Source organism: Taudactylus pleione, unplaced genomic scaffold (assembly GCF_031769625.1).
Source record: "Taudactylus pleione unplaced genomic scaffold, aTauple2 ptg000574l, whole genome shotgun sequence".
In the NCBI taxonomy this organism is placed as follows: Eukaryota; Metazoa; Chordata; class Amphibia; order Anura; family Myobatrachidae; genus Taudactylus; species Taudactylus pleione.
Window position 1 is genome coordinate 1306718 of NW_028284976.1, and position 72089 is coordinate 1378806.

Below are 72089 nucleotides of genomic sequence, written 5' to 3' on the forward strand. Positions count from 1 at the left end.
AGCACTCCTGTTAGTCAGGCAGATGTGATTGGACAGCGGATCCAGTGATGTGTGGGTGTTAGTGGCAGCAGGACCCGGTGGAGGTGCAGACATTAGCAGCGGCGGGCCCCGGCAAAGGTAGCTGGCATGGCGGCAGGCCTGGATCCGAGAGGATCCAGTCCCTTCCAGTCATTCTGCAGAGTTCAGTAGCAGTGCCAATTTCAAAAATGGTGCCTCAGCATAATTTTTTAATTCAAGATGGCCTCTGCGAGCCAATTATGGCTCGCAACGTCAACGCCCCGCCCCCTCGGCTGGCTTATATAAGCCAGCGTGAGGCAGCAGCTAGCAGTCCGCCAGTAAGGAGGAGCATGCAAAAGCTGCCAAACACAGAACACTTCAGAAGCCCTGGTAAGCGGCGGCCATGCAAAAGAGCTAAAAGGCCCCCCCTGTTATGTCATTATCCTCCTGGCTGCTTCAGCCTGGTGCTGGTTACTGTTTTATAGGGGAAACCCTAAGCTTTTTTTTAAGGGGGGTGTTAATAAGCCAGTGACTCACCAGCCATTGACCTCACCGCACGTCACTGGAAATTAATGTTATTGATATTAATAATACTATAGAACCAAAAACACATCCAAGTTACATGACTTTAGCTGTTTTTATTAATTTTTAAAGAAATCCAAAGCCAAAAGCAAATCCGAACCAAAACACTTAAGGGTGGCTTTACCAAAACACAATGAGGATTTAGAACCAAAACACGGGGGTCTGCACACATCTCTAATTTTGACAATGTCTATATTTTGACATGATGAAAATGTCGACATATAAAATATGGACATCTAGGTACAATATGTGGACATGAGTAGAACACAAACCCGATGGTTTGCATACAACTTCGATGTAAGAAGATTGGCGCATGTACAGGATCTATATTGCGCAGGTGTTCTACTGCAAGATCTCTTGCAGTTCCCCAAAGCCTTAGCCTTAATGACAGGCTTCTTACATTTGGAGGTGGGGAGTGGGCGGGGCCGCCTCCATTCTTGAAATCAGCGGCGTGTCATCCCGTTTTCTGGAAGTGCTGAGGCCATGGTCTGCACCTTCCGATTTGGCAAGGGAGCAGTGAGGGTCAATCTGAGTTTCCTCAGGGTTTGATAATAGCATATAGCAATTATTTTAAAAAGATATATTTATTAGTAATAGTAATAAATATTGTGATCAGTGCATGTTATCAATATGTCATACCTCATGTAAAGATGTATATAGTACTGACAGATATTTTTTAAAGGTTGCCCAGATGATGTATTTTGTCAGTTGTGATAGAGAGGAGGAAATATGGAAAACATGTACTGTCATGCATTTTGTTTTTATTAAAAAATATTTGCCCCTTTAGTGTTATTGCATTTATACAAGGTTATGGGTTTAGTTATGAAAGAGGGCAGGCACGCTGGCACCTGTAGTTCCACTGTAAAAAACAATAGTAGACATCTATTATTCTAGGGATGTGCAGGCTCGGATAGGTTCGAGTTTGCACGTGGAGTTCGGATTTTTCCCTCCAAAAAAACGGAACTCAGAACGAGGCAAAACGTCATCTTACATGGACGAACATCATCATTCCTGGACAAAAGACCAGGAATGATGATGTTCGTCCATGTAAGATGACGTTTTGCCTCGTTCTGAGTTCCGTTTTTTTGGAGGGAAAAATCCGAACTCCACGTGCAAACTCGAACCTATCCGAGCCTGCACATCCCTATATTATTCCCACTATTACCCCTGCACCCACGGCCTATGGGTGCAGGGAAGAGCCCCGGGCTGCAGCCTAGGCCTGGGGTGCTTAGGAGAGGGGGGATCCCTTTATTGGGATCCCCACCTCCCCTGAGATCCTCGACTTGGGCTGACTAGCTTGGAGTCTTAATGCTTTGGCCGAGGTGACCCGGTGAAGGGTTCCCCTGGCTGTGACATTACACCATGGCTAGTTTGAGTTTGGTGCTGGTTTTAAAAATACAGGGGCCCCATGCCATTTTTTTCCAGTATTTTTAAAACCGGGACTGGCACACAGAGCCCAGAGCTGGTTCATAAAATACGGGGGAACCCTACATGTTTTGTCCCCCCTGTTCTTAAGACCAGGACTGTCTCAGTAGCCCGGGGCTGATTATGCTTTAGGAGGGACCACGCGTCAATTTTTTAAAAATGAACCCTTCAAATTTATAAATTTTTACACACAAGCAGCCTACACATATCTCACTGATATGTGCAGGCTGCTTGTTCAGGAGTGTTTGGCTGCAGTCAGACACAGGAAACTCGGGAAGAAACACGATCACATACACCATCGAAAAACACGATTCTTGGTAAACTTTAGTGTTTCTGCTGCCAAAAGTCTCCCGTGTTTCAGCATTGCTGATCATGTTTCAACTTGGGCAATCTCGGACCAATCATGATTTACCCCATACAGTCTAGGTTGCACATTCTACAGGTTATGAGTAGTTATGCACGCAGGTAATAGATTTGCCCTTGCATGTAGGTAATAGATTTGCAGGTAACAGATTTGCCCTGTGAGTGGTAATACACACAGGTACTGGATATACAGATGATTGATTAGCAATGGATCTCTGCACAGGTTTTGTAAGCCCGAGATGAATACTATAGCAGTCTTGGAACTGCTCAGGGCAGCAGTGAATAAATGTACAGGTTAGCAGGCTGGAGATGATTAGCAGTGTGGGAACGTCATAGGACAGAATCTAGGAGAAGCTGAAACTGGAAACAGGAGCCAATGAGCTCAGAACTTGAGCGTCCACAATGGAATGTGCACCAGATGGCAAATACTGATACTGGAGCCAGGAACTGTTAAGGTACAAGTTGTACTGGCAATGAGCATATGCAACTGAGGGGTTTAAATAGGACAGTATGATCAGTCATTGGTGACTCTGGTTAGGTGGAGGCTAACCCCTCTGTGATTGGGAGAAACCAGTCAGCTGGGAGGTATGCAACACGAAACCCAGGAATAAATGCCAAGGTACCAGAGCAACCAGGCTCAATATTTTTATGTTTACTGTAGTGGCCAGCAGGAGCGCCCCAGCATATGAAATTATAGCGACGGGTTCGGTAAGAGGAAGTCAGAGTCCATTGTGTGACACTGCATATCATCTTCAAAATTCAAATAACAGTACAAATCAATATATAATAATTAAAAATACTGAAGTGCAAAATGGAAGGAAATGGATATAATAATAAAAACTTACCTCATAATTTTCACTTGTTGAGGTACCTCCCTTAGAATTTAAGCTCCTGCAAGCAGGGCCCTCTGTCATCTTGTTTCGTCTCTCCACTTACGGTATGCTCACTAGCTAAACCGATATGTGCAATTTTTTACATTTGTGAACCCTCTTTTGTAATGTACTGCAAAACTTTGTGACACCCTCCAAATAAATGCTATAAGTAATCTATTATGTCTAACACAAGTCCACCCTCCCCTCACAGCTCTCATTAGTTGCCAGGACACCACAGCTTCTCCTGTACCCTAGCCAACCACTTCCCCTCCTGCAGAAAATGGAGGTCCCAAAACATCCACTTTGAATGTGGTTCAGATGCTGGGCTAAATGACATAAAGCTGGTGGTGCCCCTGTCTGCCGCATACCCCCAGTCTACAGTTGTAATTTCCATCAGAGACATCATGCACGATTTCCCATATACTACTCTTGGACAACCCCCCAGCTGTGCACACTGTGAGGATCTAACAGGACCTGTACTCTGCGGCAGAGAAGGACAGGCTCTTGGCCCTGGGGTCAAAGACCGAGGGAGGACATCATTGGTTACACCTCAGATAACCTCACTTATCCAAAAAGCAGCTTCTAAAACCAATACATTTATGTAATATGGTATCCAAAATAAATGCACTTAATGTCTGTTTAAATTGAGTAAAGACAATGTTGTTAGGAGAAAGGTATAGACCCACTAGTACATATAAATCAATGTTATAGTTCTCTCCACAGTCAATGCATTGTGGTAGCAGGAAATGCGTTGGTGCACTTTAGTTGCTGGCATGCTTGTGCTTACCCTAACTCTGTACCTAGAATGTCCAGACAGGGTGCCACTTTCTGTTTCCTTCCTCCTTAGCCGGCTGAATGGGGATCCGTATACAAAGAGGTCTATGATCCTGGGAGATTGTCAGTTACTTCAGCATGATACATGGGGTGTGTATGGTATTCACGATTCATCCAACTCATTTAGGGGCCTGATTCATTAAGGATTGCTATTGCTAAAGCTTATGCAGACGGCCAATTGTTGCGTACTGCACATGCATATGCATAGTAGTGTGCTTGCGTGAAGGCACCATTGCAATTGTACTGCAATCATGGAGACCACGCAGAGTGATTGGCAGAGTGATTGGCAGGCAGTGAGCATTTGGGGGCGGAGATGGGGAGGTGGTCGGGGAAACACAGGCGTGTTTGAGCCATTTTAGCGCCGTTGCATGGGCGTGCATAAATTAGCCTTAGCGATTGTATACGCAGCTTGAGTACTCACTGTGTTCAACAAAGTTAGCAATTTCTAAGTAAGGTCAGACCTGCTGTAATTCTGCGTGAGGGGCCGATGGTACTCGATGTTATGGATGTTTATGGAGGTTTGCAAGGTATTACGGATGTGAGATGGCATTAGTGGGAGGCATTGGGCGTCTCTATGCTGGCAGTGCGACGGCATTGCGATAGTAATCATTAGCATATTTTCGCAGCAGACCTGCGTGCGATTACGGAGCTGCGATTGCAATAGCGATTTGTAATGAATCAGGCCTTTAATCAGGAGACTTTTTCAAGTATCCTTGAAAATGCCTCCACAGGATATGTATTAGATGAATAAACTGCAATAATAAAGAATGTCTACACAACTGTCTGGCATATAGGTTAAAGGTGTTTGTGAAAATAAGACTGCATTCCACCACACATGAATGTTCTTGCAATCCAATAAAATTCTCAATATAAAATAGTGTTTCCAGTTTCGAACAGCAACGTCCTGCTTCACGCAAGTGTTCTTTAGTCCATATAAACAAGCCATACAAATATTATAACAAACATGAACCACAGAAGAAAACGGAGTTCCCTCCAGCACACTGCAACAATATCAGCAAAAATACTTGAACCCTACATAATAATAGAAAATCAGAGGTATTAGTTGCATACATTTGCAAATATATGATTAAGCCAGCATCAAGGCTCCTCTATACCAGCGTCCCTAACATTCAGGGGTTCACGTCTGAGGAGCAGGGCACCCCAAAAGAATCCAGCCAAGGACCATCCCCAGGGCATCACACGAAAAAAAGGAAAAAAGGTGATAGTAAAGTGTAAAGTATAGATGTGTAAAGATAATCAATAAGTGTTCATATAGTAAGAAAGAATTAAATTTACATGAATAATAAACAAACAAATAAAAAGGTGATTTGAAAATGTATCTATGTGAGTTAAGTGATGATGCCCTTAAGAAGTCCAGCCAGATCAGCCCCGGGGGCCCCACACCCAAACGCTCACCCCAAAATAATGCTACCTAATAATAGCACCCACTCTGGGTCATATAATTACATATTAATGTACTGCATAATAACAGCACATATATAAATATATATAATCTAAGAGCTGACTCACCTAGGAGGTACCCCTGAAACCTCCAAATGGCACTATAGGAACCAGCACATCCTCCCAATGCTGGCTCCCTTCATGCCTCTCAGAACTGCAATAAAAAATATAGTTGTCGTAATTATATGACCCAGAGTGGGTGCTACTATTAGGTAGCATTAATTATTTTGAGGTGAGCATTTGGGCGTGGGGCCCCCGGGGTTGATTTGGCTGGGCTTCCTAAGGGCATCACCACTTAACTCTCATAAATACATTTTAAATAACCTTTTTATTTGTTTGTTTATTATTCATGTAATTTTAATTCTTTCTTACTATATTAACACTTATTGATTATCACCTTTTTTTTTATGTGATGCCCTGGGGATGGTCCTTGGCTGGATACTTTTGGGGTGCCCTGCGCCTCAGACGTGAACCCCTGAATGTTAGGGATGCCGGTATAGAGGAGCCTTGACGCTGCCCCATCGCTTAATCATATATTTGCAAATATGCATTACCCAGGGTATAAATATCCTTCTCTGACAGCTTTGTCGCTGTTAGGCGTCCAAGGCTCCAGCTCCCTGGCTAGCTGTCTGCGGTTCACCTGCTGATTCCTGCTGTGGTTCCAATCCAGCTCCAATGTATGCCATAGTCCAGTCGTAATCCGGCTCCAGTTTGTGTTATAGTCCGGTCCCAATCCGGCTCCAGTTTGTGCTATTGTTTGGCCCCAATCTGGCTCCAGTTTGTGCTATTGTCCAGTCCAAATTCGGCTTCAGTTTGTGCTACAGTCCGGTCCCAATCCGGCTCCAGTTTGTGCTACAGTCTGGACCCAATCTGGCTCCAGATTATGCTACAGTACGGTCCCAATCCTGCCCCAGCCAGTGCTACGTTCTGGTCCCAATCTGGCTCTAGTTTGTGCTATAGTCTGGTACCAATCCGGTCTCAGTTCATGTTACATCCCGGTTCCAGTCCCAGAGTCTATTTCCAGTGCAACTCTCTCCCAGTACTGTTTTGCTGCATAACATCATATACATCCTTCATCTATGAGGAAGAGCTACATATGCTCTTCCCTACTCCAAACCTCCAGAGCTAGGTATCAGGGTCTCTCCTGGAAAGTCCAGAACCCCCAGTCCTGACACAGTGGACTTCTCGGTCTCATGAGGTTCCCCACACTGGGAGATACTTAGGTGCAAGTCTGTAATGGAGAACGGACTGAGAAGGGAGCTGTGCATGTTCAGAAGGTGCATGTCTGGGGTCATGCCTCTGTGGAGAGCTGCTGTGTCCTAGTGCCCAGCGGCTACAGACCAGTAAACAAAGGCAGCACAGAGTGAGTTTCTAACAAGTACTTCTAGCTCTGGTCCCAAGATGTGAGGTATAGTCTGGTGGCCTGTGCTGGACCTACAGTAATGTTATTGGTTCCAGGCTCTGTAATCATTGCACCCAAGATTCAAACTAGGATGAATGAAATGTGTTTTTCTGTTTTATTATGTTAAATGGTAATGTTACATGGTCAACTCCTAATAAATAGAAGATGGTTTGGTTGAGACCTTTGCGGCACTTTAAATTCTGCAGTTAATTTCTCAACTGGCTCACATAATTATATTATTCATCAGAATTTCTTATGAACATATAGGGCCTGATTTACATGCAAGCCCATCTATTGATTCTTTGCAAACTTTGCATGCACAACCGCAAACATATGCATCTTTGGATATATCCATGCGATTCAGAGTTAGACACACCATGGACGTTTCTCTCCATCCATGAATTCTGCAATACTGGGTGTCAACTTGGTATTAACTCGGCATACAAATGTAAAAACAACCATCTCCTAGGCATATAGTAAGCATGTAGTGGGCATGTAGCCAGAGGTACACCATATTCCAAGTTATGCGTATGCCGGGGTGCACCTATTTCAGTTATGAAGCATGGGATAGATGGAAATGCCGATGACAATGATCATGGCTGCTCTTGCGTACAGAAAGAGTGGGGCAGTTCGATACTTAAACATTATGACATGCATATAGTCACAATATAATTCCATTTGCAATCCTGCATTCAGTATATGGCCACGTTCGGACCTGTTTGCAACTCGGAATCAAGCGCACAATCAATAAAAACAGTTTTAAGCTATTCCTTCAATGTGTGATCAAAATACCTCTGACGCATATAAAGCTACAAATCGCATGATCTAAGTTAGTAACAATAGGTACAATTATGTTTACATTTATGACAGAATGTATTTAAACACTGCGGTGTTATCAGTAGTGCAGTGTAGGAACATAAGGAGGGAGGAGGGCAGGGAAGGGGGAATTGGGAGGGTTATGGGCTGGTAATAGAGCAGGATATTTAACCCATATCAGGCACCACTCTGAACATGCACTGAGACAAACAGCTTGTACAACTTACAACTCGGAAAGAGGGACAAGTCACCATGAGTACAGTTGGGCAAGTAAGGAAACCAGCTTGTTCATCTCCGTTACTTGTATTCTATTCTATTTAATCTTCTAAGTTCTTTATATCACCTCAACTTTCCTGCCACATATAGTCTCACCAATGATTTGCTGCACAGAATAATACAAGTTAATGTTATTAACTTTGCTGATGCAGTTACTACAGTGTATTAAATAATAATGTGGTTCAAAATTAGAATTCATAGAGCGCAAAGTGTTAATTTTTCTAATAAGCAGTGTTTTAAACATTTTTAGAAACCAATTTAGTAATGTGTACATTATATAGTTAGAAATGGTGTTACATATTAAATATTAGTTTTTTTATCAGCTTCTATGATAAAGATGTTTTTTGTAAATATATTTATATTTTATTGTTTATTTATATATGTCACATTAGTATGCAGTACAGAGACAATTTATCATGCTGATCAGTCGCTTCCCATTGGAGGTTACAGTTTAACTTGCCTGACACACAAATTCACACACTAGTGACATAGTTGCTGACCTCGTCGGACTCTCTTCTGGGAGATCCTGATGGGGGATGTACCAGGGGCAACTGTGGAACCATGAACTGCCTCATATCTAGCTTCAACCCCCCCCCCCCCCAATACAAATCTAATTTTTGCATTTGCAGCAGGAGGTGACACAATTATGATGTGATTCACAGTGAAATGCGTCTTCGTGGCTTTGCCCGTTTGACTGCAGTAGGGTAGTCTAGTCTCCCGAGATCCACCGATATCTCCACTAATTTCATATGACTATAATTCAGTTTCGTGGTCAACTAAGTAACCTTATACGTTAAGCATCATGTGTTTTTAAGAGTGTGTATCTTATACAATTATGTTTTGGGACAACAGTAGTAAGAGGAATGGGATATTGTTCCTTCTGACCCTCATATAGAATATATAAATTATCAACATGTTAATTTAAAAGACTGCATGGAGTCATTGCTCTACTTCCTGTTTGCTATTTGGTGTAAAAATGTAAAAAATAGGTATATCCCATAATACTCATATTTTGTGATGCCAAATGAAAACAAGATATAAAAAAGTGTTAAAGAGAACCATAGCTGTGACAAGCGCTGTACAATCTATACTTTACAGTGAGAACAGCAACAGCACAAAAATAAAAGGTTTTGCAGAATAATATATAGGAGTATAATCATTACCTGATGCACACTTGTTCAAGTGAAAAATGTGTGTGAACGACTATTTAGTCATTGTGTTGTTTACCTTGAACTGTCAGCGTGCATCCAACAAGCAGGTCACTTACTGAAAGAATATAATGTTTGTATGTAATCAAAAATGTCACCACATTAACAAAGAACCAATGTTAACTTTGAATTTATGAAAGATAATATTAAAAACATCACTAACTTCATTTTACAGATTTTTCAATATCTCTCCACAGTTAGGTGCTGGGCAGTTACACAGTAACATTAGCTAGTGAGAGCAAAGCTGTTTCTATAGCATTTTCTTTGGCTGCTCCACTGTATATAAACCAGGGGCGTATCTATAATGGGTGCAGGGTGTGCGGGGCACACGGGCCCCTGGGTACTGGGGGCCCACACCGTACACCCTGCACCCATACTCCCTAATACTTACCTCTCTGAAGTCCCACATCGGCTGGAGAGGCGCTACACAGAACGCGTGGAAAGTGGCCGCAACGGCCACTTTCCCTGCGTTCTGCACATGTGCAGTAGGGAAATCACCGGGAAAATGGCTCCCACGCCATTTTCCCAGTGTCCTGCGCATGTGCTGTAGACTCCGGGCACAAACTAGTGCCCGGAGTCTACTGAACCTGTCAGTATGCCACGCCCACCGGAGAGAGAGGAGGGGGCCCCGGATGGTGAGTGAATACGGATTCTCAACTCTAAATACGCCCCTGCTATAAACTGTATAATTTCAGAAAATGTCCTGCATATCTTGAATGGGATACATACAGCTTGTCAAAAATAAAGAGGACAGCTATCAAGCGACCAATTACTATTTGTGCAGTTTTTTCCTGACAGCCAAAGTGAAGTGCGTTAGTATATATAAAAAATTATTTTGGTCTCCTTTATAAATAGAATGAAATATGTAGAACGCACAATAATTTAATATGCTGCAGAGGCAACCTCTTTTACTGAAGCAAACATAATTTTACAGATCCACACTATTTGTATAGTACTACTGTAAAAAAACAACTTACTTATATAAGAGGAAAACATACTACGGGAGTCTGGTGGTAAACTGCACATGCATTAGATCACTTAAGGTGCGTACACACAGGACGATTTTTGCTCTGGGAGAAAATCGCCCCGTGTGTCCCCGGCAGGGCACAACACTGAGAGCACAACACTGAGAGCACAACACTGAGAGCACAACACTGAACGAAATCAATAATGATTTTGTTCAGTGCCGGGCTCACTCCCTCATCCCCGAACATGTTCAACCTGACATTATCGTCAGGTTGGACAGGAAGTTCGGAAGATGAACGAAAACTACAAACTACAAACGGGAGCGCACTTTTGTAGTTTTCTCTCTCCTTGAACACAGCCAGGTCGGTAGTTTGAGTGACAGATTGAGGCGTTTGTGGGTGGTAACAGGGGAAGGTGCTTGAAAACGGGGGAGTGGAGATCCGAACGCAGGCGTGCCTAATTATGCGAACGGCGTTTTATGGGAGTGCATAATTAACAAAGTAGTGTCATGACACACGTGACATGGGTGGTTTGTACACTGACCTGATCGTAGTGCTTAAGAGAGGGTATGGTCAACCTTAAGCTCTACGACCAGTTCCGATGGTTCCCGATGGTCTCGATTAATCCTTATATGCCCGGACATGACGTGTAATGCGTACGAGAAGGGGGCAAATTTTTTGTCTTACGGCCGCATCCTCCCCTTGGTCGGCCAGCTAACGATCCGATCTTAGGGACGCAACTTGCGAGGGCATCATTTGCATATCCGGCCCCTTTTCCCTTACGACCGTGCGACCGCTACGACCTACTCTGAATGAGGTCCTCAGAATCAACACCCTACAGTTGTGGTTCTTAATTCTGGTCCTCAAGTACTCCTAACCAGTCATATTTTTAAAATTTCTATCTGTGGAAGCAGGTGGAATAATTACTGACCCATCGTAATAAATTAACTCACATGTGCATGATAAAAAAAATCCAGAGAACATGACCTGTTGCCTCATTCTCAATTGCAAATTCAGTAAAAAGTTGGTCACAGCCTAATGCATACTACACACCCAGATCAGGCAGATAACCTACCTATTGTCGATGACCACCATACTTCTTTTATGGATGGCCATACTCCTTTCGACGGTTGACTAAAATGACTATGTAGACTATTCAGAAAGGTGTCTGACATAATCACTAACAAAGAGAAACTGTGCTGGATGCACATGAAGTATGAATAATTATTGCTGACACACCATTTGTTGAGGGCATTCGGTATGAAATCCCGGCTGCCGCATGCCCGGCAGTTCGATTCCCGGCAGCGGCAGCCCGACAAAAGAGCAGAACCCGGCAGCGGAAGCCCGACAGCGCTGGAAATCCTGATTGTCCCTAAGGTAAGTAAAAAGTAACCTAACCAACCCCCCTAACCCTAACCCTCCTTAGGAGTGCCTAACCCTAACCCCCCCTTACCCGCTGCCTAAACATAAGTCCCCCAGGGGGGTGCCTAACCCTAAGTCCCCCCCGGGTGTGCCTAACCCTAACCCTCCCTCCCCCTAGTCTAACCCTAACCCTCCTGGGGGGGAGCCTAACCATAAGTCCCCCCCGGGTGCCCTAAACCTAACCCTCCCTCTCCTGCGGCTGTCCGCTCGCGGCGCCCGGCATCCCTTCGATCGGGATGCCGGGCGCCTGTCTCTTGGCATCTGGAAAATGACAGGCGTCTAGATTTTAGATGCCTGTCATTTAACCCTAGCCGGGATTGAGGATTCGGGAAGCCGGCGGTCGGTATTGCGGCCACCGGCTTCCTAAAAGTATCCCGTGGAGGGCTAGCGTTATTTACAAACACTGTTCAAATATGCAAATCTGCAATAAACTCTTTTCATTGTCAAACCTGCATTAGATAAATAAAACAAAATTACTTATTGGATATTTTGGATTTTGTTACTTTTGTATGTATCCAATGAGCAATGTTGGTAAGTAACTTTAATGAAATAAATCTGCCCAAAGAGGCTTTGGAACCAAAGTGTGAGCTAATGAGCCCGCATTTATGGTGCATACAGACGGTACGACTAAAATGGACGGTATGAACGATAACGATCATATCGTTATCGTTCATACTGTGCATTTTTAGGAGGCCAACGACCTGCGAAGCGTGGACATGTATGGACAATAACGATATCGTCCATCGCCTGTGCATGCAGGCCAACCTGGTCGATATTGACCAGGTTACTATAGGGACCCGTTGGCCATCGTTGGTGGGTACATGGTGTGCTGGTAGTTCGATATCGAACATCCAGCACACCCGGGAGACCGTACCCCGTTATCGTTGTCGATCGTCCCGTGTGTATGCACCATTAGGCCAAAGTGCTTTCCAATTTGTACACCCATTTCACAGTCTTTGCATACACCCTAATAAAAGCAATAAGCTTCTAGTTTTATGGAGAATGTGCAGAATGTATAAAGTAAAAATAACACTTCAAAGTTCAACCTATGATCATATAAGAATCACCCCCCTTTATTCATTTTAACATTTTTGTCTAAAATACTACTTGTTGTAGCTTGATTTAGTACATTTGTTATGTGAGTAAGGGGATCTAACATTAAAATATGCGGCTCTTTCCTGTGTTTGGAGTGCAAGATAACATAAATTTCCTATTATACAGTAAGACCCAGAGAAATCAAGTCCTTTTCCAAAGATGAAAATGCCCTTGATCTGTCCAACCTCCCATTACCCAGTGCAAATTTCCTTCCCCACATATATATTATACTGCCCCATTAAACAAAGTGCACTTGCTCATAAATGTGTAACAACAGAACATTTATGCTGCAGTTCTAGCCTTTGCAGTTCATAACTAACCTCAGTAATACCCCTTTTCCAACAAAATTCCGGGTCTGACCCGGAGTTGGAACAGGGTTCCTATCCGGATCAGACCCGGAATTTAGCCGGCACCGACTCAGGATATTCCCGAGTCGGCGCCGCTCACACTGCAGTCAGGTCTGCAGAGACCCGGCTTTTCCGGCGTGAAAGTGGACGCTTGGAGATGATGTCATCTCCAAGCGCCACTGAAGCCGGACCAATCGGCCGGCTTGTGGCGCACTGCAGGTCATCAAGACCCGGAGTGCGCCATACACACAGCAGGGTTTCATGGGCTACGCCAGTGCTATTTACCTGGGTTGGATTGCCGGGTCACTCGACCCGGCGATCCAACCCTCTCCCCTTTTACACGAAGGAGCTGCCTGGGTTAACCCTGCAATAACCCAGGTTTTAGCTCCGGTGTAAAAGGGGTATAAGTCTTCTTATAGTTATTGTGGGTTTTATGGAAGAACTCCCATCCCAAATAATAACTATTTGTTTGAAGTAACCATTCTCATATGGCTTATAAATCCTTATTACCTTTCATGTCTGGAAAAAAATTATAAAAAAAATGAAGCACAAAAATAAAAATAAATTAATTAATATATAAATAAATAAATAAATAAATAAATAAATATATAAATAAGATACTTTCAGAACTGAAAATTCCATAAATGACCACAGACATGCAGTAGTGCCAAGTTTGCTCATTATCTTAAACCAGCTTCATAAATGTGTCTGTGTACAAAGTAAGATGAATAATCAGTATATAGTTGTTATCTAATTACATTCATTACTTTCTCCAGGAGTAATCAGTAGCTAAAGAATTGTAACCATACCACCAACATCATTAGCTCCTTGTTATGTATATCATTATCTAAATATTGTCTTCCTGCTCTAGGAGGAAATGTAAGCATAATAAACACTTTTTAAGATTCAAAGCATCATATAACAAATCTAGGCAAAATCTGGCAAAAAAAGTGATAAACAACATAAGTCCATTTAACCTTGCACATAATACAAGCTGTATTAATACAAAAAGCAGATGGCTCTTAAACATAAGTTGTAGTTGTCATAATTTTTTATTTGAACATCAGTCCATTCATCTAACGTTAAGCATGATGGATTTGCAATAGAATGAACACGAGTTTTGCTGCATACAGTTCACACCACTTTAACCTTGACTTTTATGTGCAGTGATCAGGTTATTACAATGAAGGTGGGGGTACAGGTGTGTAGACATTGACTGTAAAATAAGATAAGATATTTTTCAACTGTTCTGCAGTACAGTAGGTAAGTACAGCACACTATATGAGGGGGCATGGACTGCACACACCCTAATTCTAAATATAATGACAGGTGCTTACATGCTGAAACTTGTAGATCCACACAGATAAAAGAGAAAATGCAGGTGCACATTCCAAATACTAAACACTGACAATCAGAATAATTCCAATAAACTCTGCAATAATAGTACATTTAAGGTGCTTAGCATAATTTTAACCAAAAATATGGGCTCACCCACCGTATCCAGGTGACCTCATCATCAGGTGGGTCCCTAACACTAAGGTTCAAGTCCAGGACACGGGACCGACCGCCCAGGCCAGCACAAACCACCCACCCCAAGGCATCATACTAATGAGTCGTTTAAGTGTTAAAAGGTGTTAAATGAGTAAGATGCAGCAGCTATGTGTTGAGCGATGTGTTGAAAGGTAATAATTAAAGTGTCATAAAAAAAGGTGTAACATTGGGGAAAAAAATGGATCTCTGGCATTTGCAGACTGCATTTTGAAAAGGCACTATGTATGGTAAGTACTGAATAAATGTATACAATTCAAGGGACGGAGTGATCCGGCTGCCTCAGCTATGTAATAATATCAACACAGTGCTGCTGCTTCTTTTAACACTTAAACCTCTCACTAGTGTGATGCATTGGGGTGGTTGGTGTGCTGGCCTGGGGGGTCCCTTGCCCTGGCATTGAACCTTAGTGTTAGGGACCCACCTGATGATGAGGTCACCTGGATTCGATGAGTGGGCTCATATTTCAGGCCAAAATTATGCTAAGCACCTTCAATTTAATCTATGTTATAATGTAGAGTTTATTATATTTACTCTGATTGGCAGTGTTTAGTATTTGGAGTGTACATTTTCTCTGTGAAGTACAGGAAACTAGTAAGAAAGAAAACTAGTTATTTCTTGGAATTGTACATTATTCAGTTGTTTACTTTGTTTTGTTTCTCTTACACTGCAATGCTGGGTACATATTTAGATGACGGATTGATCTGCCATCAGAGTGGCCAATTGGTAAGCTATACAGACTTGCCAATCGGCCGCTCCATAAATCTGGGCTGACATCACAACTGGATAGGTATTTAAATTTGCCCGCCCAGTTGGATGTCAGTGTTAGCGATCCCCTACGGACAGTGTACAGGCAGTCGGCGGGTCGCCATACACACATGCAGATACACTGATATATTTCGCTAGCCAATAGTCATCAAGTGTACCCAACATTAGTGTATGACATGAACATATAATCATATCATAACACTAGCAACCCGCTCCGGCTTCACACGGAAGTAATTTCATCTTGTCACAGCCCCTGCATCTCATAACAACCTATGCCTTGTCATCACAGTCCTCTGCATCTCGCCACAACCCCCTGCTTATCATTCCTGCCCCCTGCCCCCAGTTTCATCTCAACCACCACTGCTGCTGCCCTGCAGCTGGCTGGGGCCCAGCCACTGGGATGTGCTGGGAAGGGCAGGAGGTTTATGGATGTAAGATTTGTATTGCAGCTACTGTAACCATTATCAGCAGCAACACATTTCTGCATCCTCCATGTTCACCCCTCCCTAGCTGCAGAACATGGCGATGAACAATGTCCTCTTTGCACAATATACCCTGTATTTCCTGAGCTTCTTGTTGAGCTTTCTCACTGTGGTGAACCTGTCTGAGAACAGCACTGACTTCCATGGAGGTGCGTCCTATTCACTGAGAGTTTGTGGCTGAGTGGGAACATCACGCTGGAGAGGAAGCACTTCACGGTTGAGGAGTGACCTGAGTCCACCTGCAGGTTCACAAGGAAGTGGACATCGGTATCTGATGGTTACTAACCATCAATGCTTTTGTTCTGATGGTAGTGATGATGGCAATCCGATGTTTGCCACCATCAAATAGAAATCATTTGATGATGTTCCAATGATTGTTGGTTTTTAAATCCTGATAGCTATGCCTTCCATGGCTCCTTTGTGGCTGCTGTGTCTGCATCAGAGCATCTTCATGGGTTCATTTGAGGCTGTCTCTCATTCTCTGTCTGCCTCAGAAGTGACCCCGCTCAGTCCCTGACTCCCTCCCCTCTCTAGGCTGCTACTAAGCAACAGGGCACATTGTTATTTCTGATTGGCTCTCACTGTCTCAGAAAGCCAGTGAGACTGCAGCCCTTGGCCCTGCAGCAGCAGTCAGTCACTTACACAGCACAACAGTTTTTTCTGTGACTTGCTTTATCCAAGTCTAGGGGTATATTTACTAAAGTGTGGGTTTTTAGAAGTGGAGATTTTGCCCATAGCAACCAATCAGATTGTAGCTATTATCTTCTAGAATTTGCTAGATAAATGTTAAGTAGAATCTGATTGGTTGCTATTGGCAACATCTCCACTTCTAAAAATCTGCACTTTAGTAAATATACCCCTCAGTTTCAGATGCTCTCTTGCTGTTTCAGCACCCTGGTCCACCCCTATACAGCAGTTTGGTGCAAGATTTTTTTTTCTGAGACCTACTTCACTAAAATTGTCACTACTCGGCTCTCTTTTGTCACAGATGAATGGTTCACACACATGAACCTTCCTCGATCAATGCTTTATAGAACAGTGAAAACAGCATCATAATCTGTCCAGTGGTTCAAGAGATTAGCCCAAATGAACTAACAGTCCGCTAAACCAGGGACATTATATAATATATATATATATATATATATATATATATATATATATATATACACATATACAGAGAGAGAGAGAGAGAGAGAAGAGATATCTGATTCTACAGTGCATTAAAAATAGCCTACTATTACTGTACACATTGACTAAGATTTTTTCAGATATCAACTAAATTCATTTTAGTTTGAACTTTGTAAAACAAATGTGTAATATGTACACACACCATTATACATTTTCCTCTTCTGTTGTTGTGCTAGAAAACAAGATTTAGAATTAGTTTTACTTTGCTCTAGAACATGGATTATTAAGCATATATGTTGATACATTGTAACAAATGTGTGAGCATAATGTTGCGTTTCCACTAGCAAATAGTGGAACGACAGTAACATTGTAATCGTACAGTCATTCCTCTTCCCCTGCAGTGCCTACACTGAATGATAAGTCGTTCAGTGTAGGCACCCTCCCTCATCCCTGAACATGGTCAATCTGTCGTTATCGGCAGATTAACCAGCATGTTCAGGCGATGATTGATGTCGAAAACGACCAGCGCATCGCTGGTCGTATTCGACATTTTCATGCCCGATTCATGCACAATGAGCGATTGAACGATAACGATATCATTATCATTCAATCGCTCATTTTAATCGGCAAGTGGATAGGCGGCTTTAGTCTCCCAGCAAAGTGCTATTTCCAAGAATGAGAAAGGTAGCAAACTGCAGCTTGGTAGGTTAGATACATTTTCTAATATGCAGTTATTTTAATTTGCATTTTCTAGCAGAAAACAACAGAAAAGGAATCACAATTTGTAGATTCTCTTATTATTAGTTGGGATATTTACTAAATATAATTATCACTGGTTTTCTTTTTGCTGGGTCTTTAAAAATAGAAATTACATATTTTGTTGCTTGAAGCACTGGCACAGTTTAATTAATTTACTGTAAGTCTAAATTGAATGTAGAATGATAAAATCATCTCTCCATTCTCAATTGGCAGAAAGCTGAAAAAAATGATGCATTTAATTAAAATTTCAGATAATCTATGCCTTGCAGAGCTGAGGTAAAAGCTTAAGGAGCATCTTTACTAATTATTGGGAATTAATCCTGATAATTATATTTTTTTATTGCAGTTTATCATCACAATAAGAAATTAAGAATCATTGGGATGCAACAAAATTCATATGCAGGGACAGGGGCTCTGTTAGGAACCAGATCCTGTGATATATTAGAAGTAAAGTGATCATTAATGCAATCACTTTACTTCAGAGTTCGGGACCCAAGTTGGGTATGGCAGTCGGGATGCTGGAGGTCAGAATAGTGACAGTCAGAATCCCAATGCCTAAGTATACTACCCCTAACCTTCCCCCAACCACCAGGATGGTAACCCCCAGCTTGAGGGTTCAGGACCCATCAGACCACAAATGTGCGAGTGGAGCAAGCCGGGGTAATTTTTGCTCAGTGTAAACGATATGCTACAATGGCTAAAGCCATCTGAATATGCCGTTAGCTACTGGAGACAAGCACAGAAATTCTTCACATTCCAGTGCTCGGTAAATTTGGCATTTTAGCATTCCCTATACCTATAGTAACCAATGTGGGCTGCTTTTGTGGTCAAAAATGAGGAACCACAGCAAATATGTAGTCCCCTGTACATACATCCTGGTAAAGTTTAAAATTTGTGGTTAGCCCTCAAAAACTGCTTTTTTCAGGGGATATTACACAAACAGTTTTAGATAAATATGCCCCTAAGAAAGAAAGATGTAATTAGCAGTCACCAGTAACCATAACAATTTTTTTTTACTTAACAGGAATCCAGGCGATGTGTCTTGAGTATGCAGGGAGATGGCGATGAGACCCTGAGAATAGATTGGTGCATGTGCAGTGGAGCAAATTTGGGTATTTGGTTACATTAAAATAGGAATGAAAGCCCAAATGAGGCTCCACTATCCATTCATTTCATCATGCTCAGAAGGGGACAGTGCGGGCATCCAGAGCAGATGGGAAACCATCACAAGCCCTATAGCTAAATTATCCATAGACAGACTAGGTGCCTCTTTAGGACACAGTTGACAATGATAGGCAAAGAGTAGTCTAACCCATTTTTATAATTTTTTTTTTTACAAATGGTGAATAGGGGGTACTGAACCAGTATGCTGCCTTGGGACTCATGGGGTCTTAATCTGACTCTAGAGAAAACAGTTTTGTCTAAACACATACAAGCATCCCTGGAGGATTTGCAAACACCCACTTACAATCATTTCACTTGTACTGGTGACAGTAATCATCATCCAATATTTATACCTCCTTCTAATGACAAGCAAATACTATGGCCTTTCCAAGCTAAAATGTATCCTTCTTTTCATCCACAGGCCCCCATTTAGTAATGATCGCTATTGCAATGCGATCTGGATATGACATTACCGACCATGATCCCATTGCAATATGCAATCATAGCATCTGAAAGTATCACCTGGGACATGCAGGAACACGGGCTCCGAAAATGTCCCCGGAGAGCTGTCGGCCAGTGCCGGTACTGCTGCGCATGCGCAGTCATGCTGACTGGCTGCACATGCATGGCTGCAATTGCCTGCGCTGTATAGCCCATAGGCTACAGTAGCTAATGCCATCTTCAGATGGCGTTAGCTGCGGGGGCCAATATCCAGAATGCATCGCATTCCGGATTGGCAGCATCACATAACCCATAGAAACCTATGGGGGATGTGGCTGCCTGCGGGAATGGAGGGATCACAGCAGGTATCAGATATACCTGCTGTGGTTCCTCCTTCATACATCTGGGGGATACTAAATATTTGTGGTTAACCCCCGAAAATGTTCCTATTTTTCAATATTGACCAATTGCACAATAATATGCCTCTTTTCAGGCACTGTAATTGTAATACTTACCTTTTATTCTTCTCATCTGGGTTTTATAATTTGATATTTAATAAGGAGTATTAAACATATGTAGAACTTTATAACAAATTCATTCAGTTTACTGTAGTGCGCCACAGTATTATACTTGACGTGCTTAGATGCCTCTGGAAACTATTTTAAAATATTGGCAACCACGTATAAGCATTTCACTTATGCATGATCAGAATGTCTGTGAATGTGTGCCTGCACACCAGAGACAAACGATATAAATGCACAATAAAGTAAGCTAATGTTCAACAAACACTACAAAGAACATTAAGCAGAGGGCTTTTGGCGTCTAATGTTAAAAGCATGAGGCTATCTCCAGAGTGACAACTAAAGAGGTACAGAATTGTTTTTAGTTTAAAAAAGAATCATGTTTTCATTCTAGTAAGGAATGTGAAACGTGCAGAAATGGTGCAGCACAATGATATACACTGCTTATGCTGACCTCTGTTCCATATAAACTTTAAAGAGTCATGCTGCATTTTTGTAAAAACATGAAGCATAATAAATTGTAATCTGTTTTGTCTGCATTTTGGCAGGTTATCAAATGTAAGGCAGCAATAGCATGGGAGGCAGGGAAGCCATTCAGCGTGGAGGAAATAGAAGTTGCTCCCCCAAGAGATCATGAAGTCCGGATAAAGGTAACAATGATTTATTATTGTTTCCACATGGAAATATTTAGGACTTGTTTCAAAATTGCAGTTAATGTCTACTGCTTATATCACTAAGTACAGCACAAAAGAGTTCTAGTGTTACTGTAGCTCTCATTGCTAATGGCTGCTTTAGTAGACTTTGGGCCTGACCCAGAGATGTACTCTTTAGCACAGCCGCTGTTTCTATGTACGCTGCCGCTGTGCTAAAATATGCAAAAGCCGCAAGAGGAACCTTCAGTAAAAAGACGCCCACTGCAGGCCTCTGTGATCTGCTGCTGTATGGTTTTCCGATGTTCATCCTACATCAGCATGTGCCAATGTCTATTGATAATATGCTTGATCCTACCTGTTGCTCCATTGAATTGTGTGATGAAATAGACGTTGTTGTATTTTGGTTGTTGTTTGACTGTGTTTGTGTCTCTTTTGTTGGTAAGTAACACAGACAGTGTAATAGTTAGCATTACTGCCTCACAGTACTGAGGTCGTGGGTTCGACTCCCACCATGGTCCTAACTGTGAGGAGTTTGTATATTCTCCCTGTGCTTGCGTTTCCTCCAGGTACTAATGTTTCCTCCCACACTCCAAAAATATACTGGTAGGCTAATTGGCTCCCAACAAAATTAACCCTAGTGTGTGCATGTGTGAGCATGTGGTAGGGAAAATAGATTGTAATCTCCACTGGGAAATGACTCATGTGAATGGCAAAATATTCTCTCTGTACAGCGCTGTGCAATATGTGTGCGCTGTATAAATAACTGGTAATAAATAAGTAAGTGGTCTCTTTCTATTTTTTCTGTATTTTTAATTCTTTTTCCATTAGACCTTTATCATAGTCTTTTTCTTTGAATTTGGCGTCCCGTTCTAGTCTTTGTGCATGATGATCTGTTAATTTGTAGAAGTTTATTTTTGCCCATTATCATTAGTTTGGTTTTGCTGTGTGAGGTAAAATATAGAAACGTGCTATTCTCAGGAAGAGGCAAAGTCTTCTGAAGCTATAATATGTGAGGTTACTGCATAAATAATTCCTGATACTGATGCTGAAGTGTGATCAGCCCAAAAAGTGCAAAAATAGCTCAGCAATGAATAGCGTAATAGGAGGTTGAGTAAAGTAGAGGGGGAGATGATATCCAGTGAGCTGAGAAGGTATGAGCTATACTGGTGAATCTATTTGTATGAGGGTGAGTCTGTGTGTAGGTGGCAGGGCCATAACTAGGGAAGTGCAAGCAGTACTGCCACACAGAGAGCAGAATGCAGTACACTGATTGGTGGGTAGGGCTACCTTTAGTATAATTTATATACTTACTTGAACTGATTGGCAATGCTCTTACATGGCAGATTTCAGTAGAAGGACAGGAATACATATATAGTGGCAGAATAAAAGACGTGCCATCTGCTGAAGGAGATACTGTTTTCATGGCTCGCAGGCTGCAGGTTTTCGCTGACATCAGACAAGCCAAACAGGGCTAATCAATTTTAAGTGGTTTAACTGAGCCAATCAGCTCCTAACTGTCATTTTAAAGACTGTGTTTGAAAAATGACAGTCAGGAGCAGATTGGTTGGTACTTTATCTCCATCTATTTTATCTCCATCCAAGGCTTAGTAAATAGACCCCTAAATATGGAAGCAGTAAACTGTTAACTTCAGGGAAAGGAGAGACTTGGGATAAAACTAGTCCATTGAAATAGAGCTGGTGTGTAGCTTAGAATTAAAAATCTTCTTGGTTCCTATGGACAGTGTGGATACACACTAAGCTTTTATTCTCTGTAAGTCTTCTAATCTTTCGCATGCATTGTGTTTTAAGATTGTTGCCACTGGAGTCTGTCGAACTGATGCTCATGCAGTGAGTACTCATTTTAAAGAGGGTCTGTTCCCTGTTATCCTCGGCCATGAAGGAGCTGGAATTGTGGAAAGTGTTGGACCAGGTGTCACAAAGTTTAAACCAGGTATCAAAATATATTTACATAATAATAATTGTTACAAAATTGATTGAACATCCTGCAATTTTAAAGTTGCTCAGAGAGAAATTGGCCCTGCACTTGTTAACGCCCTTTTGGGGCTGCACTTGTGTCCATAAACACAACTGCAAATCGCACGTGAAACTGCATATAAACAATATAGGACTGGTGCTGAGTTGGTTTACTAAAAAATAAAAAATGTGCCACTACACAAACAAGCTCAGGTGTTAGTGGGTATTGACACACACCATAGTACAGTGGGTAATGGTCTTAACCTAGACTATGCATTTATACAGACAGAGAAAGAAGACTCTTGGTTTGGGATACTCTTATGCGTTAGTTAATTTCCCTAAAATATAGCTTTTATTACAATATCCTTTAAAATAAAGTGGCCTCATGATATCACCCAACACACAAAAAAACATACAAACTTGAGTAAAATTCTTGTCTCAAATCCTATAAACCAGGATTAAATGTTGCTAGTATCAAGCAATGCAATCACAGGTAAGCATCTCCATACAATAAACCCATTAATCAATGGTTCGGGTATTGGGACAGATCATGCAAGCATAGGCGAATTAAAGCAACTTGAAATGATACCCACCATAGGTATTTCTACTTTTACAATGCAGAATCAGAAATGTTACATAATACTTGTCATACTAAAAACATTTGTTCTCCCATTATGACAGAGATATTGTTCCAAATTCCTGGTGGTCTTACAAGATTATTCTATCGTCAATATATCATAGGATTTGTTGTGCAATGATCCAACAATAAGATATTTGGTACATCCAAATATTTGTTCTCTTTCTGTGATCCACACTGATGACCATGGATCCTATTTATGACCGATCAAAGTGCCTCAAATGACATTATAAGGTCCACAATGTATCCCCTTATCATGGTATTATGATTTAAAACAAGATAAAGGATAGTACAGGTTGCACTTGTATTCATAAACAAGTATGTATCTTACCATCTCATAGGACAACCGTGGTGCATACTGAGAAGACGATCGTTTCGCCAATGCGGCTTGCTCACTTCATTGCCAGTCTTAACCTAGAGTAGAAAATAATGAAAATAGAAAGTGAATGTAATATTTTTTTTTTAACTATTTTATTATTTTTGACTGAAATATGTCAACAAAATAGTGTGATGGGCTCAGATATTTTGCCTAATATGCGCTAAGATCCTCATTTATACTTAATGTTATTTGCAGAGTTTATAATATTGATTTTAACTATCAGTGTTCTGAGTGCTAATAATTTTTCCTGCAGTTGCATAGCTCCCACCATTGGGGGTTGGTGGGGAGGTAACTAGATCAGGGCCAGGGGTATTTCCACATCATGCAGGGAGCATGTGCACAATGCAGGGGAGGTCTCCAGCCTAGTCCTTCCTATGGCACCAATTCACCATTGCTCTCCCATGCACAGCAGAGTGAATGGGTCATACCCAGGTCCAGCGCCACCATTAGGCAGCTACCTAGGGGCGGCAGCAGTTGGAGGGCAGCACTGCGTCTGCAAAAAAAAAAAAAAAATGATGGATGTTTTCTTACTGTACAACACTGACCACGGTTCTCAGCAGCCACCGCTATATCCATTGTATCCCCGCAGGCCGGCACTTCATGGCTGGCAGCAGCCACAGAGAAAACTATGGAGTGGTCCAGATTTTCATAGGACCACCTCTTAGCAGTGCATTTGAGGGTGGTGTGCTCCTCCCCTTCCCAGGTCTGCTAGTACGCAACTCCTCTCCTCTAAGTCCTACACATGTGACAGGCTAAGCAGCCATGGCAGTGTCACGGGACATGTAAGTGGGAGGAAGTGATAAGTGACTGGGAGCACCATCGAGCGCTGTGGAGTTGTGAGAGGGGATATAAGCTGGGTACGTGCCTCCTTCAGGTCAGGTTGTATGGGGCATAAGTTGCACGGTGGAGGCTACATACACTCTGGGTCTAACAGGCTGGCTGTGTAGTGACCTGAGTTACCCAGGTTTAGGGGTGAGCAGATACTCCCCAGTAACTGGTGACACCTGTTCCCTCAGCCTGCCCACTACCCCCATCACCAGCCCACTGTAACCATCTACTATTCTCTGCCCTAGCTTATCACAAGAACCCCTCACTGCCTGCCAGGAACCATTGGTCTCTCTCTCTCTAATTCTCTCTCCTCTATCTCTATATAATAAAAGTGTGAAAAGTGGTAAATTAGATTTTTATATATGAAATTATATACTGAGCAGGATACAGTTGATATAGATTTTTAATTCACTTATTATGTTCTTGCGGACCTTCTTTATCTATAATAATTTTTAATAATTCACTTATCACTTATCAGAATCCCAATGTAGGGGAAATTAACTAATTATGTTTTTTAAAGCATAGTGGTCTATAGTGCACTATGTATATAAAACTGTTTCTTTGGTTGGGGATATTTAAGCGAAAAGCTGTGGGGGGGGAAGGATAGTGGGAAGATTTGCATGTGAGGAAAATGAGCTCCTGGACACAGGGATGTGAGATAGAAGCTGGCAGGCTGCACGGAGCATGTGATGAAAGTAGTGAAGTTGGTCTGGGGGGAGAGACAATTGGTAAGCTTTGTCTAGGGTGCCGGGAAACCTTGCACCGGCCCTGTTCACACCAGCCAACTCTCAGCCAGATCAGGGGGTACATTTCCTACAGTTCGATTAGAGATTAATTTTTATAAATCACTGAAATCTCCTGAGTTCGAATTGAACTTGAACAGCAAAATCCCTTAGCAAATCTCAAATTTACCAAGAATGGATTTTGCTTTCGATTTTCAACTCGAATTCGATCTTGTTTCAGTTTAAGGGATTTACTGTTTGATTTTGAATGTTCATGTCCAAATCGAACAGCGAATCCCACTCCAAAATGAACTTCAAAGCCCCAAATGCTTTCATTTACAGCATGAGCAGTTCATTTTGACACAGATACATGCATATATCAGTGAGATGCATGCATGTATCTTACTGTAAAAATCTTGTAAAGAGTTAATGCTTTTAAAAAAATGATGTGCGGTCCCTCCCTAAATACACAACTAGTCCTAGTTGTGTAAGTATAGGGAAAAAATTGCGTAGGGTTCCCCTGTACTTAGCACAACCAGCACCATGCTCTGATCCGGTCCTTGTTCTGGAATTACAGGGGAAAAAATGCGTAGGGTTCCCTTGCAATTTCCACAACCAGCACCGGACCCTTTCTAGTGGGGTGGGCTAATGTCACAGCCAGGGAAACATTACTCCTGACCACTAGTCGGCCCAGGCTGGGGATCCCTGGGGAGTTGGGGTCCCCCTCTCCAGGGCACCCCAGGCTCAGGGCTATCCCCACCACCCATGGGCGGTGGGTGATGGGTTGATAGTGTAAGTGTAGTGTAAAAAAAGAATAGTAAACATTGTCTTTACGAGTAGAACTGCAGGTCACAGCAAGCCTCCCCTGCATGCTGGTACTTGGAGAACCACAAGTACCAGCATATGGGGCATTAAGGGCCCGCTGGTACCTGTAATTCACCAGTAAAGACATCTCTAAATAAACACAATACACACACACCGTGACAGTATAGTTTTAATACATACATACACACATACTCACCTACATTACCTGGACTGGACCTCTTCTCCCTGTAAAGATCCTAGGTCTTCATAAAATAAAAAGACTGAGAAAACTTGACCCACGCAATAGGTAACAACCACAATGGTTGTTACCTCCCAAATGAAGAGCTCAGACACAGCTTTTCCCTTTGTAGGGCCATGTCTGAGCGTTCATTGGCTGAGAGAGGTCAGCCCCCGCCAATGAACGGCTCCCACCATTTTAGTCAATGGAGGGAACTGCAGAATCACCTTTTAGTGCCCCCAGTTCATATTATGCCACATTGGAGAGCCCCAGCTAATACTGTGTAACATTACAGTGCACCCAGTTCATAATATGCCACATTACAACATCCCCAGTTCATATTTTTCTACTTCACAATACCCCCGGTTCATATTATGCCACATTACAGTGCCCTCAGTTCATAATATACCTCACTATAGTTTCCAGTGTATCCAGTTCATATTATACTATATTACAGTGCCCCTGGTTCAGATTATGCCACATTACAGTGCCTGCAGTACACACACACCCTTTACCATTATAATATCTACTATGCACACCTCGTACCATTATAACACCTACTACACTATACACTAACTGAAAATGGAATATCACCTATAAGGCAGCCTTATCCTACATTGAAGTCTGGTAAGAGATATATATTCCATTGACCTCTTATTTTACCTCACCTTATTTGCCGATGGTGACACTTCAAGTGCTCTATCCCTTTTGGCAGCTCTTACATGGCTGCCCCTTGTCTGCAGGGTCTTCAGGCATGAGAAGATTGCAGTTTACAGTATAAAGACATTGGAAGCGAGGGTGGGAACAACCAGCTAATTCCTGATAGGGATACTTCCTAAAACAGGAAATTCTACTTTCAGTGGAGATCTTCTTAATTTTAATCCTGGAGCTCAATCCATGTCCCTCAGCTTATTTCACAAAGGCTCTACTGTCTAATAGTGTCGGATGGAAAGCCTACTCTCTGATAGTGCCAGCTGGAACTTTACCGACAGTCGAGTGCTGCTTTTCAGCCATGCAGTGGACCAGACCCAATTGCTTATTAGTCAATTATGGGAACTTGGTAGATAACTATATGACCTGGGTTTGGAGCCCCCTAAGCCCTGGGCCTCATAGCTACATACTCCCTGTTCCCACTATGCTGCCAGCCTTGCATAATGGGACTACATATGGAATCTACAGGTTTCTTATACCTGAACTACAGCAAGGAAAACAGTTCCAGATAGTCTGCAGCAGAAAAAAAAATCCACAGATAAAAAATATAAATAAAGTATGAAATTTGCTAATTAAATCACACCACTATCAAATAAACATAATCTGAAATGAGAAATTATGTAAAAATGCCTTCAGTATGTGTGCAAAAATAAAGACACAACATTTATGGTAAAGTACAATCATAATTCAACGCAATAACAAATACAAATGTGAGATAAAAACACAAACCAAATACATGAGAATCTATGTATTTTATATAGAATAAGATTTTTAATAACAATTACTAGAGCCTATACAATAAGGCAATTTTAATCTTGTATATAGCATATAGAACTGCTCAGTGCTCCTCAGTGAAAAACAGATTATATTTCACCTTGACAATTAATATATACTGTGCTTTTTAGGTGACAAAGTCATCCCTCTCTACATCCCACAATGTGGTGAATGCAAGTTCTGCCTGAATCCCAAAACCAACCTTTGTGTAAAGATCAGGTAAGATTTATCAAACACTTTAGGGATTAGGGCTGAATATCCATATAAATATTTTACTGGCCATGATCCAAGCATATGTATGAAAACAGAAGATCTGCTTTTTATAAAAACCATTAATCTCCATTCAGGAGTTGGAGTATTGCATGAATGGCCCTGTCTGCAGTGTGTACAGTATCTATATGTTGAATTACAGTACAGGAAACATCTGGATAATTTCTTCATTAGGGTATGCTATGTACTCATGTTCAGTGCGCGCATACTGTGCGTCCTAGAAGACACCCTTTGTTAGCTTGGACCACCAGGGCTTAAATTGGACCTAGAGAGGTGGTGGAACTAATTTCCCCCACCCACCCCACACACTCACATTGGGTGGAGCTACTCTGAGATGGTGCCTTGCCACTGCCAGAGGTGCAAAACAGTTTGATGGCACCCAAAGCACGTAAAACTGTTCTTTAAAATGTTGTCACTATATTTATATTGCACTGATTGGAAACACAATAAGGGATGCATAAGAGCAAGCTAAAACCTCCATATGACTAGTGTAAATACCATGTGCACCTACATAGGAAATTTTAAACTGAATGGCAAGGGCCTGGTAGCTGCTTAGGGCACCAGAAGCTTTAGGGACCAAATGATAGTGTGAAATACATTTTAGATGCTTTTTTAACACTCCTGCCACCAGCTAAGACAACAATGATAAGTCGCTTAAAAAGAAAAATTTGTTCTATGCCATCAGTGTAATCTTTTCTGCCATAAAACTGAGGTTTTTATGGGTCCCCTCAAACAAGTTTTTATCACTTGAGTGCCCCATGATTTTTTATATTTTGTATCATCTGTGCTTAAGATTATTTTCTTCTTCTAAAGAAATTGATCCTCCCTGGGCACAGTGGCCCTGATTCAGAGCCGGACGCTCTGACAGAGTGCTCGCTCTGAATCAGGGCCGTCCCTCTGAATTTTAGAGCGGCCTCCTGGCCGCTTACATAGCTGTGGTGAGTGGCCAAAAAGATGGTCGCTATGGTCAAGACCATCGCGACCATCGGGCTTGCAACGAGACCCTTGTGGTAGGGTCTCGTGGCCGCAAGCCCTGGAGTGCTTTCGGCTCTATCAGAGCCGAAAGCACTCCCACTGACATCATTTGTGATGTAAATGGGGCAGCCACGCCCCAGCATGCCCACCAAAGGGGGCGTGCTGTCACTCACCTTCGACAGCACGCCCTCTTTGTAGCGAGACCCATAGCGACGGCTTGCCTGTCGCTATCCGGGTCTTGCGCATGTGCACGACGGAGCAGCCTGTCGTGCACATGCGCACTGGCCTAACATCGACCCGCTTAGTGCTCGCGAGCGGGTCTGAATTAGGCCCTGTGTCTTGAGTCAGTTTGCATATAGGAGATTATGAGGTACTGAAGCCACCTGTTTGCGTAGGAATAATAGATAGTAATAGAAGTTATGGGACAGGATAAAATGGGAATCATACATCCTGGAGAACCTCCATTCTCCTCTCTCGCCAGCGCCGTCCCTCTGCATCTCTACAGCACAATCCACTCTGCATCTCTACAGTGCCTTCCCCTTGCATCACTACAGTGCCATCTCCCCTGTTTCTCTATAGCACCATCTCCCCTGCATCTCTCCAGCCAGATCCTCTTGAATGTCTCTAGAACCATTCTCGTGTCTCTCTAGTGCAATACCCTGTGTCTTTTCAGGACTGTCCTGCATCTGTCCAGCTTGCCCTTCTGCGTCTCTTCAGCTCAGCACCATGTGTCCCTACAACTCAGCCCCCTGCTACTCTCCAGTGCCATAGACCATACTTCTTTCCAGCACCATCCTCCTGCATCTTTCCAGCACCATCCTCTTGCATCTCTTCAGGACCATCCTCCTGCATCTTTCCAGCTGACCTTTTGTATCTTTCCTAGCTCAGCCCCATATGTCTCTACAGCTCAGCCCCCTGCATCTCTCCATCTCACCACTCTGTGTCTCTTCAGCTCAGCCGCCTGTGTCACTCTTGTTCACCCCCTGCGTCTGTTCAGCCCCTTGTTTCTATCCAGTGCCCCCACCCATGTCTCTCCAGGCCCATCTTACCTTCTTGTCTTCTGCACAGTGCCTAGTGGCCGTGACATCATGATGTCATTCTCGCTGTGCCACAAGATAATAATTTTGGGCCTGTGAAGGGGGAGTTGGCTATGGTCTGACAGACACTAGTGCCACCCACATCAACTATTGATGCAGTTGGTGGGGCAGGCTGTCGGAATCCTAAAAGGAGTACCATGCCTAGCTTGCGCACTCACTGTGCAAGGCCATGGCAAAAGCGGAATGAGTTCCACCTACCATTACAGGTGACAGAATGCTGTTCCGCCCTGTTCTGGCCCACTTTAATTATTGACGACCACAGCTCTGTCTAGTTTAGAACAGGGACTGAGGAAGGGAATTAGTGCCTGATTCAGACCTGCTCGCTAGGATGAGATCGCTCATAGCTGGCTGATATTTGCATTCTGCGCATGCGTATGCATCACAATGCGCATGCGCAAACCACTGCGACAGATCGGGAAGCACTCGCTCGCCCAGCATAGACAACCCAGTTGAATGAGTGACAGAAGAGGCCGTTTGTGGGGGGTAACAGGGGCATGCCACAAGAAACTGGGGAGTGGAGCTACGAATGCAGACATGCCTGTGTGTTTCAATGCCGTTTCATAGGCGTGCATAATTAACAGGCAGCGTCATTGTATAAGTCACCTGGTTGTATTTCACACTGAAGTGATCGCAGTGCTTGCGGCCAGGTATAGTCAACCTCAAGCGCTGCGAGCACATCCGATGGTGCTCGATGTACCAATGTTTTCATGCTCTTCCAGGAGATGACGTGTGCAAGTGGGCATCTTATGAATGGCTGGTGGGTGTCTGCATACACAATGTGATCGCTCGCCAAGACATAGTGGACGTGGTAATGCCTTGCCGTGCGATCGGCTGCCTTGCTGGGCGTGTGCTGGATTTGCATACGCTCGGAGCGAGCAACCGCATCTAGCGAGCGACTATGAATCAGGCCCTTAATCTTTTTGTGAATGTGGGGTGTAATTGAATTGTGATAGTTATTGTTTTAGGTGCTACTTACATACTCTGGCACCTTAGGTAACCGTCAAGCTTTGTCTAGCAATAGATCTGGCCTTAATGGCAGTTCCACTAATCATTTTATTTTCATGTCAGTTTTGTCTTTACACCAAAAGCACTTTAACACAATTTTGCACCAAAATATTTCGCTAATATTTTAATAGATTAATTAAAAGTTAATTTTTAAGTTTTCCTTTTTTCTTGGGCTACCAATAATGATACTTCCATAGCAGGATGCTTCGATATTAAATAGTCCATGAGTGCCCCTTTTTGGAACACTTTTTCTTTCTAAAGTAACCTTAAACTCACTCAGATTGCCAATGCCACGACCGATGGCTATGATGGTGATCTGCACTCTGAAATGTGATGTAGGCAGTGGGCATCTTTTGTCCTCAGACACATCCTGTGACATATGCATATATTCACATTGCTACTGCATCCAAAATCGCAAGCAATCTCCCACTGCATCGTGCTGGCGGGTGCTGGGTTGCTGCGAGGGAAGAGGAGGCATGTGCTGGGTTGATGCGAGGGAAGAGGAGGGAGGGGGGGCGGCGCCCCCCTCTCGTCACCCCTGGGGGCATGACAAGCACTCCTGAACTGTGTGAACAGATGCTGTGTACAGAGCAGCGATGACAGTGCTTTCCCCAAATTTCCCTTACTGCAGGATAGTGCGGCCCGTGGTGAGATGGTGGGAAAGTCCCTGAAAAGCGGGCAATTCCTCCGAAAGCAGGACAGTTTGGAGGTATGGCAATAGCAAAACAAAAGGAAAGAGTGTAAATGCATGGAATCACTTTTATTCACATTACATAGTCTGTTTATTCTGACATAGAGGCCTATAATATTTATAAAATTAACAATTATAGAAACGATAAGTGGGCTTCTTTTATTGCTTCATAAAAAATTATTTAGCCACCTCAATGAAAACTGTCCGGAGTGATAAAGGTTACGTATCAATCTGGGGCCCTCGTTCAGCTTTGCACAGTGGGCCTGATTCAGACCGAGCGGCTGAGCGTTCGCAACCATGTCGATGGTGGCCCACAGCGCATGCGCGCGACGGAGCTGGCTCCGTCATGCGCATGCGCTAGACCCGGCTAGCGACGGGCACTCCGTCGCTCCGGGTCTCGCACCAAAGGGGGCAAGCTGTCGATGTTGAGTGACAGCTTGCCCCGTGGGCCGGGGGGGGTGACGGCACAAGTGATGTCAGTGGAGAGCTTCCGGCTCTGTTAAAGCTGAAAGCTCTCTGGGGCTTGCGATGGGCGAGACCCTACCACAACGTTCTCGTCGCAAGCCCGATGGTCGCGATGGTCTTGACCATCGCGATCATCATCCTGGCCACTCGCAATAGCTGTGGGTGGGCACCCACAGCTATGCGAGCGGCCAAGAGGCCGCTCCAAAAAAAAGAGCCCGGCCCTGATTCAGAGCGGGCGCTCTGTCAGAGCGAGCGGCTCTGAATCAGGCCCAGTATACATAGTAGCTCGGCCCACGCATGGAACTGAAAGTTTGGATTCAGCTCCAAGTTAAAAGAAGCTTATATCGATGCACCAGGTCCGGTCAGACTCTGCTAGTGCCGGGTATAGTTTTTGTATCTTTTTTTTGCCGAAAATGCATCTGATGTGATGTGACTAGGACACACCAGCAGGCTGTGCTGATTAATTTGATATGTGACACTTGTATATCTGTGTGCACCTGAGTCTCTGAATCTGTATACGAAGTACTACAATGTAGCGCTGCAGCTTTTTTCATTCCAAATTCCATTGTGCTGCATATACAGACTCATGTGCATACAGATATTCAAGTTAACAGTATTTAGAGTTTAAAATCTGCAAATGCTAGTGGAAGATATGGCAGGATGCTGTTTCACTTCCATGTACTTTTTGTTTGTTTACGTTAATATACAGATTTGTCCTCATACATCTGAGGTTCAATACGTCGCACAGCGTGACTTGCCTGGAGTGAGTGAGCCGCCAGATCCCATGCAACTCTTCTAGCGCTGGGTGTCTTTTTTTCTGAAAATGTGTCTTAGACTAAGACACACCAGAAGACTGTGCTGATTAATTTGATACGTGACAGTTGTATATCTGTGTGCAAAAAAAGACGTTCAGTGTTAGAAGAGTTGCATGGGACCTGGTGGCACACTCACGCCAGGCAAGTCACGCTGTGTGGCGTATTGAGGCTAGATACACATCTGTATATGAACATAAACAAACAAAAAAACATGGGAGTGAAACAGCATCCTGCCATATCTTCCACTGGCATTGGCAGATTTTACACTCTAAATACTGTTAACATTGGGCCTGATTCAGCATGGATCGCTATTGTTATAGCGTACGCAGACGGCCGATAGTTGCATACTGCCCATGTGTATGCATCGCAGTGAGCATGTGCGAGTCAGCATTGCGATCGCTCTGCGTTCACCTACGCAGATGCAAAGTCAACGCAGGCAGAGGGATGGGACGTCAGCGTTTGGGGTTGGTGACGGGAGAGAGGTTGGAGAAACGCAGGCGTATCTGTCCGTTTGAACGCCGTTGCATGGGCGTGCATAAATTAGCCACTGCGACGGCATACGCAGCTTGAGTAATCATAAAAGGTCAAATCCAGTGCTCACCAATGTGACAGACAAATAGGTATTGTTTTTTAAAAATAGTATTTCTTAAGAATAAAAGTTATACTTGAAACAAATATTTTTCCATAAAAACAGGTTATAGAATGTATATCTGTGTTCTGGCAAAGGAATAGATTACTCTCTTTGTAACTATTGGTGTCCTAATACCGGTATACTACATGTAACACATCAGACACAGAAAAGACAACAGGAAGAAATAAAATAAAAATTGTAAACAAAGATTGGATACAATTGGTAATTGTGAGTCGCTTGTTCTCAAGTAATGTTGGTAATGTTTGCAGAAAGAAAAGTTAATATAGTTTCAACCCGCAGAGTTAAACCTTGCAGGTTTTATCCAAAACTGTGGTATGTATGTTTAGGTAACGTAGAAAGTAGTATATTCTGTTACTTCCCTTTATGTAAAAAATGTTTTTCACAATTTATAAAGAGCGGGGTGGTGATACGCTCCCCAGCGTTTTACTCACTACAGTCCCACTGGTCTGGTAGGTAATGGCTCCATTCGTCCTGGTGCTTGTTTTAGTGTCCTTGCAGGCCAGGGATTCAGTATCTCCTCAACTGGCTCTCCGCTCTCAGCGCAGTCACCGGGGATCTAGGAGTCAGAGCCGTAACGAGACTTTTTGGTGACCTGTGCCAGAAAGAGCATTGGAACCCCCCTCATTTTTCAAAGGGACATAATGCACCCAAAAAATGGCCATGGCTTCATGGGGAAGGGCCAGGGAAGAGATAGGAGAGGCCAGGAGATGCTGGGGATGAAATAAGAGGAAGCTACAAGCAAGAATGATAATAAACAGAATTTTGACAGGCCCAAACAGCGCCCCCTGACCTGTTGTGCCCTGTGCGATGGCACCGACCGCACTACCCTAGCTATGGCCCTGCTAAGAGTTCATGATCTATGATCCGAGGGTGTAGTGCAGTGGTTTTCAACCGCCGTGCCATGGCACACTAGTGTGCCGTGGCCGGTTGTGAAGCGTGCCACGAGTGGTCAGAGCCGCCGGACACATTTTACAGTACTGCAGCAGCCCAGGCTGCTGACCTCCTCTGGGAGACAGGCACACACGGGCAGTGACCTGCAAAGACATGGCAGCGTGACATCACAGGTCACGCATGCCGCGTTGGCTGCCGCCCTCCCGCCAGCTCCCTGCGCCAATCAGCCAGCCAATGCTCTCTCTCTGTTTACCTCCTGCCCGGCCCGAAAGCCCGCCCGCACGCACGCTCACCTGCTGCAGTGTGTGAGTGACAAAGTGGGGAGCAATATGGGGTTTTTTGTGCTGGTGGGGTCCAGTCATTTTTTTTTTTCTTAGTGGGGACCAGCCATATTTTTTTTGTTCTTAGTGGAGACCAGCCATATTTTTTTTGTTCTTAGTGGTGACCAGCCATATTTTTTTGTTCTTTATGGGGACCAGCCATGTTTTATGTTTTAGTGTGGACCAGCCATGTTTTATTTTTTAGTGGGGAGCAATGTGTTTTTTTTTGTCTTTGGGGTCCAGCCATGTTATTTTTTTTTTAGTGAGGACCAGCCATGTTTTATTTTATTTTTTTATTTTTTTAGTGGGGAGCAATGTTTTAGTTTTTTTTTGTTTCTGTGGGAGATTTTTTGTTTCTGTGGGGGCCAGCCATGCATTTTTTTTCCGTGGGAGCAATGTGGCAGTTGTTTTCTTTGGGGAGCAATTCTGTTGGAAGCAATGTGGAATAATTGTTTTCTGTGGGGAGCAATGTGGCATGGTTGTTTTTTTTCTGTGGGGTGCACTGTGGCATATTTTTTTTCTGTTGGGAGCAATGTGGAATAGTTGTTTTTATATTTGGTAAAAACAAAAAAGGATGGTGTGCCTCGGCAATTTTAAAATCTTGTGTAGTGTGCCCCCTGTTGAAAAAGGTTGAAAATCTCTGGTGTAGTGGAGTTCCGGGCAGCTGTCCGCTCTCAGGGTTGAGTGCAGCTGGTGGTGAAAGTATAGTACGCACGTCCGCCGGCAGACTTGCACACACTAGTTTGCAGTGTGCTTCCGTGTGTTCCCAAGGTGCAATACATTTCACATGCCAAAGCAGGCTTCATCATGCTTGTTAGCGATGTTCACAGACCCATGAATACATCCTATTTATTCTGATAGTCATTATTATCCATTTTGTCCTTAAAGGTCTATTATATTATCAATAGAGACGCAGGACTCAGTAATTGAAATATAAATTAGTCCAACAATATCTAAATAAATAGTAGATAATGGACAAAGAAATGGGAAACAAGGGGATACCAAATAGATATGAATAGAGACAAATTAACGAAGACAACAAAAGGTTAATCTATATTAGTACTCTACACTTTGTAGGTGTTATGCATTGCATTGTACCATGTGAGCCGTGGGGAGGATAGTCATTGAATACCCCAGGGTGTTAAATATTATGACATGTAATTAGGCTTAGTGGGAGTAGTATTATCAATCATATAGGCACAGATATTGTTCTTTCTAGCAGGAAACAAAATTAATGCAGAAAGTAATACTCCCAGCGAGGCATGGAATCTGTCTTGGGGTATGAGATATACAGATAGTCTGTCTTAATTCTGTTATTTGTTTTTTTTCCCCCATCAGTGTCAAATCTGGATTTAGATGTTGTATTTCTATATTCACAGAAGAGAAGCTAATGGAGTAGCTAAAACATTAAAGTTGGTAAAAGATGTCCTAATAGGCAGTATTAATATGATACAAAATTGTTGTGATAATCATAGCCAATGGATACGAATGGAGTTGTAGATATAAACTTAAAAAATGGAGCGTACCAGTAGCTTATAGTGTGATGTAGATATGATAATAACACTTAAGTAGTGATAAGATAAAAGTTGATAAATTACAATAAAAATGAACTCAGATAAAATAAGGTGAAGAATAAATTGAAGTGTAGAATTTATTTATTTAAAGCTAGATAAGAAAGGGGGGAATGTCATAATCAACATTTAGCCCTTTAGGCGTCAGAGTATCTAATTTGTAGATAGTCCTGGATTCATCCTTTGTTAGCGTATTGTTGAAATCTCCTCCTCTCCACAATTTCTTGATCCTTCTCAGGCCTACAACTCCAAAGTAGCTGGATTGCTTGCATGTTTCTCTTTCAAATGTATTGGGATGCTGTGATTTTTTGTTCTTGATGTTACATAGATGCTCATTAATTCTAGTGGAAAATGTTCAAATAATTTTGCCGATAAATTGTAGGCCGCATTGGCATTAGATTAAGTAAATTACCCATTTTGAAAGGCAAGTTATGCTATCCTTAATCTCATAGTCTTTGCCATTGCTGGTGGATGGAATTTTCCTAACTTTTCTGGTACTTCTCTGGATTTTCCTGCATGCTACACACATTCTGCATTTTTGGAAACCTGGAGTATCTGCGGGTAACCAGGTGTTCTTCTTTTGATCTTCTCTAGGGTTGCTTTGTATGAGATATGTCCCAATTGTTGGGTCCCGTGTAAAAACTACTTTTGGTTTCGGAGGAAGAACTGTTTTTAATTCCTGATCAGCAATAAGGATGTGCCAATGGTCTCTGATAATTATTTCAAGTAGTGTGCTCTGTCCTTTAAATTTTTGATATAAACATGATGTCTTCTTGTTCCTTCTTTGCTTTCTCTTTATACGTAAGGAAAACCTTTCTGTCCAGAAGTTCCATCTATCCTTGGTCTAATCTTAAACTAGTTTTGTTATATTTATTTTCCTTAAATTGTTCCAGTAAGATGTTGGACTGATTCCTGTAGTATACATCCTTTGAACAATTTTGGCGTATCCTTCTGAATTGGCCTCGTGAGACATTCACTTCTTATGGTGGTTGCTGGTCGCAATTTGATAACAGAGTTGATGTAGGTCTTGGTTCTAAAACTGTTCTCTTCTATAAATATGGTAAGATCGAAGAAGTTTACTCTTCCATTAGTTATATCACTGGTAAATTCCACGTTATTTTTGTTGATGGATTCTATGAAGAATTCCAGTTCACTTTTTTTGTCTTCCTAGATGATGATGATGATGATGTCATCAATGTTTTGTGCCCAAAGTATGACGTTGTTGAGATACTTGTTGTTTGTCCAGATATGTTCATTTTCCCATTGTGCTAGGAAGACATTTGCATACGTTGGTGCAAATTTCATTCCCATCGCCATTCCCGTGTGTTGGAGCTAGAAGTTATCTTTAAACCAAAAGAAATTGTGTTCCAGTATAAATGTTATTCCTTCTAAATAAAATAAATCTGTGCTTCCTTCAATCCACATTGCAGCATCTGTTCACATATTTGATGCCCGTATACAGAGATTTTATATCACAGGTCGCCAGTACGTAGGTGTCCCTCCATTTAATTTTGTCTAATTCATGCAGAACCTGAGTGGTGTCTTTAAGGTAGCTGCATTGCTTAACCACAAGAGGTTATAAGAAGCTATCTATATATCTCGAGAGATTTGTGGTTAGGGAGTCGATTCATGCCACGATGAGACTCCCCGAAGGATGTTCTAAATTTGTTTGAATTTCTGGCAGGTGGTATAGAACTGGTATAATTGGGTGTTCTTGTCAGATGTATTCATATTCTGTTTTTGTAATGACTCCACTTTTCAGACCTTCTTTTAAGATGGATACTAATTGTTTTTTAAAAATGGAAGTTGGGTCTTTATTCAAACATTTGTAAGTAGTTTCATCTTTAAGAAGATTGTAGGTTTCTTTTTCATAATTGTCACTATCCATTATGAATAATTTCCTACCTTTATTGGCGGACTTGATTATAATATTTTTGTTGCCTTTTAAGGATATTAGTGCTTCTCTTTCTTCTCTGGTGATATTCCATTGTCTTTTTTGGTGTAGTTCCTTTGGTATATATCTTATGTCCTGTTCTATTAGTTCTTGGAAGGTTTTCAAAACATGGCCCTGATTCAGAGCCGGACGCCCTGACAGAGCGCTCGCTCTGAATCAGGGCCGTCCCTCATACCTTTTGGAGCGGCCTCCTGGCCGCACGCATAGCTGTGGGTGACCACCCACAGCTATAGCGAGCGGCCAAAATGATGGTCGCGATGGTCAAGACCATCGCGACCATCGGGCTTGCGACGAGACCCTGCGGTAGGGTCTCGCTGCCGCAAGCCCAGGAGTGCTTTTGGCTCTATCAGAGCCAAAAGCACTCCCACTGACATCACTAGTGATGTCAGTGGGGCCGGACCCAGTCGGTAGGCGTTCCCATGGGAACGCCTCCGTCTCGGCAGCAACGCCCCGGCACGCCCACCAAAGGGGGCGTGCTGTCAATCACCATCGACAGCAAACCCCCTTTGGTGCAAGACCCTTAACGACGGCTTGGCCGTCGTTATTCGGGTCTCGTGCATGCGCACGACGGAGCCGCCTCCGTCGTGCGTATGCGCACTTGGGCACCATCGACCCGCTTGCGAGCGCTCAGCGCTCGCGAGCGGGTCTGAATCAGGCCCCATGTCCTCTCAGAAATTGTGAGTAAAAAGTTGATCTTCCAATTAATTGGGTGTGTTTAAAAGGATCATTCTCTTGTGTTTGTTCAATATCATCCCGTATGCTAGGGGGGATTTTTTCTTTTTGCTTCCTCTTGAAGAATTTCTTCAGGGTGACTTTCCTTCTAAATTTTTGGAGGTCTATATATGTATTGAATTTCTGGAGTTTACTAGTAGTGGCAAATTATAAACCTTTATTAAGGACCTTTATTTCTGATTCCTTTAGTGTATATTTGCTTATGTTGAGTATCCCCTCTGCTTCTGTTTCTCGAGTACTCACTGCGTGTGACGAGGTTAGCAATTGCTGAGTAAGGTCAGACCTGCTGTAATTGTGCGAGAGAGGCCAATGTTACTCGAGGTTCCTGATGAATATGCAGGATTGCAAAGTATTACGGATGTGCGAAAGAGGTGGTGGGTGTCTATGCTGGCTTTGGCGTCTCTATTATAGCTTTGCGATTGCAGTCATTAGCATATTTTCGCAGCAGACCTGCATGCGTAATCGCAGCTGTGAACGCAATAGCGATGCATATTGAATCAGGCTCAATGTCTACTGGGACTAAACAGCGCATGAAAATGGCTGTTGATATAGAAGAGAGTGATTGTAAGCTTGCGAGCAGGGCCCTCTTACCTATTTGTCTGTCTCTTATTACTCAGTCTTTTATTATCACTATTCTATTACTGGTTTGTTTCCAATTACCAGTTGTAAAGCACAGTGGAATATGCTGGCGCTATATAAGTAAATATTAATAATGTTAATAAATAAGAGAGAATCAGAATTTAGCAGGTGCAACATAATGCAGAGAATATCTAAAGCTAGACTTCCCCACTAATTCAACTTCACTTAATATACATTTTATGTTTTATTAAGTAATTTTTATAATAAGCAATTACCACAAGGTATTGTAAAAACTGTATTCACTCCCTTGCAGTACTATTATGTTCCAATGTCTTAAAGGAAATGTGCAGATACAGTAATACAATTTGTACAATCTTATTCATGTGTTTGCTTTTAAAGCCTGTATAAATAAAATTGATGGTCAGGTTTTGAACATAAGATGTTGAAAGTTGCTTAAGCCTGGCTCTAATGCATGTGCAGCGAGAACAATTGTAAAATCTATTTGCAAAATGGACGTGCGTAAAACTGAGTGCTCTTTTATATCTAATGAAAGAAATGGAAACTACAGCTGTGATTGTCTTCTCCTTTCTTTAGTAAAATTAAAACTGCCATTTCCGACCAAGACCTAATGGCAGATAACACAAGCCGGTTCAGCAGCAAAGGGAGACAGCTATATCACTTCATGGGCACCAGCACCTTTTCTGAATACACAGTTTGTGCTGAAACATCAGTTGCTAAGATTGATGATGCGGCTCCTCTGGATAAAGTTTGTCTGATTGGCTGTGGGTTCTCAACCGGGTATGGTGCTGCTATCAACACTGCTAAGGTAACATAATAGTATATATCCAGTTTATAGTACATTAATGATGGACAATTGTAAAGCACAAGTGCATATAGCACAGTCTGCTGACAACAAGGGCTGAATAAAGGACAGTGGGGACCCCTAGACTGAAAAGCTGTGATGGCTCTCTGGATTGAGCCAATGACAGTTAACCAGTCACATAAATAGGAAAGTTATCCTTATATTGGTCAATACAGTTAACATTGGGAATATATATATTTTTATTGAGTTTTTTTATGGTTATGATAATTAAAATATAACCTTTATTCAAAACATACCTTATAAAATAGAGTAAATCACGGTAGAAACCTAAATAGACAATAATATACACAAAATTTATATAGATGAAAAATATAAGAAAAAGGAAGTGATAGTGCACTCCCTAGGATAAATATTGGTTCCGGTATCCAAGATATAACCATTAATTCAAATATAAACTGTCGTACATTTTACAGTATAGTTGTGTCTGAAGTAAAATGACTGAATTGCACAAGCCCTTCTGTAGTAAATAGACGGGAATAGGGTTATTCTAGCAGCAGAAAAAAGGCATTAAGTATAATTACGCATATCTTAATTATAGCAATGAATAATCATGACAGGCTCAATCATATGACAGTAATCTACATATTTGATTCTGCTACTTTAACAAGACTTAAGGTGCCCATACACCTACACGATTTCGGGCCGATTGCACAATTTTCAATGAGTCATAAGATGGATCTTGTGAAAATAGTGTATTATTTTAGTAAGATAAGATCCGATGCGCGCTCCCGAAACTCCTATAATCGGAATTTATGATCATATGTGCAGCACATCTTGTCCATCGTGTCGTGTGCAGATTGTGCCGTTTATTTTGTTCATGCGATCAATCGTGTGTAAATTTAAGTCATTTCAATGACTGTTTCCCTAATGAGCAGGGAGACACAGGATCGATCTTATGACAGATCCTGTGCTAAGAAAAACAACAAACATGCTGCCGGGACTGCCAGGGAGCTCCGGGGAATCGTAGGGAAATCGTATAATGAATCTGATCTTATGCTGGTCGTGTAGGTGTATGGCCAGCATTAGGTCATACTGTCATATGATTGAGCCTGTCATGATTATTCTTTGCAATAATTAAGATATGCGTAATTAGACTTAATGCCTTTTTTTGTGTCTACCTCTAAATCTGGCCCTGATGTCCACATCAATGTGTCCATTTACAAAAGTTTGATGTATGGTAAACTTTGCCACCATTTTATTAAGCTTTCATAATAGAAAATCCCTTCTAGTAAAGGTCCAGTAGCATAGTACTTTTTTGTACCATAATATTAAACACCATAATTCTACTAATTGCACATGCTTTTAAAAATGTAGAGCGTCATTTAATATTAGGAGCAAATCCAGCTAAAGGCTACACATTTAGACAAATCCTCTTGTGATACAAGAGGTGCACATGTAATTTGTGTAACCTGCAGGAAAAATACTGCCTGCTTTTGCACACATTTATAATTGACCTGCCTGTGTTTGTATAAGGGGGTTGCATGTGGCAGCATAGTGATGTGGTGTCCCTGACAAATTGATATGAGAACATTATATTCTCTAACGACCTAAGAAGAAAAAATTTGTACACCTATTTTTCACATTGAAGCACATTATGAATCTACATTCAATCAAATGTGATATGTTGTGCCATATGTGATAGTGTAATATTCTGTGTCATAATTATAGACTTTTCTACTGCAGGTTGAAGCTGGCTCCACATGTGCTGTCTTTGGTTTGGGAGGAGTTGGGCTCTCAGCGGTCATGGGATGTAAAGCAGCTGGTGCAACTCGAATCATTGGCATTGACATCAACAAAGACAAATTTCCCAAAGCTCTGGAGCTGGGAGCCACCGAATGCATAAATTCAAAGGACTTTGATAAACCCATTCAGCAGGTCATAGCTGAAATGACCAATGGTGGTGTGGACTTCTCCATTGAGTGTATTGGAATTATTGAGGTCATGGTAGGTAGTTTTATTGGTATACAATCAATTAATACACTTACAACAGACACATGCATGAATATACTGTTAAAATATTTAACAGTATATATAGCAAAGCATTACAACAAATATTTTTTTCTATCTAAACATTTCCTTATCTCTCATAGGGATAGATGTACTAATCCTTTGAGAGAAATAAAGTACCAACCAATCCACTCATGACTGTCATTTTTCAAGCACAATCTGTAAAGTGAGTTAGGAGTTGATAGGTAGGTACTTTATCTCTCTCTAAGGCTTAGGACATCTACCCCTTAATACACAAAAAATACACATTGTTGATAAACATCCCTCTATATTAATATTAAAAACGAGCGCTTGGACATGTACTGTGTGTAAATATAAATAAATAAATTAACCACGATTTACTTAAAATATTAAATAGTAAAAATCTCCTGTACCCACTCGGTGTTTATAGCTCTTTTTGTGACAGAGTGGTGTGGAGTAGAATGTCTCAAGGGTAGTCCGGTGAATGCGGGAACATGGGTATTTGTACAATGGTATACTGCCCCTACTCTTACCCTATAGTTGCCGTCCCTCCGGTACTCCTTCAGCTGTGCGGCACGCGGTGTCTCCTCCGTCCCTTTCGTCTTTGGCGTGCTGTGCCTCCTTACACGGCGGTCAGCAGCGTCTTGCTTCTGGTGGAGTGGGGAGATCAACGAGCAGCCTGCAAACTATATAGTCTCCAACGCGTTTCGTACCTCACGTACTTTGTCAAGGATGACGTTTGCTTCCCTGGGGGGCCCTTTTATTCCTCCTCCATGGTTTCCTTTTCTTCTTCATAAAACTTTATTGATTAAAACGACACTTTGTATCTTTGTGTCTTTTCTTTATTGGTTAAAACGACACTTTGTGTCTTTTCTAAGTTAAATAGTTTTAGTAATCGTGGTTACTCTTGGTGTCAGTTAAATGTAACTAAAATTGTTCCAGAGGAATGATATATTAAAAATGAATACTTTATTCTAAAAAATAGATACTTCACTATAAAAAAACATTTAATTCAATATCTATATTTAGGCCCCTTCGGTTTTAGGGTTTTTAATAAGAAAATCCACTTGCTTTCATGTTTTTTTAATTCTTTCACTATGTCACCTCCTCTCCAATTTATTTCAACTTTTTCTATTCCAATTAATTTTAGTCCTGATGGATCTTTACCATGCACATCTGTAAAATGTTGAGAGACGCTATGTGTGCTAAGTCCTTTTCTAATATTATTTATATGTTCTGCTATACGGGTTTTTATTTTCCTCTTAGTTTGGCCTATATAATTTAACCCACATGGGCATGTCAGAAGGTAGATTGCTCCTTCGGTGTTACAGCTTATATGGCTTGAAATACGGAATTCTTGTCCATTCACAGTAAATGTTTTCATGACTGAAATGGAGCGATCTTCTTTCTTTAAATTTTTACAGCCTTTACAGTCCAAACACCTGTGGAATCCCTTATTCAATATGGTGTTCCTTTCCTTTTCCAAAGGAATAAAGCTTGATGTCAATTTCTGTTTCAGATTCTCTGCTCTCCGATATATGATCCTCGGTTTTTTGGGGAGGATAGTTTTGAGGTCTTTATCTAATTCCAACAAGTGCCAATGCCTCCATAGCATCTCCTCAATGTGTTTGTTATTACCATTATATTGTGTCAGGAATACAAGTTCAAAATTATTTGTGGTTTCATTCTTGTCTTTATCTTGAATTAATTCTTTTCTTTCTAATGATTCAATCTTCTGTAAACTTTTTCTAAGTACTTCTGGTTCGTACCCTTTTTCCAGAAATTGCCCTGTTAACTCCTCACTTTTCTGAAACAGAAATTGACATCAAGCTTTATTCCTTTGGAAAAGGAAAGGAACACCATATTGAATAAGGGATTCCACAGGTGTTTGGACTGTAAAGGCTGTAAAAATTTAAAGAAAGAAGATCGCTCCATTTCAGTCATGAAAACATTTACTGTGAATGGACAAGAATTCCGTATTTCAAGCCATATAAGCTGTAACACCGAAGGAGCAATCTACCTTCTGACATGCCCATGTGGGTTAAATTATATAGGCCAAACTAAGAGGAAAATAAAAACCCGTATAGCAGAACATATAAATAATATTAGAAAAGGACTTAGCACACATAGCGTCTCTCAACATTTTACAGATGTGCATGGTAAAGATCCATCAGGACTAAAATTAATTGGAATAGAAAAAGTTGAAATAAATTGGAGGGGAGGTGACATAGTGAAAGAATTAAAAAAACATGAAAGCAAGTGGATTTTCTTATTAAAAACCCTAAAACCGCAGGGGCCTAAATATAGATATTGAATTAAATGTTTTTTTATAGTGAAGTATCTATTTTTTAGAATAAAGTATTCATTTTTAATATATCATTCCTCTGGAACAATTTTAGTTACATTTAACTGACACCAAGAGTAACCACGATTACTAAAACTATTTAACTTAGAAAAGACACAAAGTGTCGTTTTAACCAATAAAGAAAAGACACAAAGATACAAAGTGTCGTTTTAATCAATAAAGTTTTATGAAGAAAAAAAGAAAAGGAAACCATGGAGGAGGAATAAAAGGACCCCCCAGGGAAGCAAACGTCATCCTTGACAAAGTACGTGAGGTACGAAACGCGTTGGAGACTATATAGTTTGCAGGCTGCTCGTTGATCTCCCCACTCCACCAGAAGCAAGACGCTGCTGACCGCCGTGTAAAGAGGCACAGCACGCCAAAGCCGAAAGGGACGGAGGAGACACCGCGTGCCGCACAGCTGAAGGAGTACCGGAGGGACGGCAACTATAGGGTAAGAGTAGGGGCAGTATACCATTCTACAAATACCCATGTTCCCGCATTCACCGGACTACCTTTGAGACATTCTACTCCACACCACTCTGTCACAAAAAGAGCTATAAACACCGAGTAGGTACAGGAGATTTTTACTATTTATTTAATATTTTAAGTAAATCGTGGTTAATTTATTTATTTATATTTACACACAGTACATGTCCAAGCGCTCGTTTTTAACATTAATTTATGACACTAGAATTTAATTGAGCAGCTATTCTTCCGTGCAACACGACAATTACCCGAAATTTATATAATATCCCTCTATATTAATATGATGATTTTGTCAGCTAAAGCCACTTAAAAAAAAGACTAGTCTTTTAGCGACATTCTTACTAAACATCTTACTAAACCTCAGAAATATGGAGTGTTTAATTAAAGATAAATCAAACCTTGTATTGGGCCTGATTCTGAGTCACATGCAGCTCCATACGCAGCCACATTAGGAATGTGGATAATTTGGTAATGGAATAATAATGCGACTGTACGCACGTCTTCATCTGTATGGTTCATCCTGCCCAATGTTTTTCCATAAGTGCAGCCATCATCACTACGGTAGTATTGAGAACTTACACCTGCCCCATGCTGGGTGTCATTCTGAAATAGATATACCATTAGCATCTGTATGAAGGATTAAAAACAGGGCATTCGGGACAGTCATCCAGGGCCTCCCACACATAGTGACATCACCAGTGTAGTGATCACTGTGGCATTATGTGAACTGGGGGTTTCTATGTGGTATAATGTGAACTGGGGCCACTACAGTATGTTTAACACATTTGGGGTGCTGGGAGTATTTACACATTATATTTTTTTATTGGTAGGGGCCCCCACAACTTAGTAGCCCTGGGGCTCCCACATACCTTAATCCGGCCTTGGATGCAACTCTGGCTATACACTCCTATAAAACGGTCCTCTTCTGTGCATCCAAGCAGTTGCCACCCAGGAATTCCCATTTCATGTACTGAAGGAATTTCGTACACAAGAAAGATTATACCGACTATATTATTGATTTTTTCTTGTTTCTTATAAATCATTTTTATTGAAATATTTTTCAAAACAATGGGGTACAGAAATACAAGCTGGTTTTGCCTTTAACATGCTTGCTGCCTTAAAATACGGGAATACTCGCATGTATCCCCACAGCGGCACCGGCTCGCACTCATTTACATTTAGCCCTTTGAGTCTTCCAGTAGCACTGGGCCCAATGTAACCAAAAACATTCAAATGCATAAAGTGCAACATGCAAACAAAAAGGCAATGTCATCTCACAAGCTTGCTTTCCTGAAGACATAAATGATATACTTAACTGTTTTAATGGAAGGGGTGGCAAGACTAGTGGATAGATTCTACATTGTGTAGGTCATAGGTTCCCAAACTCTGCCATTACAATCCAGGTTTTAAAGATATCCATGCTTGTGTCCAGATCATTAAAACAAATTGACTGAAGTACTAGTTAGGTCACTTGTGCTCAAGCATGGATATCCTTAAAACGTTGACTGTATAAGTGGAGTTTGGGAGCCTCTGGTGTTGGTGTTTCCCAAGAGTAAAGGGTAGGTGCGTATCTTGATGTGTACTTTGTAAAATGACCTTTGCTACAGCAATAAAATGTTTTACTATGCTGAGAAAGCTGTGGGTATAACATAATTAAACTTTATTTCATTTCCTTTGTAGAAAGCTGCTCTGGAATGTACCACCGTGGGCTGGGGAACATGTGCAATTGTTGGAGTCTCACTAGCAGAAGAGGGGGTGCCAGTTGCTCCTTTCCAGCTGATAATGGGACGCACCTTAAAAGCCACATTCTTTGGAGGTTAGTTTTCATCATGAAGAGCAGGAAATTAAATAATGTACAAAGATTAATATGGAAAAATAGTAGTAGTGGAATATTGTTACATCTGTATCATATTTAGATATTATTATTATTATTATCCTTTATTTATATGGCGCCACAAGTGTTCCGCAGCGCCTTACAAAGTACATAAACAAATAATTTGACAACTGACTTACAGTAAAAAATAGTACAAGGACATGGATAATATACATTGCTACATAAGTGACCATAACACCTAGATATGCAACAGAGCGTAAGCAACCAAGTGTTAGGTGCCCTGGTGGGGGGTAAGAAGTAAGTGAAAGTAAAGTAAGGAGAAGCACAAGAGGGTAGAGGCTCTGCTCGTAAGAGCTTACATTATAAAGGGATGGGGCAGACAAACAGGTGTGACACAGATGGGGTAAACGGAGGAGGGAGCATGTTGCAGCAAGTTAGGATGGGAGCTGGAAGGCTTTGATGAAGTAGTGGGTCTTGAGAGCCCGTTTGAAGGATTGCAAAGAGGAGGAGAGTCTGATAGGGAGAGAGTTCCAAAGGTCGGGAGCAGCACGGGCAAAATCTTGGAGGCGGGAGTGGGAGGAAGTAATCAGTTGGCATGAGAGGCGTTGTGCCTTGGTTGAGCGAAGGGGGCGGCCAGGAGAGTGGAGGGAGATGAGGTCAGAGATGTAAATGGGAGAGGAATGGGTGAGGGCTTTGTAAGCAAGTGTGAGAACCTTGAATTGGGTTCTAAAAGGGAAGGGGAGCCAGTGGAGGGCTTGTAGGAGAGGGGAGGCAGATGTAGAGCATTTGAAGAGGAAGATGAGTCGAGCAGCAGCATTGAGGACAGACTGGAGAGGAGAGAGATGGGAGTTGGGGAGGCCAGATAGGAGAAGTTTACAGTAGTCCAATCTGGATATGACCAGTGAGTGTATGAGGGTTTTGGTGGCATCATGGGTGAGAAAGGGTCTAATCTTGGAAATATTTTTGAGATGGAAGCACCAGGACAGTGAGAGGCTCTGGATATGTGGTTTGTAGGAGAGGGAAGAGTCCAGGATAACTCCAAGACAGCGCACTTTGGGGCTAGAAGAGATAGTTGTGCCATCAATTGTTAAAGAAATAGTGGGAAGTGAGGTTATGTTGGAGGGTGGAAAAATGATCAGCTCTGTCTTAGACATATTAAGTTTAAGAAATTGCTGGGACATCCAGGAAGAAATAGCAGAGAGACAGTTGGAGATACAAGTGAGGAGAGAGGGGGAGAGGTCAGGGGAGGAAAGGTAGATCTGAGTATCATCAGCATAGAGATGATAATAGAGGTCAAAAGAGCTGATGAGTTCACCAAGAGAGGACGTATAGAGGGAGAATAGTAGAGGTCCAAGAACGGAACCTTGGGGAACACCTACTGTAAGAGGCTGTGGTGGGGAAGAGGACTCATGAGAAGAGACCGAGAAGGACCGGTCTGAGAGGTATGATGATAGCCAGGAGAGAGCAGTGTCACGTAAACCAAGGGAGTGAAGGATTTGCAGCAGGAGATGGTGGTCAACAGTGTCGAAGGCAGCAGAGAGGTCAAGGAGAATAAGCAGAGAGTAATGGACCTTGGATTTGGCAGCAAGGAGGTCATTGCTGACTTTTGTGAGGGCAGTCTCAGTGGAGTGGAGAGAATGGAAGCCAGACTGAAAAGGATCAAGGCGGGAGTGGGAGGAAAGAAAGGTGGATAGGTGTTTGTAAACAACACGCTGAAGGAGCTTGGAGGCAAAAGGGAGGAGAGAGATGGGACGGTAGTTGGAGAGAGTGTTGGGATCAAGGGTAGGTTTTTTAAGAATGGGGGAGACAATTGCAAGTTTGAATGCAAAAGGGACAGTGCCAGATGAGAGGGAGAGATTGAGGAGATGGGCAAGATGGGAACAGGCACAAGGAGAGAGGTAGCGGAGGAGACGTGAAGGGATAGGGTCAAGGGGGAGGTAGAAAGGGGGGAGGACTGGATGAGAGCCATGACTTCCTCTCCAGATACGTTCTTGAAATAGGACTGTTTAGATAGGGAAAGGGCAACACTGTAGGATGAGAGCATACATTTGAAGTGGAGAAAATCTGCCTTAGAGCATGATTTTCTCCACTGTTGCTCAGCGGTTCTTGAACACTTTTGCAGATATCTGGTGCATTTGGAATGCCAGGTTTGTAGTGTGGATCTGCGAGGGTGAGTAGTGATTGCCGGTGCAACAGAGTCCAGAGCAGAAGTAAGGGAGGCATTGTATAGGGAAGCAGCTTGTTCAGGGCAGGAGAGAGGATAGGGGAGAGAAGCGAGTCAAGCAGGGAAGATAAAGAAACAGCATTGATAGCCTCAATTTTACGCTTAGTTATGGTGGCCTTCGGAGGTAGAGGAGAGGAGGGAGAGAGAGATAGGTTAAAAGAGAGAAGGTGATGATCAGAGAGGGGGAATGGGGAGTTGGAATAATTAGAAATATTACAGCGGTGAGTGAAGACTAAATCAAGTGAGTGCCCACTCACATGTGAGGGTGAGGAGGTCCATTGTGAGAGACCAAATGAAGATGTGAGGGTAAGGAGTTTGGAGGCAGAGGATTCTGTGGGGATATCAATTGGAATATTGAAGTCACCAAGGATAATGGAGGGGAGGTCAGAGGAGAGAAAGTGATGGAGCCAGGAAGCAAAGTTGTCAAGGAACTTAGAGGGAGGGCCAGTGGGACGGTAAATGACAGCTACTCGCAGGTGTACTGGTTGGAAGAGGCGTATAGCATGAACCTCAAATGTAGAGAATGTAAGGGATGGTTCAGAGGGTAGGAGTTGGTAGGAGTAACCTGGGGATAGAAGGACCCCCACACCACCACCATGGCGAACCCCGGGGCGAGGGGTGTGAGAGAAGGTGAGGCCCCCAGAAGAGAGAGCTGCTGGGGAAGTGGTGTCAGAGGGTGAAATCCAGGTTTCAGTAATGGCTAGGAGATGCAAGTTTTTGGAAATGAAAAGGTCATGGGTGGGAACCAGTTTATTACAGACTGATCTGGCATTCCAGAGGGCACAAGATAGAGGGACAGTGTTTATGGGAGAGATGTGAATGAGATTATCAGGGTTGCTGTGACAAGAAGGTGAGATTAATTTGGGTGATCGAGATGAATGTAGTGGAGAGATTGTGCGGGCACCAGTGTTGGGAAGGGAACCTGGAGGTGGTGGGCAGGTTAGTTATATATTTGCTCCCCATACAGTTATTGAATTAGATTTTATCTGCGAAATGGCACAGAGTTCTAAATAATTTCTGCAGCGCTAACTAGGGTATTTTAAAACCACAATATACATTTTAGAATGTCTTTGTGGGCCAATCCTCCTTACTCAATAATGAGCTATTTGTAAAGAAGGGAATGTCCTTCCATGTAGGTATCATCATACCAAGTGGTTTTATTAAAAGTACATATAATACAGCAGTGTTTAATTAAAAATATCCCCCAGTTTTAAAATATATAGGGAACGAAAGGATTAATAAAAACAACAGAGGTGGAGATCAACAGAAAAACTTACCCAAAGAGAAATCTTTTGGATTTTTCAGCTCAAAACTATGAGCCTCATTCAGCAGAGTACGTAATTGCAATTGCAGCTGCGATTTCGTATGGTACACAGCTGCGAAAATATGCTAATGCCTGCCAAAGCACAGCGGGCACAGGGACGCCCACTGCTGCTTTCTCATATCTGTCCAACCTCCCTTTTCTACATAAACATTGGTACCATTGACGCACATCGGCTGGTCACGCTGCATTTACAGCAGGTCTCACCAGCCACAGAAACTGCAAGACTCGTCGCACGCAATGAGTACTCAAGCTGCGTATGCAATCGCAGTGGCTAAATTATGCATGCCCATGAAATGGCGTTCAAACGGACAGGCATGCCTGCGTTATTCTGACCACTCCCCTGTCACCACTCCCCAAATGCAGACAGGCTGTCACTAACTTTGTGTATTCCTTTGTACATCCGTAATCGCAAAGTGATCGCTGCGCAAGTGCAGTGCAGCTGGTGCGCATGCACAATAGCAAACAACCGATCAACAGCGTCCGTAATCGATATTGCGCATGCTGCTGAATTAGGCCATATGTTCACTAATGGTTAAGCATATACATTGATTTGGGAGCTTTTCTCGAAGTCTTTCCAATATCTGCTGTCTGTATTTATCTCGTGCTTTTTATTTTATTTTTTTACATTTTCTTTTAGAATATTATATTGTTTTATAATAAAAATATATATTTTTTTCACATATATGCATATGTATCTATATTTTTATTTATATATTATACATTTATTGTTGTATATACTGCATCTTATTCCATTTATATCCAATATTTATTATTTTATATATAAATACTATCTTATATACTAATATAGTTTCTTCCTTTACTATCTTCATAACTGATGAAACTATATTGTTCATATCAATGATACATAATCCTTTACGGCCCTCATGCCATCAACTCACTATAGTATATAATTATGTCTTTCACTTCAGCTTCCCATGTTCTTATTTATTCAAATTAACCTTAATACACTGGCTTATTGCTATTTTATATCATTCCACATTTACTCAATCAATATATCACTCACAAATATTCAAATCACTCAGTAATTATCACACTAATTTATATGTGACACTCCCATTAAACACACGTAATCTTTATCACGGTTATATAGTTTATTAGGCATATTCACGATCCCCTCATTAACACCTCTCTGTACATGTCACAAAATATATACAGTCCCAACAGTCTAAATATAATTCTTCAGTTTAAAATATCTCCCCAGATCCGTCCTAATGTTCACACAGATAGTAGAACCACACATTCTCTGCTCTAATACTATTCACAAGTAATGCGGATGGAAGAAATCATGCGCAACAGAAAGCAGCAGGTATAGAAATCACTATAGAAAGTGTTCCCACTCACCAGTGCAGTGTCCGGAAACTACACGGTTGTATAACAACACACGCTCATAAGGACTATCCGTTATCAGTTCTTATTCTCACTCGGTAATTGCTACCTCTACGACCACTGGAGCATAGCACTTCTCATGTGCAACCTATATCTGTTGATGTTTTTGCATATTAAAACTGTGCTTCACTATCTATATCTCCCCTCTCTCTTATTCATTTGTGGGTACTGAATTGGTGTCCTATGAGGGAGGTATTCCAGGAGATTGGAACACATGCTTTAAACGAGACCAACTGAGCAAACCTTTGATGTAATGTATATTTTAGCACAAGTTGAAGAAATTGCTAATGTTTTTGTTTTACTCTGCTCTAATACACTCCGGGACCTGCCACAATGTTTACACCCTCACCTTTTTATTTTAATATAATTAGCAATCGCTGTCATCTATTTTCCCTATCTCATATTCAATTCTGCAATTATCATTTAAGTTCTATACATCTGCCTATATAAAGACTGAATGGTCAGTCTTACACTCACTGGCTTAGGGAGCAGACCTGCCTGCAAATTGCGTTGCAATTACAAAATTAGTAAAACTTTTTTATTTTATTTTATGAACTATTGTAAAGCCTGTTCCAAATGTTTTATATATACACCTATATTACTTTATATGATTGTATGTTATTGCAATTTTATAATTTTCTTCTGTGATTTGTTAAGTAAAATTGGATTCATTATCTAAGAGTTAATATATCTCCAGGACACTGCGGTATAATGAAAAAAAAAAATTTGGTATGATGATACCTACATGGAATGGACATTTCCTTATTTACAAATACAGTAGTTTATTATTGAGTAAGGAGGATTGCCCAACATAGACATTTTAAAATTTATTGTGGTTTTAAAATACCCTAGTTAGCAGCAGAGAAATAACTTATTGCTATAGACATTTCATGGGGTAGTTGGGAAAGCCCCTATTTTTGCAAAACTAAGGTCATTTCTACAATTACATTGGCACCAGACACTAACCTTTCTACACCACAGAATTCTAAATTACATTACAACTAATGTCTCCATCAGGCTGGAAGAGTGTGGACAATGTTCCAAAGCTAGTGTCTGACTATTTGTCCAAAAAGTTTGACCTGGATGCATTGGTGACTTTCACTTTGCCATTTGATGAAATTAACAAGGCTTTTGACCTCATGCATGAGGGGAAGAGGTGGGTAAAGTTTTATTCTTTCTTGATCCACAAACAGGGGTATCAGAATGTTTTTAGATGGGGTTGTAAAATATAATTTAATTTCAGCACCACTAAATCACTGAATGCCACCCATTGATTTTATGTACCTCAGAATTTCTTAAATACAATTTCTCCATAGGCCCATTACATGTTTCTGTTACAAAAAAGCATGCTATTTTTTTCTGTATTTTATTTATTACTTTGTCACCTTTTAGGCTCTATGGCCACTCAGCCCACCCTACATGACATAAAACTGTTATGCCAAAACCTTAAGAGAGGTGATTAGATCCCTAGAACTGCTTCATGATGTATTCACCAATATCTATCTCCTTAAGATGCCCAAAGCTTTTCAATGGCAGGTAGTAAAAGCTGAAATAAAACAGGGTTTTGTCATTGGTTTATGTTGGACACTGCACAGCTGATGAGACATGCCACATGACTTATACAGGCATGATGACTATCTGTCCCTGTTTCTAACAGGCCATCTGAGAGTGTGGGGCCTGGTACATGCCCCCACCTTAATATAGTTTTGGTCCTGTGGTGACTGGCACAACTCTCAAATGTGTAGGAAGGGTGAGCCTCATCCATGCTCCCCTATCAACCTATTTCTACACCTCTATCCACACATAATAATATTGTAATAAGACCAAGCTCAACAAGTGGCGATTTTTGTTACTCAACTTAGGGCCAAATGTAATAGCCCATGATTTGCAGGAGAAATTCCAGTGAGATGGTCACTAGATTTAAAGCAGAAATGTAGTGAAGACTTGCGCCAGTGGATTTCTTGGGGATGACAATCCCAGTGTGTGCAAGAACAGCAGGAACCGTTCGAACCCTTCAACACAGTTCCTCAATGCAGATATAACAAAGATTTTTCTGGCGCTTCTTGAATGTTCGTAATATTTCAGTGTAGCATTGCGCGACATATTTAAAAGAGAGTAAAAGTATTTAGTGCACTATGTGGTATAAGTTAGCATTTTGTAAAAAAATAACACCAAAAACGCACCCATTTGGGGTGATTTACAGGCAACAATTCTCACACTAATGTCCTTTGGTGGTTGCATAAGCAACAAATGGTATTAATCTGAGCTGGATACACCTGTCCTGATGCGTCTCATTCGTTTATTAGAGGATATCTGGGACCTTCCTGAAGAGATTCTCTTTCAATGTAATATGACTCATATGGGATGACATAAATTGGCAGACAGCATGCATGTCAATTACAAAAATGGCATTAGAAAACATAGGTGAATGATTATACTGCCCTTTGAGTTTTAATAAAACACTTTGGACATTTATTTAAAATTCCCAATGTCCATTGGTTATTAGTAATAAAAATAAATCCAAGAAGTTGTTTCTTAAAAAAGGATGTAAAATCATTGCATAAATAATGCTTAAAATTTTTTATATTTTATTTAAAAAATATTACATTTTATTTTTCAAATATCAAAGTATTGCACTATAATAAAAAGCAGTAAACAGAGCTCAAATGAGAGAAACAACTAAACATCATAAAAATCTAAACATTCCATGGAACATCCATTCACTTCTTCAGCAGCAATTAGTTTACGCAAAGCCAGCTTGTTTTTGTCTTTAAACTTAGTGATTATTTCTCCGGAATTGCATAAGGTCCCGCAAATCTGGGGTTATTATATTTGGTCATTTGTTTTATTGTTTTAGACCCAAGTTTCTTAACCTATTTGTATGCTGTACCTCAGATGTTAAATGTTAACTAATTATACCAAGGTCCAATTTCCTAGTAATGTGTATAAAATGAGTCAATTTATTTATTAATACATTCATCATGTTGTTTCAGTTTAACCCATTGATTATGCCTATTGTAGTCAAGTTTTAGAAATTCATCTAGTGCTCTGCGGAAGCACTAACACTTAAGCATATATGTTATAATTATATAGGTCACTCTTTCAGGAGAATGAACAAATACTTAAGCTGCATACACACGTAACGATGTTAGTAACCAACGATTTTCGTTCAGATTTTCCCTTGAAAGAGTGAACGAAAATCGTTTAGAAAAATCGTTGGTTACTAAATTAATGAACGATTTTTTCAACGATTTTCATGAACGATGAACGATTTTTTAAACATGCATACAGTGAATGGACATCGTTTATCGTTCATTCTGTACAACATGAACGATTTTCTGAACAAAAATCGTTCTGTTGGACAGTCAGAATGAACGATGAACTACAAACTACAAATGGGAGCGTGCATGAACGATTATCGTTCACCCCAAAAAATGAAGATTTTTCAAACGATTTAACGATAACGACGTTGTTATAGTTAAATCATTAAAAAAATCGTTACCTGTGTACGCACCGTTACACTTGACAACGGATGCATTAATTCTTTTTTGAGACAGAATAAATGCATCTAGGAAGACAATAAAAAGCTATTTTGCATCCTGAATTAACTCAGCGTTTCCTTATATTAATGTTAATTAGAGAATTAATTACTATAAAAAGGCTAAATTACCTTTGTACTATACTTATTTGGTTTTTTTTCTTTGCAGTATCCGAACAGTGCTGGTGTTTTAAATAAAAGCATTTTGGGAGTCACTGAGAACCAAGGAAAATCACTTTTACTTATAAAGCAAGTTCCAACATGCCTAGAGCTTCAATGTGCAAATGTATCCTCATATAGCATGTATGCAAAACATATATACTGTAGTATGATCACTATAGAATGGGCAATGTAAGATGTGACTGCAATAATTCAGATAAGTCAGCTATATCATGACTAAGTTTTCTGCATGATTTTCCATAATGTATAATAAACTATATCAAAACAATGTCACTGTTATCAATGAAATAAAAAAATTTATAATAAGGAAAATGTATAAATTGTGACAAAATTAGGCACAGATGATGTATACCTAATCTTGGATCATTCTTTAAGTTGCCATGAATTTCTTCTGTTGGTGTATGGTGCAATTTTCAGAATTGTCCAATGCTCTTGGACGTGTGGAACAGGACACTGCTCTGACAACCTATTATACAGATTTGCAGAGTAATTAACAAAAAAGTATAAAAATTATTCACAGGTAAATTAAGATTTAAGACCAGTATTACCACTCATAGTTTTTTTTTACACAGATATATGTTAAAATTTGTAAACAGCATATTATATAGACAAGTTTAAAAATGCATTATGTATATACAGTAATAATACTGTGCTATAATGTACATAAATATAATAATAATTAATCCCATCAAAGGGCAAGCACACAAATTTCGAATCAATAAAAGGGACAAGGAACTAGTAGCACTGGTAGCAAGGAGAAGACTGGGGAGCAGCATGAGGTAGGGAGGCATGCCCATGAGAGCTTAGTTGCTAAGGAAAGAAGATGGAGGGCCTGATTCAGAGCCGGACGCTATTTGCGGACGGTCATTCCAAAAAAGGGGCCGGATATTTAAATTGAGCGCTCGCTCTTTGTGGTTTGCTGACGCCTCTATGTCTGAGCAAGTGAGCGAAAAATGCGCTCGCTATTTTGTAAATACGCCCCTTTGCCATTCGCATCACACGTCATCTCCGGCATTTATTTGATTAATTGGGTACTTCGAAAGGCATCTGAACTGCTCGCAGTGCTTGTGGTAGGTTTTTCCTACCGCTATCACTGCGAGCAGTTCAGGCTAAAAGACAACCAAGTGACTTGGTCGATGACGCTCCTTTACTAATTATGCACTCCCATTAAATGCCCTTTTTACCGTTAGGCACGCCTGCTTTCGGATCTCCACCCCCCCGTTTTCAAGCACCTTCCCCTGTTATCATCAATTAGCAGCCCCTCGCTGTTTTGCGAGCGCATGATTTCCAACCGCAATGACTAGTTTGTGCATGCGCATTACGACCCATACGCATGCGCAGTTGTGCGAACATCGCTCAGCGCGAACGAGCGGCTGCTTACGAGTGGCTCTGAATCAGGCCCGGAGTGTGAACTGGGGAGAAGCGGAGGACAGGGAGGAGAGTAGAGTAAAGAATTAGAAGGAGAAATGGTAGGCTTTGAAAATGTGATTTTGAGTGAACCTTTGAAGCTGGAGACATTGGGGGGAAGTCTGACTTGACAAGGGAGTGAGGGCCTGATTCAGAGCCGCTCGAAAGCGGCTGCTCGTTCGCTCTGAGCAATGTTCACACAACTGCGCATGCGTATGGGTCGTAATGCGTATGCGCAAAACAGTCATTGCGGTCGGAAATCGTGCGCTCATAAAACAGCGAGGGGCTGCTAATTTGATTGACAGAATGTACCGTTTGTGGGTGGTAACAGGGGAAGGTGCTTGAAAACGGGGGAGTGGAGATCCGAACGCAGGCGTGCCTAACGGTCAAAAGAGCGTTTAATGGGAGTGCGTAATTAGTAAAGGAGCGTCATCGACCACGTCACTTGGTTGTCTTTTAGCCTGAACTGCTCGCAGTGATAGCGGGAAGAAAATCCTACCACAAGCACTGCGAGCAGTTCAGATGCCTTTCGATGTTCCCGATTAATCTAATAAATACCGGAGATGACGTGTAATGCGAACGGCAAAGGGGCGTCTTTACAAAATAGCGAGCGCATTTTTCGGACGCTCGCTCAGACATAGAGGCGTCAACACACCGCAAACAGCGAGCGCTCAATTTAAATATCCGGCCCCTTTTTTAGAATGAGCGTCCGCAAATAGCGTCCGGCTCTGAATCAGGTCCACAGCTCCAACGGAAGGAGGCAAAACAGGAAAAATCTTGATTACAAGCTTGAGAGCAGGTAACCAGGAAGTGGTTGAGGTGGAAACTGGAGAAATAGTGGAGGGATTGTGAAAAGAAATAATGTTGGAGATGGCAGGAAGGCCAGAGCAATTGAAAGCTTTGTCAGTGAGGGTCAGGAGTTTGAACTGGATTCTGAAAGGATGTGGAGCCAATGAAGCATGTTGCAGAGGGGAAGATAACACAGAATGGTATGACCTAAAAATGGCATGGGCTGTAGAGTTTATAGTGGATTGAAGTGGGGAAAGGTAAGTAAGGGGGAGATTAGAGAGCAGGAGGTTACAATAGTTGAGGTGGGAGATGGTGAGTGAGTGAACAAGGGTTTAGTGGCATCAGTGGTGAGAAAGGGCCTGATCTTAAAGATGTTTCAGATATGGAGATGACAAGAATGAGATATAGATTTAGGGCCTGATTCAGAGCCGGACGCTATTTGCCCTCGCTCGTTCTGAAAAAGGGGACGGCTATTTAAATTGAGCGCTCGCTCTTTGCGGTCTGTTGACGCCTCTATGTCTGAACGAGCGAACGAAACATGCGCTCGCTATTTTTTTAAAAACACCCCCTGGCCGCTCGCATCCTACGTCATCTCCGCTATTTATTAGATTAATCGAGTACATCGAAAGGCGTATGAACTGCTCGCAGTGCTTGTGGTAGCATTTTCCTACCGCAATCATGCGAGTAGTTCAGGCTAAGAAACAACCAAGTGACGTGGTCGATGACGCTGCTTTATTAATTATGCACACCCTTAAAACGCCCATTTTGACCGTTTGGCACGCCTGCGTTCGGATCTTCACTCCCCGTTTTCAAGCACCTTCCCCTGTTACCACCCACAAACGCCTCATTCTGTCACTCAAATTAGCAGGCATTCGCTATTTTGCGAGCACACAATTTCCGACCGCAATGACTGGTTCGCTCATGCGTATTACAACCCATACGCATGCACAGTTGTGCGAACATCGCTCGGAGAGAACGAGCGGCCACTTACGAGCGGCTCTGAATCAGGCCCTTAATGTGCAAGGTAAAGGAAAGGGAACAACGTGTATAGCACCCAAGCAGAGAATGGGGAACAGCTAGGAGGGGGTTCGTTGACAAAGAGAGAGAGAGGAGGGCATGGAAAGGGGAATATGATGAGTTCTGATTTGGACAGTTTTAATTTGAGAAAACACTGTGGCATCCAAGAAAAGATGGCCTAGAAGTGCTTTGCACTTTTTCATTAATTTTGCTACTTTTTCCTCAAATTTGCATCTGGTTTTTACAGAGATTGAGCGATTGTTAGCCACTGCGCATGTACGAAAGCCTCACTGCACACGTGCAGCGATTGCATTGCGATTTACGTTTGCCCAGAGGATTCACTCACAAGTTGAGTAACAGGTAGTCAGTGTTTGAGGGAGGTAATGGGGTGGTTACAAAAACGCAGGAGTGTCAGACCGTTTAAATGCCATTTCATGGGTGTGCACATATTAGCCATTGCAATCTCCTTTGGAGCATGAGAGCTCTCAACGTGTCAGGGGAGATGCAGTGTTTGAGACAGGTTAAACCTAGAGGCTGTGTGGCTGCCCGATGTGCATCAATGTTACCGATGTTTGCACTGTTGCATGTCGTCAGAAGAATATGAGAAGGCAGCAGTGAGCACCGATGGTCGGGATGGTGATCCCAGCCTGCGAACTGCGTCACAGTGCTGGGATTGCAAATGCAGCAGGGGGTGTCGTACACCTCCTGCTGCATTTGCATTATTGCAAGGATCGCAATTGCAAAGCTGCCTGCTTTGCAATTGTGATCCTTGCTGAATCAGGCCCTATGTATTTCGGAGTAGTATTTTTGTATCAAAGGAATTGGTATAAAGTGGAGATGAGTTTGCTCGGATTTACCCAATCCGAGGGGATCTGGACCCGCAGCTCGGATCTCTCCATAGTCTGGTGTCCATCCGCTCTAGTGCCGCCGACACACCTGTGCAGTGTCCATCCGCTCCAGTGCTGCCGACACACCAGTCCAGTGTCTATCCATTCCAGTGCTGACAACGCAGCTGTCCAGTGTCCATCTGCTCCAGTGCTGATGACACACCTGTCCGGTGTCTATTCGCTCCAGTGCTGACGATGCACCTGTCTGGTGTCCATCCGCACTTGTGCTGCTGACGCACCTGTCCAGTGTCCATCCGCTCCAGTGCTGTCGACGGATCTGTCCAGTGTCCATCCGCTCCAGTGCTGACTATGTCCAGTGACCTCTGCTGACCTGTCCAGTGTGCATCCACTCCAATATTAAAAAAATTAATAAAAAACAAAGATTAAAAAAGTTTAAAAATATGTTAAAAAAGTTTTTAAAAAACTGAAAAATGTCAAGAAAAGTTACAAAAATTATAAAAGTTTTAAAAAAGTTACATAACATACAAGTACTGTGACTCCGCAGGCCGTACCTCTCTGTGTATGCATAATAAACAAGCACTGTGACTCCGCAGGCCGTAACTCTCTGTGTATCCATAACATACAAGTACTGTGACTCCGCAGGCTGTACCTCTCTGTGTATCCATAATATACAAGTACTGTGACTCCGCAAGCCGTACCTCTCTATGTATCCATAATACACAAGTACTGTGACTCCGCAGGCCGTACCTCTCTGTGTATGCATAATAAACAAGCACTGTGACTCCGCAGGCCGTAACTCTCTGTGTATCCATAACATACAAGTACTGTGACTCCGCAGGCCGTACCTCTCTGTGTATCCATAATACACAAGTATTGTGACTCTGCAGGCCGTTCCTCTCGGTGTAATCATAACATACAAGTCATACTTGCCAACTCTCATAAGGGAGACTCCCTGAAAGAGTAGCAATCTCCCTGACTGCCTGAAGAGTCTAGCAATCTCCCTGATTTCACCTTACCCCCAATATAAAGCTGCTATATAAAAAAAAACAGAGTGTATACATTCAAATGGGATAATTTGTATCATTTCCCTGCATTGGTTATAAGACACAATGATCCCTATGGCTACAGGCATTTTCTGAAAAGTTTTAGTGTGTTTTTATCAACAAATAGATCTCACTAACTGCTTTGGGGCTCGTTTACTTGTTGATGTTAGTCCATTTTATGACACGTCTCTCAGATTTAGTAGTACACGCCCACTTTTGCCGCCGTGCTCATAGGTGTTGCTTTCACAATTTCCCTGAAATGCTCTTTCAAAAGTAGGCAAGCATGATACAGGTACTGTGATTCTGCAGGCCATACCCCACTGTGTTCACATAAGCAGTGTGACTCTGCAGTGTCAATTGCGAATAAAGTTTAAAACATTTTTTATAAAAATGATCTTTTATGTACAAATTATTGTGTGTGCTGCATCCCACTCGATGTTGTTCTCAGACATATAAGCATATAAGCACTGTGATAACCCACAGTGTAAGCGATCATTTGCGAATGTGGGGATGAGCAGCACAAATCAACATAGAAATTGAGGATGCTATGAGGATGTTGTTTGTGTATGCACCAGTGAAAGCAGTTCTTGTCCATGATAAGAAGAAGGTCATTGTCATGGCTGGGCATAAGGCCAAAAATACACCTCTTATGTTTGGAATTATTTTTACCCAAATCCTGACAACACTTGTCTAGCCATCTGTAGCATTTATAAAGCCACAGTAAGTAGAGGTAGGGACCTTACTCATCTAGGAACCTCCTCCCTGCTACGTTATTTGCAGCAAGTTCATGGAAAGTTTTCAGGAAAATCAGAGACTGGTGCTAAAATAATAATAACAGACAGTCCAGCACCAGTTAGCTCAATTCCCTCAGCTAGATCCCAGCACCTGCAATCTCCACTGCCAACACCTTCATTATCAATATCCTCAATCATGATCGGAGGTAGTTCTGTATCAGGATAAGACTAAGTGACTCCTCCTCTATCCAGGATTCCTCAGAAGAATCCTTCAGCATTAGGCATTCTGCTGCTGCTGTTGTAAGACTACTAGTAGTTTCAAACAACAATTGACTGTAAAACAATCCTTTGCTAGAGGATGCAAGTATGACAGCTGTCACCAAGTTGCACGGTAGATCACTGACGCTCTGACGGCTATGCTGGTATTAGCACTGTATCCAATATCCACCATTAATGCAGCAGGTTTTAGACAGTTAATTGAGGTCCTGTGTCCCCGCTACCAAATTCCATCTCGGTTCCATTTTGCTAAACAAGCAATTCCTCGGCTGTATAAGGACGTTAAAAATACCTATTATTGGCCTACCAAATGCCATTGTACCCACTGTCCACTTAATTAGAGATATGTGGACAAGTGAATCTGGGCAAACTAAAGATTATATGACCCAGTAAATCACCAGCAGCAGGAACAGCAGCAGTATCTATCAAACAATGCCAGCTCATTCAGAGGCAGGCTACTCTCTGTATTACCGGCTTCACTAAGAGGCATATCACTGACAACCTGGTCGGTGGGTTTGATAACAATCTGTTTATCATTCTTTAAAGATATTATGGCTTTCCTTTCAGCCTTGGTCAGGTTATTATTTTTAGGGAATCTAAAGTTTGCCTTTTCTAAATAGTCTTTCACAAGACATTCGAATTCGACGAAACACCCTTTTTTGTGTTTCGGATAAAAGGATAACATCACTACAGAATAAAGAAAAAAAGAGGTGTGATGTAAATTTAGTGATAAAATATAATTTTTTATTTTTATCAGACTATAAACATTTATGGCAGATTATTAAAAAACATTGGGGCGTTCTAACCAAGGCCCCTCTCCTGAAAGAACATTTTACAGAGAGACCCCAATTTATTTACAGGAGGGCTGATAATTTAAAGAAACTACTGGTTAAAAGAGCAATTCCGGTAGACAGAACGCTAACCAGGATTTTGTCCAAAGTTTTTTTTTCTTGTGGAGAATGTGCCATGTGTAAAAACTACAGAATGGGTAATAAACTAACACACTATGTATAGAATTCATCCGGTATAACGCTCCTTATAAAGAACATCATGGCACTTCTTGAAAAAGGGGAGATTGCTCCCTGAAACATTTAGAAGCTTTTATCTGTGACTAGATTATCACCTGATTGATATGGTGAGACTGTCAGAGCCTACACAAATACTCCCTCCCCTTGCTTCATTCTCACTAACATGCTTGATATATTTTGCATTGTAATTCTAACTGTAATCTGCCCTTATTGCTGCATATTTATTTCTCCATATTTTTTACACAAAAGTCAGCATCTCTGTCATCAACATTCCAAATTTAGCATTAAAATGTCAATGTTCTATCAACATACACCTTCTGTGATGTTGTATTTTTTTTCTAGTTTTTAAATTATTTAAATAATGAAATGTTCTCTTTCAATGCATTCTGTATCAATCAGACAAGTCCCCACAGATATCTGCTCTCTCACTTGGTAAGTTCTGTTTTAAACATTGTTTTCCTGGGGAGGTAGTTGAAATCCCAGCTGTCTAGTTACCGGCGCTCATAATGCCAGGACCAGAATTCCAACAACAGTCAGAATCCCGGCGCCATCTTCCCAACCGCTGGCATTCCGATTGTAAGTAGTGGGGCTAGGGGAAGGGTTTGGAGTAAGGGTTAGGATCTAGGGGGAGGGTTAGTGTTAGGCACTAGGGGGAGGGTAAAAGTTAGGTACTAGGGCGGAGGGGTAGGGTTAGGCACTAGGGGGGAGGTTAGGTTTAGGGTGCGGGCGGTGATGGTTTGGGGTAGGGTTAGGATACTTGCTAACAAGTGTCAGTATCCTAACCCTGTTGGGATGCTGGCGTGGTGATTCTGACCACCGTGATCCCGAGCGACAGCATCCCATGCCAAACCCCTTTCTCGAAAGTTTCCTGCTGCACAGCTTGCATACACATAAATAACACTTGTGCTTCAAATCTGCATTGTTGTCCATCGCTACTCATATATTGGAACAAATCTAAATGTACAACATCAGTCCAGGGCAGAGAGCTGGTACAAATCAACATATTTACTGCATTCCTGTGCAACTAATTAGCATGCACTGGAAATACACAAAGGATTTGAACTCAAATCCTTATGACAATCTTTTCTTCTTTCATAACATATTTACTCAATATTTACTCTCGTCTAGCAACTTTATATGATAACCAGCCAATAAAGATAACTGCAAAAATACCTAAAATTACAAGCATTGCAACCATTCATCTCAGCATCACGATTTTAACTGCTAACATACAGGATTAAGAAATAATACATTTATTTATTGAAAATATACATACATATATATATATATATATATATATATATATATATATATATTGTCAAAGTCAAATATTAAAACTGAATGAAGTACAATAAAATACAACACTTTCTGTGCTCTATTATAAATATTATTTTAATTATAAGTGTAATTTCCTGTTTTTTATTAAATTTGTATAACTGTATATTGATATTTAGTCTTATTTTAATCAGCATTTGGTATGTATTGTTTTATAGATAAATACTGCATCTCGGCTGTAAATATAATTGTAAGCAACTACCGACCAGTGAGCCTTACACCAGTAGTTGGGAAATTGATGGAAACACTCTTAAAAGAAAGAGTCGTAGATTATCTCGTATCCAGCAATTTGCAGGATCCCAAACAGCATGGATTTACTGGGGGGAGATCATGGCAAACAAATCTTATTGACTTTTTTGACTGGGTGACTAAGGAAATAGATAAAGGGGGGGCCATAGATATAGCCTATCTAGACTTTAGTGAGGCTTTTGACACTGTACCACATCACAGACTGTTAAATAAACTGGAAAGCATGGGATTAGATACAAAGATAGTTGAATGGATAAGATCATGGCTGCAGGATAGAAAACAGAGAGTTGTAGTAAACGGAGTGCAGTCTCAAGAGGGAAATGTTACCAGTGGAGTACCTCAGGGATCTGTACTTGGACCAGTGCTTTTTAATATCTTTATTTGTGACATTGCAAATGATATTGAAGGGAAACTATGCCTTTTTGCAGATGACACAAAGGTATGCAACAGGGTAGATACACCAGGAGGGGTAATACAAATGGATTGATGATCTAGGTAGACTAGAGAAATGGTCAAGAATGTGGCAACTACAGTCTAATGCCAAAAAATGCAAGATCATGCACTTGGGTCTCAAAAATCTAAAGGCTAAATATAGTATTAATGGCACTATACTGGAAACTACTGTAGAGGAAAGGGATCTAGCAGTCACTATTTCAGGTGACTTAAAGGCAAGCAAACATTGTAACAAAGCAATGAGGAAGGCAAGTCAGATGCTTGGTTGCATAGGGAGAGGAATCAGTAGCAGAAAGAAAGAAGTGATAATACCACTGTATAGGTCATTGGTACGTCCTCATCTGGAATACTGTGTTCAGTTCTGCAGGCCATATCTCCAGAAGGATATTAACACATTAGAGACTGTACAAAGAAGGGCAACTAAAATGGTACAAGGTCTACACCACAAAACGTACCAGGAAAGACTAAAAGATCTTAATATGTATAGTTTGGAGCAGAGAAAGGAAAGGGAGGACATGATAGAAATGTTCAAATATATAAAGGGTTTTAATAAGGTAAAGGAAGGAGACATTCTTCAAAGAAAGAGAAGTATTAGAACAAGAGGACATGTTCTGAAACTGGAGGGTGGTAGATTCAGGGGAAATTTGATTAAAAATAACTTCACAGAAAGGGTAGTGGACAAGTGGAATAGCCTCCCATCAGAGGTGGTAAAGGCTAAGACAGTAGAGCAATTTAAACATGCATGGGGTAGACATAAGGATTTCCTTCAGAAGAAGTAAGGCTCAATAAGGGTTGAGGTAACAATATGTTTAAAAATGGGGCAGACTAGATGGGCCAAGTGGTTCTTATCTGCCGTCAAATTCTATGTTTCTAATTTTTAATATTATTGATGTAATGTTCTAGATCCCTTTATTTGCAGTTAAGCAATGTAATGTGCTGCCCCTGAAACTCACTATTTCCCCTCACCCATGATACTGTAAAACAAAGGAAATCCAGCATGGGATAGTCATCGGCGGGGCCCTCATTCTATCCAATGTCGAGTATATACAGATCCCAGCCTGTATCCAATGATTTTATTCCCTAAGGACCATTTGAATGTTAACCTTTAAATTGTACTGCAGTGACCTAACCTGGAAGTTAGTGCATTGAAGCCTTGTGTTGCTGCCAACCATGCGGTATCCGGTTGTCTGATCGACCTCAGTTAGATCGACAATACATACATCGACCATCGTACATCGACTCCATTCAGGTCGACAGGTACTATAGGACGACAAACTATAGATTGACCGTACCTCTATATCGACAAGCACAAGATCGACACGGACATTAGATTGACACTACATATGATCGAAACATAGCATACCGACAATATGAAGATCGACAACACACATGATAGACATAATAAAACATCAAAACTACATAGGTCGTCAGTTAATAGATTGACATATAAATAGGTTGACAGTTAATAGATCAACATATCAAAGATCGACAAGTCCTAGATTGAAACTAAATAGGTCAACAATTAATAAATCAACAAATAAATAATCGACACGTTACAGTTAGACGATACAAAAAGGTTTACATCCTAGCTGCTACCTTGCTAATAGCACATCCCCCGCCGCTACTTTCAACCATGGCACTATAGGTCCCAGCTAGCCCTTACATCCTTGCAAGCGCTCCTGGCAATGAAAGCCCCAACATCCACCCTGCAGCCCTTGTCCCTAATTGCTGGGCACCGTCATGCTCTGCAGTGCACCCCTTCATCAACCCCCCTCCCTGTGCTCCCCACTATTCCTGGGTGCCTGGACCGGGGGGCATCTTCACCCCGGCAATAACAAGCCATCTAGCTTAAGACGATGCCCCGGCAGCGTCTTAAGCTAGACGGCAGCCTGGATGCCTGGACCTGGACCTGGACGCATCTGCAAGCATAGTTTAAAATCACTAAAATCAAGCTTTAAAGTGCACCAAAATTAGCACCTTCAGCAAGCACCTGCAATCAAAAAAAAAAAACCTCCCCCATACTTGCAGACCCCCAAAAGGCTATTTCGCTATTTTTTTAATTTGTACTCCAACTTTGAATTTTTTTCACACTTTTTCAAAGTGCTTTTTTAGGGTGTCCTATGTTTTTTTTAGCGTTTTTTTGACGCAGTTAGCATGAAGGGGGTGTAAAAAGGGTTTATGGTGGTTGCCGCAATTTTGCACCCCAAAACCCCAACTCTGCACTTTTTTCTTCCGGGTATTCACAGGCGAAACTCTTTCGCCTATTACATTGCATTGGAGCACTGGCAGTGTCTTAAGCTAGACGACAGCCTGGACGCCTGGACCTGGGCGCATCTTCTCCCTGGCAATAACAAGAAGTCTAGATTAAGATGCTGCCGTCTATTTTAAGACGCTGCCCGTACTCCTGGGGTTTTTAAATGGGTGCTATTTAGCGTCTGTGAGCAAGTGGTGAAGAAATAGCATTTTCTTACTTTTTGGGGGAGAAATAAGTAGTCCCATCAAATTTGGAGTACATGAAAATGGGTGCAAGCATAGTTTCAAATCACTAAAATCAAGCTTTTAAGTGCACTAAAATTAGCACTTTCAGCAACCACCTGCAATCCAAAAAAAACCCTCCCCCATACTTGCAGACCCCCCCAAAGGGTATTTCGCTAGTTTTTGAATTTGTACCCCACTTTGAATTTTTTTCGCACACTTTTTCAAAGTGCTTTTTTAGGGTATCCTTTGTGGGGTTTTTAGCATTTTTTGATGCAGTTAGTGTCAAGGGGGGTGTAAAAAGGGTGCAAAATTGCGTCAACCATCCTAAACCCTTTTTACACCCCCATGACGTTAACTGCGTCAAAAAACTCTAAAAAAAACCTCAAAAGGACACCCTAAAAAGCACTTTCAAAAAGTGTGCAAAAAAATTTCGATCTGTTATTATGTCTATTTGTGTGGTGTCGATCTATTATTTGTCTACCTATTTGGTTTCGAACTTGGAACATTGTCTAACTATTAGTTGTCGATCTACGTTGTGTCGCCCTTATATACCTTTCCAGAGGCGTAACTAGACTTTTTGGTGCCCTGTGCCAGAAAGAGCATTGGCATCCCCCTCATTTTTCAAAGGGACTTAAGGCACCCAAAAAAGGGCCATGGCCTCAGGGGGAAGGGCCAGGGAAGAGATAGGAGAGGCCAGGAGATGCTGGGGATAAATAAGGACGTAATATAGTGCACCTGAGAGAGGGCCATGGCCTCATGGGGAAGGGCCAGGGAAGAGATGGGGAGGCTAGGAGATGCTGGGGATAAATAGGGACATAATATAGTACACCTGAGAGAGGGCCATGGCCTCATGGGGAAGGGCCAATGAAGAGATAGGGGAGGCCAGGAGATGCTGGGGATAAATAGGGACATAATATAGTGCACCTAAGAGAGGGCCATGGCCTCATGGGGAATGTGCCAGGGAAGAGATAGGGGAGGCCAGGAGATGCTGGGGATAAATAGGGACATAATATAGTGCACCTGAGAGAGGGCCATGGCCTCATGGGGAAGGGCCAGGGAGGAGATATGGGAGGCCAGGAGATGCTGGGGATAAATAGGGACATAATATAGTGCACCTGAGAGAGGGTCATGACCTCATGGGGAAGGGCCAGGGAAGAGATAGGAGAGGCCAGGAGATGCTGGGGATGAAATAAGAGGAAGCTACAAGTGAGAATGATAATAAACAGAAATTTGTCAGGCCCAAACAGCGCCCCCTGACCTGTGGTGCCCTGTGCGATGGCGCTGGCCGCACTACCCTAGCTACGGCCCTGTACCTTTCGATCTTACATATTCGATATATTACATATCGATCTAATGTTCCGTTCAACTATATTACTGTCTGACTATTGTTACTGTCAATCTATACTTTGTCTATCTAAACTACATGTCGAACTAATGTGGTCGACCATTTCATGGTCGAACAAATTGTGTCCGATCTAATAATGCACACCCCAACCGTGCATGCACATTGCAACGGGTGGTACACTTTTTATTTCTTTGTGCAAATAAAGCTTTTGGACTTTGGAACTCCAAATAAGCTGATCGGACTTCACAATTATTTTACTTTAATTATATATACTGCATATATATATATATATATATATATATATATCCGGCACTCCTACACTCCACGTAATTGGGCATACAGCCCTAACTTGCTCTGGTGCCCTCCAAGGAGGACAGCACCCCCAGCATACTATATCAACAATATATAGGCAGCACTCGGAGTCTAGTGAAAAAAATACCCTCACCGGAGGGAATTTATTTGGTTGACGTTTCGACGTGTAGTTCACCCCTTCCTCAGGACAACAAAAGTGGCAAAACATAATGAACAGTATATAAATACATAATCAATAAACACTTACCCCTCTGTAAGACCATGCACACCTGGGCTCCGTCCAGCATCCACACTTCCGGTCGCGGCAGCTCCGCAAAAACCGGAAGTGACGTCACCTGGCCGAGTCCCGGTGCCATGAAAACCCTGTACACAATGTGAAAGTATAAAAATATAGTGCAAAAACTTAAGGCAACATCGTGCATCCATATATAAAGTGCAATGTGCAGCAGCTTATTTTAACAAATGTAAACAGTTAATACTATACAAACAATATCAGTGTAAACAAATATTTAAAAATCGTGCTTCACACCAAGAGCCACATATAAATATATAATATGTTAAAAAACTCTAACAATAAAAAACATACATGAAATATGCAATGTCTAATATAGTGAAACCCAGTTGTAACTCATAAAGTCACTTTTAAAGAAACGGGAGCTTATTAGCAGTGAGATAATCTAATACACTCATAACACTCTAGCAGAGTAATGGTGCCCTCTAGTGGGTGAAACTCAGTATTACACCTGCACATCAACTTACGTGTAATAAAATCCAGCCTCCATATACCACATATTCTAAAAACCTCTACAAAATAAAGGGATGTACACAGAATATTCCATCTCTTAAGAAATCTAAGCATGAACCACTTAACGCTCGTCATCACTATAGATGAAAATGACAAATCTAAGTATCATATTGTATTATATTATATTTTAAATCATGACAGAACCCAAATAGACATCTACTAAAAGATATTTACAAAAAATGAATGAGGCCAAGGGACTCATTTAGTCCCCTTGGGGAGAGGGTGTCCAGTCTAAGAATCCACCATGTTTCTAATTGTAGAAGCTTTCTCCCTCTATCCCCACCTCTCAATGATTTGGGAACATGGTCTATAATTTTATATCTGAGCGTGGCCATGTTGTGTTTAAGATCTAAGAAATGTTGAGCCACAGGTTGTTCGCTATTGCCGGAGGCAAAAGCTGTCCTGATCTCTGATCTGTGTTGACCCATTCTAAGTTTAAATTGACAGTCAGTCTTGCCTGTGTAATAAAGGCCACATGGACAAATGATCACGTAAATAACAAAACTACTGCTACATGTCAAAAGCCAATTGATTTTATACCTTCTACCAGAATGCGGATGCAAAATGGAGTCATCTATCTCCATATACGAGCAAGTTGTACAGCCCAAACATTTGTGGCAACCATTTTTGCGGCTTAAAAAAAAATTTTTTGTCAAAATCTGTGACATCTGTTTTGACTACTAGATCTTTTATATTTTTGGCTGTAGTATAACTGGGTAATATCCTTGTTTTATGGAGGCATTTCAACTCAGGATCCGATGTTAAAATAGGCCACAAACTTTTTGCTTTTTTGTTCGTACATTTGCTTCTTATATCATACTTGTGAACCCACTGTATCCTCTTATTCATCACTTCTTTGGATTTAGACTCCAATAAACTCTTTCTATCTATTTTTAGAGCCTTTTCTGTAGCTTTTAAGCGTTCATCCAGAGGATAACCTCTCATCAGGAATTTATTAGTCATAATGTCCAGTTGTTTTATGGTTTCCTCCTTATTATTTGTGCATCTGCATACTCGTATAAACTGTGAGAATGGTAAACCTTTAACAGTAGCCACAGGGTGACAGCTTTTATAGTGCAACAGAGTGTTGCGATCCGTTGGTTTTGCAAACAAAGATGTTTTTAGATTCCCACTTTCTATGGTAATTGCAATATCAAGAAAGCATATTGTCACACTATCATATTTAAGAGTAATTTTAATAGGGCTGTCAGACTCATTCTGTAGTGTTACTAATGAGGTGAGCATGTCAATCTCACCTAACCACATTATAAACACGTCATCTATATAACAAAAATACATTAATAGATGATCAATAATGGTTGGCCTTTCAAAAATATATTCCCTTTCTACTCCCCACATATAGCTGTTAGCAAAAGATGGAGCTACTGACGATCCATTGCGCAACCTGTGCGCTGCCTGTAAAATTTTCCATTGAATAAAAAATAATTATGTGACAATGTGAAATGTAACAAATTCAAATATAACTCTATATCAGGCCCTTTATACAATGCATTTCCTACTATGAGGTGTTTCACTGCCATGATACCAGCCTCATGTGGAATGCATGTGTATAAGCTTGTAACGTTAAGGGTAGCCACATTGCTTGGTAGAACTTCAGTGTCCATATTAATAGATTGTTTCCCAAAATGTTCTTTAAGTTTCAGGGAGCGCTGTAATCTAAATACATCAGTTTTCCATTGTAAGCCATGGGTGATATTAGTAGGGACAAATGAAAGTACTTTTTTCAGGACATTATGTTCCGCTGAGGTAAGGCTTGAGGAAGAAAGGTTAAAGATCAGGTTCTCCTGGCTCGTGGTGGCCTCCTTATATACCTGCCTCCTCTTCTGGCCACCTCTTCTAGTGAATCTTCTCCTCAGGCTGCTGCCCCAGCCTGAGTACTTGCTCCTAAAGGGGTCATCTTGTTTGATGGATCTAGAACTAGATGGTATAGGCTCCTCAGATTCACTAGCAGATGTGCTAGAGAACCTCTTTCTGGAAACGTTTTCTGAAACGTGGTCATTTATGGGGTATTATTTTGTAGAGGTTTTTAGGATATGTGGTATATTGAGGCTGGATTTTATTACACGTAAGTTGATGTGCAGGTGTAATACTGAGTTTCACCCACTAGAGGGCACCATTACTCTGCTACAGAGTGTTATGAGTGCA

The 72089-nt window shown here is 41.6% G+C and overlaps 1 protein-coding gene across 1 annotated transcript; it reads left to right on the forward strand.

Moving 5' to 3' along the window:
• The first annotated feature begins 7940 nt into the window (after positions 1-7940).
• LOC148481547 (all-trans-retinol dehydrogenase [NAD(+)] ADH4-like) lies at positions 7941-56101 on the forward strand. Its single transcript, XM_088453263.1, has 9 exons — positions 7941-8022; positions 20425-20526; positions 22339-22480; positions 27728-27815; positions 40208-40439; positions 42180-42440; positions 46978-47113; positions 53104-53242; positions 55794-56101. Exons 1-9 carry the CDS (start codon positions 8005-8007, stop codon positions 55816-55818), a joined length of 1143 nt encoding a protein of 380 aa, XP_088309389.1. The 5' UTR covers positions 7941-8004; the 3' UTR covers positions 55819-56101.
• The last annotated feature ends 15988 nt before the right edge of the window (positions 56102-72089 follow it).

Excerpts from the sequence above, each read along its gene's own strand:
- LOC148481547 (XM_088453263.1), top strand. Across the intron at positions 40,440-42,179 it reads CTGCTATCAACACTGCTAAG|GTTGAAGCTGGCTCCACATG; the intron begins GTAACATAATAG and ends TTTCTACTGCAG. Across the intron at positions 42,441-46,977 it reads TTGGAATTATTGAGGTCATG|AAAGCTGCTCTGGAATGTAC; the intron begins GTAGGTAGTTTT and ends TTTCCTTTGTAG.